General features: G+C 32.6%; 1 protein-coding gene and 3 long non-coding RNA genes across 14 annotated transcripts; 3 read left to right on the top strand and 1 right to left on the bottom strand.

The window, feature by feature from the left end:
• Positions 1-10,710: 10,710 nt before the first annotated feature.
• LOC129295072 (uncharacterized) lies at positions 10,711-15,610 on the top strand. The gene is made up of 3 exons (XR_008589511.1): positions 10,711-11,401; positions 13,851-13,934; positions 15,389-15,610. It is a non-coding gene; the product is annotated as an uncharacterized LOC129295072 (long non-coding RNA).
• Positions 15,611-19,553: 3,943 nt separating this feature from the next.
• LOC129295071 (uncharacterized) lies at positions 19,554-22,801 on the bottom strand. The gene is made up of 3 exons (XR_008589510.1): positions 22,067-22,801; positions 20,912-20,993; positions 19,554-19,849 (listed from the first exon to the last, which is right to left on the bottom strand). It is a non-coding gene; the product is annotated as an uncharacterized LOC129295071 (long non-coding RNA).
• A 5,175-nt stretch (positions 22,802-27,976) lies between these two features.
• On the top strand, positions 27,977-30,212 carry LOC129295068 (repetitive proline-rich cell wall protein 2-like). 7 transcript variants are annotated; one of them, XM_054933551.1, is made up of 3 exons: positions 27,977-28,848; positions 28,900-28,953; positions 29,002-30,212. In XM_054933551.1, exons 1-3 carry the CDS (start codon positions 28,011-28,013, stop codon positions 30,042-30,044), a joined length of 1,935 nt encoding a protein of 644 aa, XP_054789526.1. In that variant the 5' UTR covers positions 27,977-28,010; the 3' UTR covers positions 30,045-30,212. The 7 variants fall into 7 exon arrangements, with proteins under 7 accessions (XP_054789526.1, XP_054789527.1, XP_054789524.1 ...); XM_054933552.1 differs by lacking the exon at positions 28,900-28,953; XM_054933549.1 differs by having other exon boundaries at positions 28,900-30,212.
• A 16,960-nt stretch (positions 30,213-47,172) lies between these two features.
• On the top strand, positions 47,173-59,796 carry LOC129295070 (uncharacterized). 5 transcript variants are annotated; one of them, XR_008589509.1, is made up of 8 exons: positions 47,208-47,217; positions 47,334-47,447; positions 47,542-47,612; positions 47,681-47,822; positions 47,924-47,989; positions 48,220-48,273; positions 53,785-54,934; positions 59,549-59,796. It is a non-coding gene; the product is annotated as an uncharacterized LOC129295070 (long non-coding RNA). The 5 variants fall into 5 exon arrangements; XR_008589508.1 differs by having other exon boundaries at positions 47,175-47,447; XR_008589506.1 differs by having other exon boundaries at positions 47,193-47,217; positions 47,334-47,612.
• Positions 59,797-62,560: the final 2,764 nt, after the last annotated feature.

The following is a 62,560-nucleotide window of genomic DNA, read 5'->3' as shown; positions in this document are numbered from 1 at the left end:
TAATTATTTTTTTAAAGTACAATCCTCAAAAGGATTAAAACATTTTATTTTTGTGTTTTATATATTTTTTTGGTTATTTATTTATTATTTTTATTAAATTTAAAATATCCGGACAAAATATAATATTCACAGGAATTAATGTACTTTTCTCCAGTCGTCAGGCATTTTTCTTAGACTGTAAAATCACATTAAATACTTAGTTAACCTCTCACTCCTTTTTTTCACCAAATATTTCCCAACTTCAATAGATATACAATCAGGTCTATTGGCTCTACCATTTGTCATTTTCTTAAGAGCTTTCTTTACTTTCTTATCACATATTATTCAATAGAATGACAAATCTTTTCTCCTTCACGAATTACTAAATCCTCCAAGTTACTAAATGAACCCTCTCCATAATTAAAAAGTTTGGAAAAGTAAGTCTCTCATCTATTTTTAATTTTATCATTTGTAACTAAATTCTTTTCTTTTTATCCTTTATACACCTTACTTATTTTAGATCTCTTGATTTTCTTTCCCTACTCTTAGCAATCATATAAATATTTTGTTCTCTTTCCTTTGTCTCAAGCTCTTATAAAAATTCTTCAAAAACTTTAAAACGAGCTTCACTCACAGCTCTCTTAATTTTCTTTTTAGCCATATATTACCTTTTCTAATTTTTTTTATTGTTACATAAATACATGGTTTTTAAAACAGTACTTCTTATGGACAAAATAATATCATCGGACAAAATCTTTGACCACGATTGCGCTTCACTGTTTCTCATTGTCCACGGTGACCATATCACTTAGCTATCACTGTCCAGAAGCCTCGACCAAACTCACTAATTAGATCCCCAAAAAAAAAAAAATCGAAAGATCAAATCCCAAAAACATAGAATTTAATTTCAAAGAACCCAATCAATAATTAGATCCCAAAAATAGAAATCCCTTTGTTCGATTTTGCCTCTTGAAATTCATTGTGCACATCATCATCACCTCATCCATGCCTCATTACGTGCTACAGCATGCAGTTTTAAAGGATTTGAGAAGAGGAATTGGAGCTGAAAAAGTGATGATAATAATGACTGGGAGAAATGATAGTTAAGTCCCCAAAAAATAAATAATGACAATTAGGTTTTTAATAAAATTTTTACAAAATAAATTATAAATGTCAATTCAAACAGTTATTAATTAACATAAATTTCTGTTATAATTTAAAAATTATATTTGATGTTTAAATACTTATTTTTTAGATTTGTAATAAGTTGAATCAATGTTTTTAACTTTTTAAAATAAAAATTGTCAAGGACTTAATTGATTTTAATTCAACATTTTAAGAACTAATTGTCATTCTCTAATAATTACCCACCTATTGTCGACAACTACTCAAAAGCCAAAATTTTGAATCATTGAAGGAAGAGACGAAGGGTTTAGGATGATGAAGTGCGCGTAAATAGAGGCTGGGATGAAGAATGGGAAGAAGAGGAGAAACTGTTGCTGGTCGACATCTTAGATCTGGATTTTCTTTCTAATTACATTTTCACTTTATCAATTCAATAATACCAAATTAATGGGCCCCTTACTCTTCCAGCTATGAACTTTCTTGCACATTTTCCCTTGGATCCCTCCTCGGTGCGAAGCAATGATGAGCGCCAAGGTGATAATCACTTCCATGCACCGTTTTATTATTTTATTTATTATTTATTGAAATAAAAATTTTTAATAAATTTTTTCATCATCATTTTGAATATTACAGGTTTAATTTAGTTTGTCCACTTTAATATTAAATTTTTAATAAATTAACTATCTAAATATATTCTGGACAATGCAAATTTAATATTAATTTTTTTTATAATTTTTATAAACTTTTATTTTGATAAATATAATATTAAAAATAATGATAATCTCCTACATGGGTAATTTTTAAAAAATTATAAGTTAAAATTTTTAAATCTAAATAATTCAGAATATATAATTTGGATAATAATAAAATAATAATAATAATAATAATAAATTTTAATATTAAATTAGACCATTTAAATTAAATTTATATTGTTAGATTGAATATTGATGAGAAAAATATTAGCTCACAAAAATTAGTTCAGTTAGTAAGAATTTGATCCACAATCTATAAAAGGTAGCTGTAAGTACTTCTACAAGCACTCTTTAAACTTAAAAAGCATGTCTTAATCCTGATGAGCTATTGAACCTGAACTCATTTAAACTTTTTCCTACCAAAAATTTTTTATAATTTTTTATAATTTTTTAATAATTTTTTTTATTTAATAAATATAAATTAAAAGTTTTAAATTTAAATTGTCCACATTAAATCTGGAGAACCTTGATCTCTCTCTCTCTCTCTCTCTCTCAATGATGGAAGGTGCGCATTCTCTGAAGATGATTACTTTCTTCCCCAAGAATAGGCAGCCCCAAGTAGGTGCCAGGGTCTGAGTACTGCATTGACATTCAGATAAGAGTATATAACACATCCTTAACAGTCTCTTCCAATGCACTAATTATTTGAAACGCCAGTGATCAATCACTCTTGCATTCTTAGTCCATTTTTACTATAATGATATCTATTAGCCGTATCTCATGAATAACACTAGCTGGGTGAAATGATTCTACTTTGAGACAAGCTCATAACGTTAATCATTGTGAGGACAGGCCATACATTTATTAATAAGATAATAGAATCCTTCCTGAATTAAGCTAAATTTTGCTTGAAATTCACTTTTGCACTCAAAGCATGTTTGATTTATATTAGAAACCATTAAAATTATGAGTTAATTGGTTGGCAGAGTAAAATCAAACACGTCCGCACCTAATGTGAGTGGTAAAATTAAGGGAGCAAATATATTCAATATTAAACCAAATTAACACGCGCATTGAATCGAGTTTTTTTTTGATATTTTGCAATTTTTTTCTGCAAGATATTCTCGTAGCCAAAAATTATGAGACAAATCCCACCAGAAATCTAAGCGCCATTTAAGAGGTTGTTCCCTCCAAAAAATACTCTCTATACACACTTTCAAGAATCAAACTCTAGAATTGAAAGCTATTAGAGAAAAGAAACATAAGCTAGAGAATTATTGAAAAAGACTATATCTATTACTGAGATGAAGGGTACATTATATACATAAAGAAAATAGATAATATAATAATGACTGATAATTATATAATAATATCAAATAATATCTCCTACTAATAATTGAGATATATACATAATAATGATAGAAGATATTGGAGAATATTCTAGATAACATCCCCACTTAAACTCAAGATGACTTAACAGAGAGTAACTTGAGTTTGTCTACCAGAAATTGAAAGAGGCCTGGATGAAAAAACTTTATAAATAAGTCCACTAGTTGATACTTGGTTCGAATTGGAATAAATCGGATGGTGCCCTGAACAACACATTGCTAAGTAAAGTGACAGTCAATCTCAATGTGTTTAGTTCACTTATGAAACACATCATTGTGAACAATCTTGATTTCAGCTTGACTATCACAATAAATATCTATAGAGGAACTCTGAGATGCTCCCAACTCATCAAGTAACCAACAAAGCCAAAGTACCTCAGGGTAGTGTTTGCTAGTGCACAATATTCCGATTCAATACTAGAGCGAAAGGCTAATGTCTACTTCTTACTTCTCCAAGAGATCAAGGAATGACTGAGAATGATACAGAAACCTATTGTAGATCGTTAATCATCATGATCACCACCTTAATCAGCATCAGACTAAGCTCGTGACACAAGAAAGGAGCTAGCAGAGAAGTAAAGTCCATGATATAGAGTGCCTCTGATATACTGAATGATTTGAAGAACTGCTACATAATGAGTTATACAAGGCTTAGACATGAACTGCGTAAGCAATGTCAGGAGAGGTGATGGCAAGATAGATGAGGCTCCTAACTAGCTGGCAATAACTAGTGGGATTATCCAACAAGGTGCTATCAGTAGAAATATAGTGAACATTCAATTCAATACGAGTATTTTCAACCTCCTCATAAGAAAGGTGGGCTTAGGATATTAAATTGGTGTCATCTTGACTTGAGAGAGATATATACCATCACTCCTATGGTGGACCTCAAGCCCAAGAAAATAGTTCAATCTGCTAGGATCCTTTATTTTAAATTATTGGCCTAAGTATGTCTTGAGCTCTTTAATTCCCGTATCATCACCGCCCATGATAATCATGACATCAAATACAACAGCAACAAAACAATACCATGAGTAGTAAAGCAAACAAAAAGAACTGAGTTGTGAAGACTATAAGAAAAATCCAGTAGACTCATAGTGTTACTAAACTTAGCAAACCATGCATGTGAAGCCTACTGGAGTCCATATAGAGCTCGACAAAGATGACAAACCTTGTCTTTTAGATATTAATACCTAGATGGAGGCTTCAAATACAGTTCTTCTTCTAGATCTCTATTAAGAAAGGCATTTTTAACGTCTATTTGGTGAAGAGGCTAGTGCTTAACAGCAACAATGGCTAAAAGGTTGCGAACAAAAGTCATACGGGAAATAGGTGCAAAAGTTTCCCCATAGTCAACACTATACTCCTAAGTGAATCCTTGGGCCACCAAGCAAGCCTTAAATTTCTTCAAATGAGCCATTAGAATGAGTCTTGTTCTTGTAGACCCATCAACACCCAACCAAAGTTTTACTAGGAGGAAGATCAACAAGATCCCAAGTATGCATTTTGGCCAAGGCTTACAATTCATCATCCATAGCTTGTTATTAAAGGGGATCACAATAGGCTTTCTTAAACGATTTAGGTTCCTAAAACTGGAGAATGGTGGAAAAATAATAGTAATCATTAAGGGAAAGAGGGGATTTCTTACACAATTAGGCTAAGAGTATGTGGACAATATAGGCTCAATAGGCATGACTTGTGCTAGAGGAGCAATAAGTGTGATAGTAGGCACATCTGGAGTAGGCACAACATCAATCATGGAAAAGAGCTCAATAGAAGAATCTGTACTTGAGTCACTAGAAAAAGATTAGGAGAAATATTTGTAAAAATAAAAGGTGAAGACAATGAGAATGATAAGAGATCAGTTAGAGATGAAAATTTGGTATTTTCCCAAAAGATGACATGCTGAGAAATACAAATACAGTGAGAGAGAGGATCCCAACAATAATAACCCTTATGCTTAGAATCATAACCAAGAAAATAACAAATAAGAGAACGAGCTTGAAGTTTGTTTGTTTCATGAGATAGAAGAAGAACAAAACAAGTGCAAGCAAAGACTTTCAAAAGACTATAATCGGGAGGATAACTATGGAGATGCTCAAAATGAGAAATGTTATTGGTGATAGGAGACGAGAGTCGATTGATGCAAAGGACAAAGGTTAAGGCTGCTTCACCCCAAAATTGTTCAGGACAAGAGGAGATGAGCAATGCTCTAATAGAATCAAAAATATGATGGTGTTTTCGCTCAGCATGACCATTCAGTTGAGAAGTATAGGGACAAAAATATTGAGAAATAGTACTTGAGAATCAAGAAAGGTGAGTGATCTAGAGTCACAATATTTCAAAGTATTATCGTGATGAAAAAATTTGATAACTTTAGAATACTGAGTGTGAATCATAGTAGCAAATTTGATATAAAGTTCAAGTAACTCAGATTGATGTTTCATCATATAAATTCACATAAAATGAGAAAAGTCATCAATAAAAATCACAAATTATTGGGATCCTCCCATAGTGAGAGTAGGTGTAGGACCCCAAACATCAAAATTAATCAAATCAAATGGAGAAATAGTAATAGAATCATTGTTATGAAAAGACAAAGCAAGTTGTTTGGTAGTCTGACAAGAAACACATTGCAAAGAATAACTATAAACATGACCTAAAAAACCACTAGAAATTAAAGGACACAATTTACTCAAAGAATGGTGAATAAGATAATGATGCCATAAGTTGAGGGAAGAATTAGGAGAAGAGAATGTGGAGGCAACACACAATGTAAAAACAATGATCTCAAGTAGGTGCATTAAGGTGAGCTCGAACATGCAACCAACTTTACACCTAGTCCTAATAACCTATCCTATCTAAGAATTTATCACAACACAACCACATTTATTAAATAACACGTCATAACCCATATCAACAACTCATATCAGCAAGTTGTCCAGCAAAAAGAAGGTTAAAGTTAATAGCAAGAACAAAATATGTATCTTAAATGAATAGGAAGGCAAGGAGATAGTACCAATATGACTAACAAATATTTGAGAATTATCAACAGTATGTATAGGATAGGAAGTAGAGTTAGATATCAAAGAGGAGAAGAAATTTTCCTAACCTATTATATGATTGCACGAAGCAGAGTTAAAATATCAAGTGGATTTATCCTTGAGAGTAGATAAGGTAGCAGATGGGCTAAAGGAACTAGAAATGAATGTGCATAACAAAGTTTCAAGTTCAATCGGAGAGGATCCCAAAGTAGGATGAGCAAGATCACATTTTTCCAACCGAAGATGATAATTGCAACCATTTAAGGTAACTAATACAAATTGAGCAACATCTGAATTTTTCATATTTTTAAGGAACAAATAGGCTTACAAAAGAGAATAATGGATTAAAAACATCCAAACCAGAGACTATAGTGCAAATAGCATAACGCTCACACTAGGAAACTAATTAACGATCTGATAAAATGACACGTTGGATGTTCTTTCCTAAATAACCAAATTTCGGCACAATCCAATGTTTAGTGAATTTGCAAATGTCAATTTACTGAAACTGCCCTATAGATATGTGAAAATAGATTTAAGGTGGACTTGAACTCGTGACTAAGGATGACAACACCACTGCGAAGGAAAGCTAACACTATTCAAAAACTGACTTATCATGGGAAAAAATATTATATGGCTCTAGTACTATGAAAGCTATTAGAGACGAGAGAGAGAGATAATATAGAGAATGATTGAAAAATGTTGTATCTATTATTGAGATGAAGGATTCATTATATACACAAAAAAATAGATAATATAATAATGACTAATAATTACATAATAACATCAAATAATATCTCCTAATAATAATTGAAGTATATACATAATAATAATAGAAGATATTTCAAAATTATTCTAGATAACTGGAATGATACTTAAAGGGCTCAGACCGCTACCATTTATATCACACTCACATAATTAATATTTTGTAATTTTATTTTGTTGAATTTGAAACTATAGATTAGAAACCATTATTTGAACCGTTTCAAGAATTTGCCACTCCGTGTCTCAAATTTATAATTTTGTTTTCTTGAATTTGTGACCTATTTTCCCGATTGTAATAGAATATATAAATTTTAATGATTAAAATTTGAAAAAGTAACCTATCATTATTTTTTGCTAAAAAAGTCATTATTTTGATGCTTCAAGAAACTTGCCTTATTGTCTCTCAAATCTGTAATTTCATCTTAATTTGCAATTCATTTTTTCAATTTTAATAAAGAACACAAATATTAATGATTAAATTTTAATAAAAAATTTGGAACTTTGGCTAACTAAATTTACAACTCGTTCTCCCTTTATACTGTTTTATAAACAAATTGCATTATATGAAATTATTAACTAAGAATACAATGAACTTACTTTGCACTTCAAAATTTGCTGGGGTACTTTACATGAATAAAATAATTTCACTAAAACATAAGTGTCATTTCCCTTGAAAAAAAAAAAAAACAAGAGCAAAATGAAATTCTTTGTCACGGGTTGAATAGTGGCTGAAAGGCCACTTGCTAGCAATATGCCATGAAACGTGCTTGACAACTAAATGCGTGTCCGTGCCTTCTTTTGTCAACATAGTTCGAGTGGAATATCGCTTCAGTGCCCCCACCCGTACATTTTGGTCTAACTATTCATACATATAAACTTTATCCGTGATTCCAAAAAAAAGCTTATTCCGGGCCCTGCCTTTGTTTTAGATTACATTATCAAACATATTTTTCACTAACTTTTCATTCATTTAAAATTGAATAATTAAATTCCTTTATTGATTGTGATATCAGTGGCACACAGCACATGATGGTGAGTGCTAGGCTGACTTTTTTTTTTTATCTAAAGAATTTTTTTTAGTAGGAAATGAACATCATTATCCAAAAAGTATTATTACCAAATTAGCACTATTGGTTGAAAGAAAAAAAAACACCAGCTTTAAGGGCTATAAAAAAATAAAAAAAAAAATTTAAAGCTTGTTTAATAATCTGTTTTAAGAACAGTTTTTATTTTTCAAAATAAAAAAAATTATTTGTTTGATAACATATTTTAAAAATTATTTTGAAAAAATAAAAAATATTAATTATTCTAGAAAATAGAAAAACAAAAATATATTTTAATTATTTTAATATCATTGTTCTAGAAAACAAAAAAAATGAGAAAAACACATGTTTTCATTTTTTTTTCCAAACATGTTTTACAAATTAAAACACCAGTTATTAAAATAATAAAATAAAAATAATTTCAAACAAGCTCTTAATCACCTTTGAGTGTCTAGATATAAATTAGTAAGAAGTTTCTGAAACAAAAAATCTTCTCCCTCAAACAAAAATCTTTTTTTCTTTTTTAATATTTTCTTCTATTTATTATCTTTTATAAAAACATGAAATCTTCTCCCTCTATTTTAAAAAAGAAAACTTTATAAAATTTATAGATTCTTAATTTCTAAAACGCCATTCCCAAATTGATCTAAAGTTCCGAAGGTGTGGTACTATACTATATATTGCTAAAACTTCATTCACAATCCTTGACGTAAGAAAGAAGTGTTAGCAAATAAATTAGTCTTTTGTTTCTGGCTTCCCATAGCTTCTAGCAGAGAAAACTAAAAGAATTCTCCTACCGACAAGAACAAATCATTAGGGGACAAGAACAAAAAAACATGTTAAAATATTTTCAAAATGAAAATTAAATATATCTGTTTTTTTTTAATTCATGTCTTCCTAAAATAAGAAAATTTTATGAAAGTTTATGCAGGGAGCTAGGGAGTCATAATACTAAAGGTCACCAAAGTCGTGTCTCTCTAGTTCTTAAGGACACTTTTAAAAGGTTATAAATTTAAAATGTGTGGAAACCACTACTTGGTAAAGGAAAGTGTTATTTTAAGAAAACTCTATATATTAAAAGGATGTTATTTTTTATGAAAAAATTATTTCATATAACCATACATTATTAATTGTTAAATTATGTTGGTTCATGGAACAAAATAAGGTATTTATGACTTTTAAGTAAGTAGTTATATTATTTTCAAAACATTATTTCATTATCTATAAATACCTCTTACCATCACTTATTATTCTAATGTTTATACTCATTACCCTTGTCTTTGAGGTAACAAAGAGAAAGTTAATCATTTCATAAACTCCATTGTTGTCTTGAGTTTTGGGAGTGTAAATCAGATCATACCCAAGAGTCTTCACTGTATCCTAAAAAGATTCGTTATCAACCTGATTTGCAGCTGAAAATTGAAATATGTGGAGGCAAAATTAAGTCTAAGAAAGTATTGTTCATATCTTGAAAAAATGGTATATAACTTTTTCTTCGAATCTTCTTCTACTTTTCAAAGAATCATTCTCACCAGCAAAACATGCAAAAAGTGGTAGAACTCAATGGTGGAATACGAACCATTAGGCTCTAGCTAAGTTCACCAAGTAGCATAAGAAATCTAATTTTCACTTTAAGCAAATATATTGGTATAAGTTTTTACTCCATGAAATCTATATTTTCTTTTATTATCTTGTAGGAGATCGGTCTTTGTCTTTGTCCATCCATAAGCAAAAGAAAAGTAAAAAAAAAAATTTAGATAAATTTTTAAAAGATAAAAATCTTCATATAATTAATTTTTTAGATGTAATCATGTAAATTAGAGAAATTAAGAAACAATCATGTAAATCAGAAAGGGGGGGAATTTCAAAAGATTAGATCCAAGCATTTCAATTTTCAAGCATGCCCGCCTTTATCATTGTGAAGCCACTTGTTGGGACTATTATTGACAATGTCTTTGTGAAAAGCTTTTTTGTCATCCAACGAATGAATCTTCGCAAACTTACAAATGATAAGAAATTTAATGCAAAGGAAATTGCCAAGGGAGAGTAGGATCATGATTGCTGTCAATCTGTCGGTGAGTGTGATTCAAACATTTTAATTGGTTCCTCTACTCAATAATTGTAAAACCTTGGCGAGAAAATGACACGAATAAGAGAGGAGGGTATAAATGGAACTCAACTCATTTATACATTCATTGTCATGTTCTTGTTCTTTAAAAAAAAATATCATAGAAATCTGTGCATCATGTCATTCATGCTATCCAATAGAATATATCATGTGTAAATATAAATTAATTTTATTATTAATTATGACAAAGAGAGAAAAGACCAAAAAAAAAAAGGAGGCAGCACTTTATTACAAGAAGAAAGTTATTAAAAATAATGATATTAAAAATAATAATACTTAAGATTTTATTTGATTAAACTAGTGCAATTTTATTGGACGTGAATGAAATGATGCAATGGATCCATCAAGCAAAAATTCTATTTAAAAAAACAGCACTTTGCATAGTATTTTATTTATTACAATGATCTAATCTTAGAGTTGGCCCCATATATTTGATGGGCATAAGTGGATAAGAATATTTCTTTAGGTAACGTTTATATCAGAGGATTTGTAGTTAAATACTCCCTCCGGTCTGGATTATTAGTCGCCTTCTAGAAGGCAAACTTGATCCACAATATTAGTCACTCATAGATCAGGATTTTGTATTTCAAAATAGAATTCCCAAATACCCATCTCTTTTTCTTTCTCATTTTCTCTTTCTTGATGCATCTAACCTACTCTCTCTCACTGTCTCTTTCACTTGTTCTCTCATCATCTTCAGTCTCTCTATCAATCACCTCTCTACCATAAAGCTCATTGTTCCTCTGTTGTAGTTCCTCTTTTGTTGTAGCTCGCACAAGTCTCATTGATCAATTTGTGGTTTGAGATATCATTGGATTCTCACTGTTCAAGTCTGATGGAAGAGCATTTTGAGGGTCTATCATAGGATCAACTAATGGGGAAGGTAGTCGACGATTCTCTTGATAGCGAAGAAGATTTACAGCCGTTCGACTTCTCTAGAGAGGTAACCTCTCTGAATTAAAAGATTTTGAGGGCACCTTATTTGAACAATTCTTCCCTTGCATCTTCTAACTTGGTTGAGGTCGTAAGTGAGAAGAAGGTCTACTCGTTTGACTTGAATAAAGAGGCAATCGAAGATGGTAAAGAAGTGAGCGACGGTAATGGCAATAGCAATAGCAACTCAATTCTAGGGTTTTGGAAAGCAATAAAAAGAAGAAGATTGTCCACCTATTAGACCAAAACAAGTTTCCACTTCCAAAGGAAGACTATGCACATCTGACTAAGGAAGAGAAAGATAGTAAGTGATTTCTGCATTATATGTTTTGATTAGTCTCAAATTTAGATGCCTTTTGTGTAATTTTGGCTAGCCTAGAATTTAAGCTCATTATGATCAATGATAAATGTTAAGCTTATGGTCTGTTAGTCTGATGGATGATGATATTTAAGATGATGATATTCTATTCTGTTAATCCACTTCTATTCTATATGCATCTCTGTTTTGTTCTGTTACAATGCGGTTACAATGTGTGTGTTCTATTTTGTTCGATCAATTAGTATGATTTTCTAGATTGGATCATGTTAAATGTGCAAGGTTCAAGTAATGATGTCTTAGACAACTGAGGTTCTAATTACTACTACCTTAATTATGTGTTTTTTCTATTATTAGAAAAAAGGAAGATTCATAACCAAGGTTTTGGTGTAATGAAATGGTCTTTAAGAGGAAGAGGCCTAGCTAGATTTCACTCTTTTACCTACAAAGATAAAATCCCTCTTGTATTATTACAAATCCTTGAGGTCATTGGTTTTGACTTCAATATAGCCATTATAGACCTATGTAAAAAGGATTAATTGTAAATGAATACCTATAATTTTGAATAAATCTCAATGTACTAATCAGTTTGTTCAAAATTTATCAGTTTAAAACTTGATGATTGATAGATTTTGAATCCTTGATACAAGTTTTAATTTAAGTTGAGCTCATTTTTCTTAATTTACAACTTCATCACAATTTTGTCCATAGTAAGTTTACTTTAACCTTAACAATTTGTTTGTACATTGTATTCTTCTCTAAGCTCTTGAATCTCAGTTCTTTTTTGTTTTAACTCATCATTAATTAATACACTTTGTTCAGATGTTTTCCTATTTTTTAAATCAACTTCATTCCATGCATGAATTAATTTCTCTTGCATTACTTTGTTCAGATTTGTGTCATTTTGATTAGTTTCTTCTTTTATCTTCTTTGTTTAGCATCTATTACAAAATATTGACTGTTAATATTATGTGTTGCAATTTACATGACAAATTGTAACACAAAATATTAATGACCAAAATATAAAGGATCCATAAAAATATCCACCCCTTAATCTCGATCATTTATCTATTTGTGCTAAGTGCTCCAACACTTCACTTAAGTTGATTAGGCAATTTTCCTTTTCTTTCCATCACATCCTTCTTCAAATGGCTTTGCTTATACTTGTTTGAACCTTTATCCTTCATAATGTCAATCATAGTAGCTTGTAATGCTAGGAACATCCTATTCAATTGCTTAGAGGTTTAAACTTTAAATGACTTCTCCACAGCCCTGACAAGGTCATCTATAGTTTTAGGTGCTTCTTGGCGTTATAATGCTAAAATTGCTCTAAAATAATCAAGATCCAAAATGTTTAAATTAAGGAAATTTGGGGTTGAGAAATCAAGTGAATATCAAACCCACCATCACTTACTACCATATGAAAATCCACATCATTGTCATTAACAGGACAACGAGCATTATTTTGTTAAACAAAAATAGTTTCACTTGTATGACTTGCTAGCCATTTGACTTTTATTTTTGGTAATACTTTGTCAATTAAGAAAGATTTCATCACTTCTTTTGTAATAGAAGTGATTGGTTTTATTTCTATTGTGACTCTACTCCTATTCACACTCTTTTTCTTGCTACCTCTTTTGTAACAAATGGAAACAACCCAATTTTCATTGAAAAAATTTCATTTCCTTGTGCATAAAATCTAGGTCTAGCCACAACAACTAAGAACATAACTTTACCAATATCATTCTTGTTTTTACATGTTCAATGTGGTGGCTCCTCCCCTATTTCCAAGTAGTAGGTCTAGGATTTCTTTGTCATGTAAAACCATTTTTCATCAATATGGATTATGTTGTGCAAAGATTAAAAAGTTAGATCATATGGTATACTTTATTATTCTAGCATGGACAAACACCACCTCAATCTAGCTAGCATGTTTTGTTCCTTTAAATTTTATTTGATTGCACTAGTATGGCGCCACAAAACTCCTTTTTTTTAAGTCTTATCAGTGATGTCTTATTAACCCCTAGCGCACTTTGCAAAAGACTTATAAGTAGTTCGTCAATGTACAAGAATGGCCATGACTTGTTGCATGTTCACATTAGGTCCCTTTCTTCCACACTTATTTATCTTTTTATGATTTGCATCCCCCTATTTCCTTAACTTAAGGCCAAATGCATTGAATGACTCTCATTAAAACTGAATATGTTGAAACTGTCTCTCTTGTTATAATACTATTCAATTTACCTTGATAGCTTAAGTTTAATAAAATTTTATAAATAGATACACGTTCTTCATTTGAAAAGAACCTTCTTCTTTTACACAGTGGCTACCTTGGTGATTCAACTAGATTGCTTCCCATATCTGTCTCTATTTCAAAAGTTTAAAAATGCTAGATTTCTTGGTAGACCATATAATCTAATGAAATTTTTTTTGGCAGAAAAAATGCTTATAAGAGATGAACAAGATGCAAGCAATAAACTCTAGCTATCTTACAAGCAATAATTTCACTTGCAGAGCATGGGTAAGTTGATGCTCCTATCCTAGTTTTATTTAACCTAATAGCTTCTCATTAACATAAAGGTTTTTTGAAGCATAAATATGTGTTAAGGATTCAAATTGGGCAATGATATTGATGTCAACTCAATGTCACAATCCTATATTGCCTTCCTTTAACTCTTTCAATCTATATTCAATTTTTTTTTACTAAAGTGTTAATAAGGTTAAAGATTTAAGGTTTCTTTCAATATAATATGTCCACCTTTTCTTTCAGACTAACCATTGTAGGGTACTATACTATAATAAGGTTAGAGATCTCAGGTTTCTTTTAATATAATCATATTCCACTGCTTTCTATCCAATTAAGTATTACCTCTAGCCTCCATCTTCTTAGCCCTCTTTTCCTAATAGATGCCACTAAATAGATATTAAATTTGTCATAAGTTCTTTTATTAGTTGTTAGGACATATGGTGAGTGTTGAAATGCATAGACAACCAATAGATTTCTTTTTCAATTAATTTATTATCATTTTATTTATTGTATCCCGTATCCATATGTGTGGAATAAAGAGATGCATTTTTTTTCTTAGAATTTTGTGAACAGATGTGAATTTGATATTCTTTTTTGTGGTATATGGCATTACCTTTCAAAAACTACTTCTCAAAAGTGTAGTAGATTCCTTTTTAAGGCTTTCATATAGCATCAAGTTTGCTCTCGTTGCCTTCAAAAGCCTAAAAGTCAATTTTACCACCTTTCTTTAGGTATGTCAAGTGCAAAGCATTGTTAATAGATTAGATTCTCTTTAGGAGGTGAACTACAAGCCTTCTAGCAACAATAGCAATGTATACCCAAACAAAAATATGGTTTCATATAATTTATTTTAGACAAACAAATATATCCAAAATGACTAAGGAGGCTAAAATTTATTTGATAAAAAATAATCATATATTAAAAAATTCATTTTCCACATTTGCATCAGTAGAAGAAGCAGGGATAAGAATAAGTCCAAAAAGTTTAGTATATTTAAGCCAAAACTTCATTACTGTAATCTAATATGTTTGCGTATATCTTTCAAATGTTTTTAGTTACACCTTATTCTAATGTAATAACCAATTATTTATATCCAATAGGTTGCCTATCCATATGTGACTAAGAGACTCCTCACAGACATTAATCCAGCTCTATGTGAATATCTCATACAAGTTAGTTTAAAGTTGGAGTTCAAGATGCTAATTTCAAAAATAGAATGGTTTCTTACTTGATGTTACTTGAGTTAAAAATGTTTCTTTGTTGGTGATTTTAAAGGTATCAAGCTTTAAAGTATTAAGTTTCATATTTTTATTGTTCATCTTTTTTATAGGTTTTCACAATATACATTTTACATGAGGATATTCATGGGCTTCATAGAGAGAGATATCCTCACCATTTCTTTCTTTATTGATCGTAATATGTTGCTCTTCATTTTTATTGTTGTCCAGGAGGACATTCTCACACATAGGAGGAGTACTTTAGTCTAAGGAAATGGTGTTGTTGTCCCCATTATCTTCCTCATTGACTAGAGCATTTAAATCAATAAAGAAGGAGCATTTTTTTCATGGTGGAAAATTGCACAGCCTTTGTTTTGTTTTTTTTTTTATATATTCACCTGCCTATAGTTTTCCATCCTCGTAAAAAAAAATGCTCAACTTTTTCACTGTAAAAGTACCATATCTGTTAAAGTGTGAGAGAGAAATACTAAAAAATAATAACATTTGACTGATTGTACTTTTTGCCTTTTTATTTTAAGGGTTAATTTTGAAATTTCATTTACAATTATTCCTTGTACTTTTATTGTACTGATATTAGTGAGATTGGTAGAAATAACTTACAAATAAGATCAGAGGCAATAATTTTAAATTTTAAATTTTATAAATTTGCATATATCAAATCTAAGTGGCGGATTCAACCTAAATTCAACTCTTTTTTTTTTGCCAAAGAGAACTACAAATATCATTAAAAACCAAACTAGAATCTAGAAATAGGAATAGCAAATCAAAAAGAGAAATAAATGGCAATGGAAAACTTAAATGCCTACAAAAGAAATTTCTAGAATCCAAAAAATCTAGTAACAGGGTTGGGCCCTATGAAGCCCAATCTGAAGAGCACACCCTATTGCTAGCTGAATGTGAGACCTAATCAGCAGGTTGATTCAAAGTTCTTGGGATCTACTTCAAGTCATAAGAACTTAATGACTGCTTAAGATTCAAAACATCCTCTACAATGGTAAAGCTTTCCTACTCAAGACAAGGAACACAACCCCACACAGCTTCAACCAAAGGGAAACAATCAGAAAGTAAAAGGACATTCATTATACCAATAGCCATATACCATTGCAAGCACTAGTTCAAAGCTTCTGCTTCATTAGAGAAAGGAGAAATCACCTTAGATCCTGATCTCAAAACATGCATGCAACTATCAGTCAAACATTGCACCACAAAACCATAACCAACTTTGTTAGCCTCTTTATTAAAAGCACCATCACAGAAGGCAAAGTACTCAAATGAGATATTAGATGCACTTTTAACAAAAACACTGGATATCTCATTTGCAACGTCCTAGGCTCTGCTATCAATACTTTGAGATTTAAAATCCATGTTATGCCAATTCTTAGCTACCCAATAAATATCCACATATGTATTTACAAGATTAATAATGCTCTTATGTTGCACAAATTTCTTCTCAAACACAAAAGTACGTCTCACCTCCTACAACTGCCATAAGATAAAAGCAACTAACATTTTAGATTCTTCCTGGACATCCTTGTGACTAAAGAAGTTAATAAGCCACTTATCAATCAATGTAATATCCTCAACATTAATTCAAAGGCTTAAAGAAATTCCAAACCACACAAGAATAGCTCATCCACACAACAGTAACATATGTTTTAAAGTTTCCACTTGATCACAACAGACTAAACAAAGCAGATTAGGAGTATATTTATGTCTCCAAAGACTTTCCCAAGTTGGTAAAGCCCCTTTAATAACTTTCCAAAGAAAGAATTTTATTTTTGAGGGTACTTTAAGTTTCCATAATTCCATCCAAATAGCACTATCAATAGATCGAGAAGAACTAAGAGCCTTTAGAATGGGTGGGTTTTGATCAGTGCCCACCTATAGCCTTTCTTAACAGAATATACACCATTCATGTTACCTGTCCATATAGCTTCATCTTGAAGCTTAAATCGTGGTAAAATAACATTTCTAATAGTTTCTAGTTCTATAGGAGATAGCAAAACAGCTATCAGATTTAAACTCCATGATCTCTACTCACGTAAATTAACAATAACACATTCCTCAACATCTTCATTTGGTACACTAGTCTGGATCCTAAAAGATGGCAGCAAAGGGATCTAAGGATCTCCCCAGATGCAAACTGAGCATCCATTCCAAATATTAAAATAAGTCAAACCTTTCAACAACTCTCTACTCTCCGGCAAACTAACCCAAGCCCAAGAAGCCCAGGATCCCTTTTTAACTGCTAAAAAGTTGCATTTAGGAAAATAAATTCCTTTAATGATCTGTACCCATAGCTCATTAAGAATTCTCAAACCCTATTTAGCAATTTGAGCCATATTAAACTAACAAAAATCCTAAAAACTAATGCCCCTATCTTTCTTTTAAAGAGTTAGATCTTTCCATTTAATCTAACGTATTATGCCTTCCTCCCCTTTTGACCTTACCAGAAAGAGGCCATATACTATTTAGCTCTTTATACACTTGCTTAGGGAAGGAAAAATAAGACATAGGAATGCACTAGCAGTTGAAAGTAAATTCTTTTTCCACCCCTATAGCTTCATTTAAACCTTATTAACAACAAAACTAAGAGCTTTCACTTTAGACCGTCCCTAAAGAATTGGCAATCTTAAATATTTCCTAAGATCATAGCCTTTTGCACCTGTAAAATTTCCTTTAATCTTGCTTTTAGCTCTCTTGGTGTCACATTTGAAAAGAAAAAAATGTAAGACTTTTGAAAATTGACTCTTTACCCTGAAGTGTCACAGTAGCAATCTAGTATGTGCCTTATAGTAGCACAATTCTGCTTAATAGCTTGTAAAAAGAAGACTGAATCATCAGCAAAAAAGCAATGTGTGATTACAAGGGCTTTTCTTGCTAATTTAATTCCCTTGATAGCATTATAACTAGCAAAATCATTAACCATTTGGGAAAGTACATTAGCTATGATAATGAAGAGATAAGGGGATAAAGGATCCCCTTTCTGAAGACCTTTCTGAAGACCTTGTTCAGGGAAAAAAGAAGCAGCAACTCCTCTAAAGAGAAATAGATTAAACTTTACATAACCAACGCACTTATAAATTTTCTCAACCCATATAGAACAACACCCCATTTTGAGCATAACTACGTTCAAAAAGTCCCATTCCACTCTATCATAAGTATTGTTCATAGCTAACTTTAAGGCCAACTCATACTTACATCCAAATTTCATATTCAAGTAGTGGTCATGAGTAATCAGAATATTATCAAATATTGACCTACTAAGAATAAAGGCTTGCTGGTTAATAAAGATTAAGTCATTCATTAAAGGCTTCATCCTATTAATAATAACTTTAGAGAAAATCTTGCAAGAAAAGTTATACAGGCCTCTAGGATGAAAGTGACTTACAACTTCAGGCTTTAACCTTTGGAATAAATACTAAATCAGTCAAATTAAGCTTCTCAAGAGAAAATCTTTAAGAGAAAAAATTAAGTACCAAGAAGCAAACCTAATTGCCTACCACATCCCATGATTTATAGTAGAACATGCTTAAAAAGCCATCAGGTCTTAGTACCTTAAAGCCACACAATTCAAATGCTACCTTGTTAGTTCCCTCATCTAAAATAGGACTGCCCAATCTTTTATTCATATAATAAGAAACTGAATGCTTAACAAAATGTAGAACAAAGCTAAAATCTCTATCGACTTCAGACTTAAATAAATCATGAAAATACTCAGCAAATGATTTATCTATAGCATTTTGCTCTTCAATCTAACTATCATCTTTACCCTTTAAATGAATAACTTTATTTCTTTGTGTCTTTGTGAAGTAGTTTGGTGGAAGAATTTTGTGTTCTAATCCCCCCACTTCAACTATTAAATCCTAGATCTTTGTGCCTAATACTTTTCTTCATTTTCCCATAACGCCTCCAACTACTTCATAATTAACCTTGCTTTTTGAGCCTCACTAAGGCCTCAGCCAACTTCATAGCAGTACTTAAATTGCTTTAGAAGTTCATCAATTAGGATCTTATCCTAAACAAGTCTTGCCTTATGCCATTTCAAAAGTACCACCTTCAAGTCATTAAGATTATAACAAAATCCTCCACCCAATCACAGTTAGAAATAGAGTAATCGACCCAATTATTTTTAACTAAAGACACATATTTAGGATCATGAAGCCAAAACATCTCAAATCTAAATTGTCACACCCTGGACTATGGGAGTGACCGGCATGGGATATGCACTTAAATACACATCCCTTAAGCCTAATTCAAGAATGATTCATTTCAAAGGTGCTTTTCAGTTAAATAAAGCCTTTATATATATATATATATATATATATACATATATATATATTTTGTGGAATTTCTGACAAAATTTCCCTTGAAAGTAGGATTTTCCCAAAATTTACAATACCAAAATTTTAAAGAAGTATTATAACATCTAGGAGCTTAGCTCCTTCCAACCAACAAATGAAATATTACAAAATAAAGATTGTAACCGTAATCTATGTGGAGCACCTATAAAATTATTTATAAAAGTACAATATATATATTAAAATTGTACATCGAAATAGAAATTAACCAAAACGATGTCTCAACTTCAATCCCATAACAAAATCTCTTGGATGATCTGGCGGAGGCACAGGCTATCTGAGACCAAAATATTTTCCAGTGAATAACGTCCTAACAATAAATAATTGAACATGAATAAAAAATAAATTTAAAATAATTATGCAATTTAAAGAGGCAACGATCTTCATAACAATTTAGTAGACTTTTGAAATAAAAGAATTCTATAAACCTTTAAATAAAAATCTCGAACCATTAAAATATCGTATCAAATAATATTATCACTTGATTGCAAGAAAACCATAAAATAAATAAATAATTATAAATAATTTATTATCTAAAACCAATGGGATGTAAAATTTCCAAACAATCAAATTCATATAATAGGGACTTATCAGAACAATAAACAAACGTGGACACACAGTCCACGAGAGTAAATAACCAAACGCGGCTTATGCCACGAAAACAAACGTGGACACACAATCCACGAAGGTAAGTAACCAAACGCGACCGAAGCCACGAAACAAACGTGGACACACAATCCACGAGGGTAATGATAACCAAACGCGGCTCAAAGCCATGAAATCAAACGTGAGTATGATGCTCACGAGTAACCATCCCTCCGTTCCACGTGCGTTGGCCATCGCACGGGGCTAGCACCTCCTATAAACACCCTGCTAGCTAGGTGTACCATGGTGCGCCAAGGGCTAACGGAACTACCGTTAACAATCAGTGTTCTGTATAAAGTCCCCTTTTAAAACCATTTTCAAACATGCGAGAAAATCATCACTTTCAAGATACAGTTCTCATTCTCAAAATCAAACTCGCATGAATACTTTTAAACATTAAAACTTGCCAGAAGCAAATTTTATATCCAATGCTCATGCTTGCATTTATTGAATAATCAAAAATTTCAAAGTCAAACTCGCATGAATCATTCTCTATATCAATCTAATATTTGATAAAATAAAAATCTCATACTCAAAGTCCAAACTTAATTTAGTTGATCAAATAACATTTCAAATTTGATAAAGCTAATTTCTCAAAATAAAGTAATGTTAATAAACAAATATCCAATAATCGCATTAATGCTATTAAAATGATTTCCAGAAAAACGTAATATTCTAGTAAAAGAAATTTTGATTAAACAAATCAGTTGGGACGCTATCCACTTACCTGCACTATTTCCAAGTGTAAAATTCACCCTTTAAAGCTTCAATCCTCCCTTACTATCTCGATCGACATTTTCTTTCATCCCCTATTCAATAATACAAAACTTTAGTGACCTTTATCCGCGTTTAATAAACTCCTTTCCTATCACAACAATATAGTCACTCAGTTCTTAAGTCAATCCGATATAAAACTAAAGTCCTTCGGTCCTTACAATACTCTATATATATATATCCAGAGCTTTATCTATACTACACTTGTCTTTCCAGCTCCCCTCAAGCACAAGTAATTAAATTTTAATCATGGTATGTATACTACATGAGTGCACGCCCAATTCAAAAAAAAAATACCTCCATAACCCACTTTATCAAACTCCTTAAGAGCACCCCGAAATGAGTTATAAATCAACACCATAACTTATAAATCATCAAACGTGAAATTTCTGAAATTTAATTAACCCTCGCCAATAACTACACAATCAAAACTCTCCACAAGACTAAGTTGACTTAAATAAAACACATACCAACCGCGTCATCATAAGAATTGATAAAATTAATAAACTACATAATTAGATAAAATTCTTTTTAATAGATATAATTCTTAAACTCAAATCAAACAATTTTCTCCTTGATTCCCACTCCTAAAATTTTTATAAGATAGATATTAAAATCAATCAAACTCCCAAATTCCATAAATGATAATTGTCTTTCAATGACAATTCATTTAATCAGCAGTATAATCATCATATACATCAAGAGTCAAGTCATTATCTAACAAGACTCACTCTCAAATATTCTATTAGCCACTTTGTGAGCATTTGATCCTTAACTATAATCAAGCTTCTTCCTATCCAAGTCCATTTCCTAAAAATTTTCAGCATAGATGTTTAAATCAATTCGCCTTCCAAATTCATTACTTTAACCGAAAGCAAATCAATTTAGCTCACAAATTAAATCCCCATCAAAAATCGGTTAAGCTTGAAAGAATTTCAAATCACTACCATGCTCCCCAAACTTGAAGTAAAACGATTATACGGATATATCATTCTAAAATCAGAACCAAAAACGCGAATTTCAACTTTAATAAACCTCAATATTTTTTTCCATTCACACAGCCATGCACCAGACCAGCAAAGGAAAAAGAATATTCAAAGATCTTCACCTTAGGTCCATCGGGACAGAGCTAGGACGAGAAACTTAGAGTTCCCTCTGACTAAAAAATGTCAAGGATAGGAAAAAAAAGAGGTTCTCGCCGTTGCGCACAGGGAAGTGGGAGAACTAGAAAATCGAACCTCCAACCATGACAGAAATACTCCCACTGCAAGATATTGAAGCACTTGGCACGAAACTAACAGGGGAGAACGAAGAATGACAGCGGAATAGACAGAGCTTCCATGGCGGCGAGCACCAATGACGCGAGGCAGAGAAAGAAAAATGATGAACTCTCGACTTTCCCTCACAGCAACACAGCAGAGGAGGAAGAAAGTTCGTTCACGGTCGCCAGCGATGACAGGAGGAAGAAACTTGATCTATTACTAGCCATCACAGAGGAAGAAATGAGGAACTACAATGAGCACACTCAAACTAGCCGGCGAGCTGAACGGAATTAGGAAGAAGACGAAGGTAATAAGGAAAAACAAGCACTCTCTCCTCTGATCTGGAAGGTTCGAAAGAATGAAAAAGAAGAGGCTGAAGAATGAACCGACTTATGCGTTAATATATCTACCTCTTTTCTCTCTCTCTCTGTTCTCTTTCTTTTTTTTTAGGGCAAAATGGTAATTGCAAAGAGCTGAATGAAAAGAATAAAAACTTTTATGCTTAGTCCTTGGCAGATTCGAACCCAAGACCAATTGAATAATTGATTGCATAACCTCCACTAGACCAACTCCTCTTCTTGTTAGATTTGTTCCCAAAACCAATAAAAAAAGACTCTTAAAATATATTATTTTCTATTTTAAATTTTACTTAAAATTTTGGGTTGTTACATAAATCTTCAAGGAGCTTTATTATCATTAAAATTGGGAAAGAGAACCACAGGAGAATGGTCAAAGCCCACAACTTCAAGCATTAAACATTAAGCATTTGGATAAGAAAACATCCATGCTTGATTATGACTTGATCCAGTTTCTCCATAATAAAATATTTGCCTTCTTGCTTATTCATCCAAGTAAATTGACCACCTTTCATTTCAATTTCCACCATATTTAGACTATTCATAAAGCTGCCAAAATTACTCAGATCATTCAATTCTAGAAAAACACCCCCAGATTTGTCACTATTATATAAAAGATCATTAAAATCACCTAGAATAAACCAAGCCTGCTCATCATTAGGCCAAAGTGAACATAACTTACACCACCATTCTTTTTTTAGCCCTTTCATAGGGGGCCTATGCACAAAAGTCAAGAAACTGGCATCCTTATTAGAGCAAAATATATGAATCATATTTCTAGAAGAATATTTTATCTCCAAAATATTCTTTTCACACCACCAAAGAGAGAGTTCACTAGATAAACCTTTAGGTTCTATACAAAAACCATGATCAAAACAAAATTTATGCGTTACTTTATTAATTTTTTTTTAGTCTTCATTCTTACTTCTGAAAGAAATACAACTTGGGGCTTAAATTTTTTAACCTGGTGCTTCAGGTGATGAACTGTCAAGTAGCCTCGAATCCCTGACAGTTCTAAACAATGACAATCATGGCTCTTAGGTAGCTGTTGACAACTAGCCACCCTGCCTTAATTCACTAGACAAAAATGCCACATCAGATACACAATGGTATTAAGGAAACTACTACCATTCCAATTCACCCTTATAGGGACATCTATCAAATTATCAAAATTTAGGTTCTTAGTAGCCAAAGGTTTTTAACATTTACATTTTATTCATATTGGAGAATTTTTACCAGTTTGAAAGTTTAGATCCCCATTTAGCTCTAATGCTTCCTTGAGTTTATCCTCATCCTCTTGCACTAAGTATCACCTCTTTATATTAGAAGACGGCCATGTTTCATCAGCACTATGCTTTAGATTTACTCATCTCAACCCACCAACAAGTTCTGCATCAATTACTTCATTCTCCCCAGTTAGTAAATTTTGAGTCAATTTCTCAACCACTTCCCTTTCCTCTTCAAGAGGAAACTCCACAATATATAAAACATTTGAAGTTTCCTTAGTAAAAGAATAAGCATACTGCTAACCCAAATCTACTTCAACAAGATTTATAGACTAGCCCAATTCTTCCTAATCTATAGTTGGTACCATGTTTACAGCCTATCCTCTTAAAGGTTTACAACTTCCATTTGAATCCATGAACTGCTCATTAGAAGGACCCCTACCATGTCTATTAAGCCACATATCATTACTTTTTATAGGTTTGTTACGCCTACTCACATGACCCATAGCACCAAAACTATCAAAATCCTCCATCATCACATCCTTAGGTCTCACGTGACTCACACTTCCCTTATCTCTCTTGTCACCAGAGGTTGGAAAAGCATCAACCTCCTTTGTCCTCACAATTTCCACTACTACTTTAGTTAAAGAAACACCTAGTCCACCACTATAAGTGTCACTTACTGCAGCTATCATACAGCCTCTAGCCTTATGACCAATCCTTCCATAAGTATGGCAATAATATTGTAATTTCTCATATTTTGCATAAACCCATAGGGCAAAGCATTTAGGTCTAGCCATCCAAAATCCCCTCAATAAAGGTTTTGTCAAATCAACTTCAACACGAGTATGTATAAAGGTTCTAGTAATATAGCCATCAATTAAAGGGTTTTCCATTGTTAAGACTTTACCTTGTAAAAATGAAAAACATTTTGTAAACACATAGCATCAAGTAGTACTCCATGAAACTGGACCCAAAAATCACAGACATCTGTTTCAACGTCATCATAACTCAGCAATGAGGGCCAAGTACAAACAATCACATACGAGCTCATAATGGTTTAAGGACCATCATGTACAACCCTCTCCACATCCTCTAGGAAATCAAACTTAAAAAGGAAATGATTCACATCAGCATCTTCAATTTTAACCTTACCCACAACATTCTATACCCTCTAAGCAAGTTTACGCATTGACTTCATTATTACAACATGAAAAAGAAGAGCAACCTCACCACCACCACTATTTTTCATTTACCCCCATTTAAACTCATTAACTTCCATTCTTCAAATTACCAAAACACTTGGAACCAAAGAAGAAAGCACACACACCTCCAAACCCCACACACACACTCAAAAACTCCACCCAGTGGGGGTAGAGAAAGGAAAATCGCTCACCTCTACCACCACCAAAGATGGTAGTAGAGGAGAAAAAGCAATACTCACATGCTCACCAAACAAAGGATGAGAAGGGCTCACGAAAACCCTACTCTCATTGAGGAGAGAGCACTCTCAATATGGGAGAGAATAGAAATAGCGCACTTTACAATCAACCTAAATTCAAGTCTAAATTCACAAAAGAATTGTTTTTTTACCTAAAAATCCCCAACGTTCAAGCAAAGCATCCATTATAAATTAGCAAAGAATATATTTATATATCAATATTTAAGTGTTTTTAGAATCATCAAACCTACTCTAACTATTACACTATCACAAATAATGGTAAAGGGACGGGAGACCAACGGTCATAGACAAGAAATATTTTAATTTTTTTTTTTAATATTAGTAATATGGTATAATATATTTCAACCCAACTCTTCTTAAAAATTTATAAAACATTTAGGTAGCGTCTGGATTAATGAATTTAGATTTGAATTTTAAATTTAAAATCCTATATTTTAAAATTTTACATTTAAAATTCATGTATTTTTAAAATATTTTATTTGGTTAGTGTACAAAATTTTAAAAGAGTACAAAGAGAGATGAGTTAAAATTTAAAGTATAGAAACCAAAGAATGAGGAACAAGAGAAGATGAAAATGAGAGAGGCACTAAAGGGAAAAACATAAACAAACAAGAGGGTTTAATTGAGTGAGATTTCAAATAAGTATGGTATGGAGGAAAATTAAAATTGCAAATTAATTATTTTAAAAATAAATTTGGATTTGAATCATATTTAAATCCATTGACTTTTATATATTTAAAGGGATTTTGTTCCAAAAGCATATACAATATAGCATTAATAAAAATGTCAACACTAACGATAGTTATATATCAATCAAAGAATAAAAGCTAAACTTTTGATATAATTCACAATAGGAGACATGCAAGTTCTAAAAATTTAATTTTTTAAGAATATCAAGCTTAAAATTTTACATTTCATAATTTAATTAAATATTTTCTTAGTGAGAAAAATCTAAAAAGAATAAATTGTTGAGAATTTTCACATTTCCTTATGATCTACTTCATAATGATGTGTTCTTTTAGAAAAAGTTACCTTTCTTAGCTAAAGACATTTGCTTGTAAGATTTTCTTTGAAATTTAGGTACAACATGCAGGTGGAAGATGACTCTCTCATTGATTAAATAATGGTTTAATTTATTGGTTTATATTGAAAAAGAGATTGGTTAAAATTTACCATTCATGCAATGATTGATTATTTTTGTACCATGAGAAATTCATAATGTAACATAAAATTAAAAGTTCATATAATTTTAATTATATCTTTTAAATATTAAACACGGATATGTGAAAAAAATAATATTATATTATATTTATATTTATTTATTTATTTATTTTATTTATCCAACCACTTTGCTTTCTAGTTTCGGACCCTCATATAAGGTTTAAGTTATATTTTGAACTTTTTATTATTAATAGGAAAAACATATCCTTGGATCAGTACATTATGCTCAAGTTTTGTTATATATCCCTTCACTTTTTTTGTATTCTAGGTTTTTATATTTTTATTTTTTAATATTTTAGATCCCTATAACACTACTCATGGAGGGATTTAGAATAGTCAAAAATAAAAGTATAAAGACTTAAAACACTCAAAAAAGTACAGAAAACTATAGTAAAATTTAAATAAAGTGCAGAAACCTAAAGTTATATTTTATTTGTAAAGAAAATATTTGATACATTAAAAAAAAAAAGAGGAATAAAAAAGGAAGATTCACATGTAAAGCCCATTAAAGAAATATATTCACGCTGCAAGTTCAATAGATTCTAAACTTACTTTATAGGCCCAAACACTTCAAGTGCAAATAGACTAAACTACCTTTAATGGGTGAGAATATTTGTGCTACACATTAATAACAAAAAGTCTATAAATAATAAGAAAATTAATATTATTTATGACAAGACATTTATTTATTTATAAGAATCCTTGCAAATTTACCCTTGTACTTACGTTGAGAAATTTCATAATCCATTGAACTTGCAGTATAAATATGCTCCTTTGATGGGTCCTGTATGTGATTCTCGAAAATATAAAATCTCCTCTGCATTTCCATAAGTAGCACGGTACAGGACTAGCCCCCGTATGAGGCTGCGGAGGCCTCGAAACCCCTTGTACGGGGTGTGGGCCCCATATACTCTGGGTGTTGGGGTAGCATGGTCGGGTTTATGCATAGATGTTAAGATTTGGATCCTCTTGTAGATTTGGACCCTGGTCCTGCCCTTCATTAATATATCTTTTTATATTTAAATCCATTCATTTAATTATTTATTTAATTTAATAATATATTATCATAGATTATATCATTAAAATAAATATATTATTTATCATCTTTACTTAAAACTTTTTAAAAATAAGAATACAGTGTTTCTCATTATATTTATTAAATGATAATATATTAATTTTAATGCCATAATTAATAATAGTGCATTATTGCAAAAGCAAAGGAATGATTAAATGAGATTGACTATGTATAGAGATATTGCTAATAAACATTGATTTAATTAATAAAAAATTAATTTATAATTTTCAAAGTCATATATTCAATATTGATATGGAGATCCTATTGATAAACAATTTGTAAATATACTTCTTTAATTAAATGCTCGTTTAGAAATATAATCCTTACTCATATACCTCTTTAAAACACATGATGAGTTCCTAAAACCATGATATTGCATGTCCTTTTGCATTGCATTATATAAGGGCCTCAGTATTGCGTTAATTATTGTGCTCCTCGTCTTGAAGCAAAATGGCCAAGGGTGCCCTTCTCTTCATTCTCTTCACCTTCACCACCTTCTTCCTCAACAGTACGCTTGCTTGTCCTTACTGTGCCTACCCACCCAAACGACCTCCTAAGCCTAAACCTCCAGTACACCGCCGTTCCAAACCACCGTGTCCACCACCGTCTTCTTCACAGCCAAAACCTCCCAAGGCAAAACCACCGCCGTATGTCCGTCCAAAACCACCAATCGTAAGACCACCAATTGTTAAACCACCACCTTACTACCCAAAACCACCCATTGTTAAACCACCAGTTGTAAAGCCTCCACGTTATGTCCCAAAACCGCCGGTCGTGAAACCACCGTATGTGCCAAAGCCTCCGATTGTGAAGCCACCACCTTATGTTCCTAAACCACCAGTTGTAAAGCCTCCACCTTATGTCCCAAAACCGCCGATCGTGAAACCACCGTATGTGCCAAAGCCTCCGGTTGTGAAGCCACCCCCTTATGTTCCTAAACCACCAGTTGTAAAGCCTCCACCGTATCATCCAAAACCGCCGGTCGTGAAACCACCGTATGTGCCAAAGCCTCCGATTGTGAAGCCACCACCTTATGTTCCTAAGCCACCATATCATCCAAAACCACCGGTTGTGAAACCACCGCATGTGCCAAAGCCTCCGGTTGTGAAGCCACCACCTTATGTTCCTAAACCACCAGTCGTGTCACCACCATATCATCCAAGACCACCGGTTGTGAAACCGCCAGTTGTGAAGCCACCACCGTATGTGCCTACACCACCAGTTGTGTCACCGCCGGTCGTTAAGCCACCACCATATGTGCCTACACCACCAGTTGTGAAGCCACCACCTGTCGTGAAGCCACCACCGTATGTGCCTACACCACCCGTTGTGTCACCACCGGTCGTGAAGCCACCACCGTATGTGCCTACACCACCAGTTGTGAAGCCACCACCTGTCGTGAAGCCACCACCGTATGTGACACCACCCGTTGTGTCACCACCGGTCGTGAAGCCACCACCGTATGTGCCTACACCACCAGTTGTGAAGCCACCACCTGTCGTGAAGCCACCACCGTATGTGCCTACACCACCCGTTGTGTCACCACCGGTCGTGAAGCCACCACCGTATGTGCCTACACCACCAGTTGTGAAGCCACCACCTGTCGTGAAGCCACCACCGTATGTGCCTACACCACCCGTTGTGTCACCACCGGTCGTGAAGCCACCACCGTATGTGCCTACACCACCAGTTGTGAAGCCACCACCTGTCGTGAAGCCACCACCGTATGTGCCTACACCACCCGTTGTGTCACCACCGGTCGTGAAGCCACCACCGTATGTGCCTACACCACCAGTTGTGAAGCCACCACCGGTCGTGAAGCCACCACCGTATGTGCCTACACCACCCGTTGTGTCACCACCGGTCGTGAAGCCACCACCGTATGTGCCTACACCACCAGTTGTGAAGCCACCACCTGTCGTGAAGCCACCACCGTATGTGCCTACACCACCCGTTGTGTCACCACCAGTTGTAAAGCCACCACCGATTGTGAGGCCACCCCCATATGTGCCTTTACCACCGGTAGTGCCGACACCTCCGACCGTGAAGCCACCACCGGTTGTATCGCCACCTTATGTTCCTCAACCTCCTCCGGTTGTAACCCCACCAACACCACCAGTGACACCAGTACCACCGGTGGTGACACCACCGTCTCCGACACCTTATGTGCCAAACCCTCCTTATCCGGGGACGCCATGCCCGCCGCCGCCACCAGCACAAGAGACGTGCCCCATAGATACGTTGAAGCTGGGTGCATGTGTGGATGTTCTAGGTGGGCTTGTCCACGTCGGAGTCGGAAGCAATGCTAAACAGACTTGCTGTCCGGTGCTGCAAGGATTAGTTGATTTGGACGCCGCCGTGTGTCTCTGTACGACGATTAAGGCTAAGCTTCTGAACGTCAATATCGTCATCCCTATCGCTCTTCAGCTTCTCATTGACTGTGGCAAGACTCCCCCAAAAGGGTTTCAGTGTTCCGCTAATTAATTGAACTTTATATATCCGGTAACGAAATTAGTTGCATGTTCTTTTTTTGTATTTTGTTTAATTATTGGTGATCACCTTCATCTTTGCTTCCAGTGTTAATCACTGAAATGGGCATATTAAGTGGTTTTTATGTCAATTTCACAATAAAATATTGGACATGTTTTTTAATTATGCCTTGTCGGAAGTTAAAAAAGTTTCTAATAAAAAGTTCGATGTGGTGTTACTTGATATTTTAAGAATATTTTTACATGCACAAAATTATTATACATTATGAAGGGAAATATATATATATATATTAATTGGGGAAATATATTTTTTTGACCAACAATTGAAGAAATTTTATAATAGTTCTTTTTATTTCAAAAAAAAATTAATGAGCGAAAATGACATTTTAATCTATCACTGTCATTTTTCTTTTTGAATGAGATTGTTTTCGAAAATTATCTTCTCTTTAATGAAAATAATTTTTATATGTTGTTTTTTCACAAACTCTAATAATTTACGAAATGTCATCTTGTAATTATAAATAGATGAAAAACACATATAATATTAAAGGGAAGACAAAGTGCACAATTTGATCAATAGTTTGTAAGAGCAATGTATAATGTTGCACAACGAACAGTTAAAAGCGTAAAATCCTCGTCCTATCCTAAATCAAACAAAAAATACAAGAGTACATTCTCTAACCATAAAGAAACCAAGGTGTGCCATAATTGACTTATTTTCTCTGCATATATTGGTTTGCAGAGGACGCTTTCATTTGCCAAGATCATGTTATATATATACAATCTGAGAAGTTCGTGTTTTGGATAGACTAGCAATATTATATATAGTTTCACGTTCGTGCAAATTTTATGTAAAAATAAATATAAGTTCTTGTGAGGCCGTGGCAAAATTGTACTGTAGGGCACTCTGCTTTCCACAATGCGTAATCATACCGCTTTCTCTCTGTCTCTTTGTCGTTTTGCACTTTCATCTTCTCGTGTTTGTTCTCAGTTCTCACCCGTGAATGCATGGGGAAAGCTGTAATTATTTTTTTTTTCTTTTAATAAAAAGTGAGTAATTAATATATTGGGAGAATCCCAAATGACAAAAGAAAACTGTTAAATGTGATCATTATTCTGCAATCATGAGAGATTTGATGAAAGTTCAAAAAAAAAAAAATTACAGAGTACCCTCGAGTGATTGTGTCCAGTGAGGTTCAACAGTAGAATACTCTTTCCACACTAGATGGGAAGGGACCTGTAATCAACAATGATGATCAGAGTGCCCCGCAGACAGTGGCCCTGGTCTCAACGACGGTTCCATTAACGGCAGAAAGTTAAAGTAAGGTGACGGAGTATGGGTAGGGCAATCTGGCTCAACGTGATTTTTAGTAAAGTAAATAGTCCTAATTTTTTAAAAAAATTTATATAGTGAAATCTAGTCCTAACTTCTTTAACAGTTTTGAACTGAGCCGTTTGGCATGAATTACCGCATATAGAATCGGTAATTCTGACAACCAAATTTATTTTAATCGAGCTTATTTAAAATAAACTTAAAATATCATATCTTTTAAAAAAAAAAGCTCACATAATTAAGCACGACCTTAACTTTTTTTAAGCAAATTTTTTTAAGCAAATTTAAATTGGTTCGTTGAACTTAATTTAAATTATTGATTTTAATTTTTACTAGAGTTTGAAGAAAGCATATATAAGGGGGTGAGGATATTCTCTCCTCTTTTCCTTTCCATCCTTTTCACACTTTAATCTCCCTTTTTAATTTCAGTCTAGATTATAATGGTCTAAATTTGATTTCCTATGTAATATTCCTTTTATTTTACTTTTAATTGTTCATATTGGTTCGAATAATATGCTGTATTTTTTATATTTTAACATTTCAAGAATAATTTTATAAGAGATTTAATCTAACTAAATTTTGAGAAGAAGATGAAAAAGAAGAGGAGAGAATTCTCACAGTGGACGAGATAGGATGAATCAACCAAAAAAATCAGCATGTAGCAAAAATGTGGGGTAATAAGCAAGCTTCTAGCGAGGTGAAGTCGAAAAAAGGAAATGAGGTTGCCCAAAAAAAGAAAAATGCAAATGAGGAGGGGTCAAATATCCAAGGCAAAGACGAGGGAATGAATAAGAACGTAACGATCGGATATGATGAGAATCCAAGGGCGTGGGTCCCAGTTGCCGACAAAAAGAAAGGGTGAACCGGTGAAGTGCGGATTGAAAGCCGAAGTAAAGAATCGAATTCAAGAGGGATTAGGCACCGTTTATTTTAGCTTATTTTTTAAACAAATTATTTATTGTTTTAAAAAAATTATTTTGTGATTTTTTATGATATTTGATTAAACTTTCAAAAATAACTCAAATTCAACCAAAATATAATTTTAATTATTAATGTGATAGATGAGAAAGAATATTTTAAAAATGAGGGATACACAAAGATATTATAAAATTTTAAAATAATATAACAGTAAATTATTTTTATAAAAAAAATTAAGAAAGATATAATAAAATTTAAAAATAACTAATTAATAATTAATTTTTATTATTATAATCAAATATAAAATAATATCTATTTTTTTTTAATTTTATACAAATGGGCTCTGGGAGATTGGGTTGGGCTCAAGTAGTTCAAAGCACAGAACAGATAAGAATCCCTTTGATGGGCCTATAATGGATCGAGGTGGAGGTGGGCGTCTTGTTGGTTCAAAGTCAACTTCAATTTTGAGATGGGCTGGCCTTCAAAAGTGGATCAAAGTCTGGACGTGGAAACGCAAGTTGGTTGAGGACCAGTAGCCTGTTGTGGACTCCGCAGCTCATTTGGGTTTAAATGGTAGTGACACATGTTCGTCGAATATAGATATTTCAAATCAAACTCCTCAGAACGTTCAAAACATGGAGATTCAGGTTAGTTCTCCTTCCAAGGGGCAAGTAGTCCTTTCTCCAACGGTTTCTTAATGAATTGCATGATTAGGAATTCGCGTGGCACGTGAATGAATTATTTTCCTAATAGAAAAATATAGCTTTTGATTGTTGTATTTTGTTTGCATTTTATTTTTGGTCATTATACTCTCTTTTTTTAATATTTTAAATCCTTATATTTTTACTTTTCATTGTTTTCGATTTCTCCAATATTTCTACATTTTATTCATAAAGGAATCAAAAATAATAAAAAATAAAAGTGTAAAAACTTAAAATATTAAAAAAAAAAGTACAGAAACTAAAAGTAAAATACGAGTAAAATGCGAGACTAAAAGTTATGTTTTTCCTTTAGTAGCTTTGTACAACATTCAACAAAAAAAAAAACCACTATAATTTAGTTTTTTTAGCTATTGTTAAAACTATGGCCATGAACTATGATGCACCGATATGATATGTACAATCCAATATGATACATATGATACATATCCAGTATGTTAATATTTTTATTTTAAAAAAATATAGGATATGATATATATTTGATATGTGCACATGCACATCCATAAAAAATATTATTTTAATTTAAAAAATATCCAAACTAGTTATACAGCTCTTTAATTTATAGTAATAGGAAGTAAGACATAATCGCTTATTGTATTTTTATTTTATCTATAATTTATTGCCTATCTTCTAGTCCCTTCTAATAATTCTCTCCTTAGGGTTTAAATGCCAAAAGATTTCATTCCTATGTTTTATAGTTAAAAAAAAAATACCATCTTTATCTTTTTATTATATCTAAAACTTATTTTTAAGGAAGGTATAATCTTTAACTTTTAAAGAAAATCACAAAAATATATTACGAATAAGATATATAAATATCACACTATTTAACAAAATTTAATTTTTTAAATATAGCCTATTAGCTTTAAAGTATCTACTTGTAATTTAAAAGTGTTAAATACGTATAGAACATTAATTTTTTTAAAAAAGTTAAAAAATAATATCCCAATAATTTATTGATATGCATTGAAAAACTATTAGCTCAATACTAATATGAATATGAGGTAAATTGAAATATTTTCAGTTCAAAGGCTATGAATAAAAAAAGCCAGGTGCTTATTAAGGTTTTTCTTCTTTTGATATGATAGATCATGAAGGATATAGTAGTAGGATTTGGTGTCTGTGGACAAGTTGTATCTACATAAAAAAAAAAAGTAAATAACAAGAGAAGCTTGGGGAGGGGAATAGAGGTGGAAAAAGGGAAGGTAAATATAACACTAATGTGTTATTTTTACCTTTGAACTATCTCATGAGAATTATGAGATATTTTAAACTATTTATTAAAGCAATGTCACTTCTTAAATATTAATATTAAAATTGTTGCAATATCATCCCTTGATTAACGAGCATTGACATTAATGGATGTTTGGGCCAACCTTAAGTGATTTTTGGGCCAACAATATTTTTGGGACCTACTTGAAGATATGTTGCTTCTCTTATCCTTAAATGAAATTCTCCTTATTCCAAATCAATCATATTAATTAATTTTTTTCATAATTAGTTATACCCAATTGAAATTCAAACACACTTATAGCAATCTTGTTTGAGGCAACTTCCAACATTAGCTTTGAAAAGCTATATCTTTTGCTATATTAACTCTCAATTGGCAATAGGTTCTTTTTACTCTACCCATAATAGTTATTTTTTAAGTGATTTTGGGTCCCATGGTTTGGATCCAGATCGAACTGGCGAGGTCAACCTAAAAACTGACAACTTGATCCCTTTTTCAGTCTAGGTTTCTAATTAAACCAGTGTGAGATTGACCTGATGTAACCCGATCAACCCAAGTTCAACTCAAGATAACCCGGATAACTCGATGGGTTGACCAAGTTAACCGGGTTGATATTTTATCAGGTAGAACCCCCAAAATGACATCATTTTAGGGGATTTTTTTTTTCATTTTCAAGTCCTAAAATGAAGCCTTTAGTCCAGTCCAGCCAGGGGCAATGCACGCTAACGTTGAGTCTTAAAGAAAAAGGAAAGTGAAAGTGTGAAACTGAAATTAGATCACTTAATCAAGTAGCTGTGTGCAGTTTAGACAACATTCTTCTCTCCTATCTCGTCTAGTCGTCCTAACCTAATCAGCCTCATGCTTTGTCTCTGTCTCTTCTCTAGTTCTCCTCTTCTCTAATCGATTTGAAATCAGAGGTAGAGCACGCATAGGAGACATACTTCATCACCCAATCTGTAGTTCTTCTCAACAGTGTTCAACTTCAGCCCATTTCAACAACTCGATTCGAAAGCTCATGCTCAGCTTTCACATTTCCTTGGCATCAGGTCAGTTTTATTGTAGCTCATACTCAACTCTATTTTTATTTCTTGGTTTAGCTCCTGCTTGTTATTTCTTTACCTGCTTGTTGTTTCTTGAACTATATTGCTTTTGCTGCTAAGGATGATGATTGTTTTCTTGAAATATATTACTTTCCTGAAGAAGATGATTGTTTGCTTAATTTAGCTCGTGATTGTTGTCTCTTTCATTATTGTTTTTTTAGATATAATTTAGCTTGCCTTTTCTCGTGCCTAATTGTTTCTTGATTTAGCTTTATTGCTAATTTATTATTTGAATTTTGCATTTGTGTTAAAAAATGAAATTGAAGCTTTGTCATTATTTTAGCATGCAGATTAAAATATAATTATTGTATTGATTATGGATATTGGAAGTAATCCTAGTGATAGAAATGAGAATCCCACCTCCAAATCCAATGATCCCCTTCTTAGTGGTAATGACTCAACATTTATCACATTGCATAGTATATATATGCATAAGCATAATTTACAAGCTTTGGTGACTGATGAGCACATTGTGGATCACAAATTGTCAAAGACTCAAGCTAGAATAATTGTTACTACCATCATATTAGATAATGGCTTTTAGGGTGAATGCATAAAAATTATAAAGGTTGTGTCTCCTCTTATAAGGTTGTTGAGAATTATGGATTCAGATGAGAAGCCTTCTTTGCCTTATGTTTATGAAGGCATGTAAGGGGAAAAAAAGCAATTAAGGCAACATTCAACAATAAGAAAGATTATTACAAGCCTAACACAAACATTATTCAAGCTCGATGGGATAAGCACTTTAAGACAAATCTTCATGCAACAGCATATTTGTTGAATCCTACATTCTTGTATGATAAGAACTTTGTTCATAATAGAAGGTTAATGGATGTAACGCTTGACATGTTTGAGTCAAATGAAAGTCAATAAATTGATTATATTGTGATGATAAAGCAATTGAGTTTGTATTGTGATCGTAAAGAGCCTTTTGACCAAACTTGATGTCAGAGAGCAACCAAGAAATTAAATCCTTGTGAGTATTCATATTTATTATTTAACATGTCCATGGTAATTCTAGTTATCATATAATTAACACCTAACTAAATGTCTTTTATTTGAAGATGAATGGTGGTCATTTTATAAAGGTTCTGTTCTAGAATTGCAAACTCTTGCAATGCACATTCTTAGCTAAACTTCTTCTTCTTCTGGTTATGAAAGAAATTGAAGTTTATTTGAATGCATCCATACTAAAAGATGAAATAGATTACAACATCAAAGATTGAATGATTTGAATTTTACAAATTATAATCTGTGATTAAAGCATAGATAAGAATTAGAGTTTTGAATGGAAATGCTTTTATAGTTTTATAATTGAATATGAATTTTATTATTGCTTATTACATTTGATTGCTTTATTTTTTTTCAAGAGTCAATTGAGAAAAAATAAAAGTTATGATCCCATCAATCATGAATCAATTGACAAAGTTGACTTTTGGATGGTTGAAGAAGAGAAAGAGCTAGCTCCTAAGTTTGATTCTCAAAATGTTGCAAATCTTGAAAGTGCCATTCACAATGAAACCATAACTGCTCTATCAAACCTTGAGAGGGATTATAAAGGTTTATTAAATCTACCATCATGTCTAATACAAGTATATGAATTTCTTTCTTGAAATGCCATTCATTAGTATTAATTTTGTTTGTTGTGGATGATGAATATATAAATGTTCTAGAGTCCCCACCATTGCCTAATGTTACTAGTGGTTTTGGTTTTTCTCATTCAACTTCTAATGTCTCAATGCCCAGAGATTTGAATGAAGTCAATGATGACTTTAGTGTTGGTGAATATTAGTTTTAGACTTTTTAATGATTAAAGGGTTGTAATTGTAAGAATAGATATTTGAAGTGTTGTTTTTTTATTATTGTTAGATTTTTGAGTGGTTGGATTTGATTGATTATTTTTGTAATTAATTTTTTTATTTAAATTGTATCATTTTAATCATGATTGATTTGTCACCAGTTCACCCCCAGTTGAACCATTAACCTATGACCTAGTGTCATGACCAGTCCGATTTTACGTACCTTGTTGGGTCCCTTGAAATGCATTGGAAGTGTTGAAAAATTAGTTAAACCAACTAATCATGTTAATTTCTTGAAAGTTTTCATAGTTTTTGAAAGAATTATACAGTGCCTTTAAAAGGTAAATTAAATTGTGATTATGTGGATAATTTAAAAAATTGGATCTATCTAATTATATATAATACAAAATTAATAATAATTGGTACTGTTCAAGTCATACAATAAGTCACATTGACACGTTATAATTCTGTGTTTTTTTAATATTCTATCATAATTCTAGTTTACTTAGTCATAAAAATATTTGCCACTTAGAGCTACAAGAGTGAGGTGGATGATTAATATTAGTATTAATGTAACTATAGAATACTAATTTTTAATCATTTTTTGCTATATTTAATTTCACTAAAATTTAATTATTAATTTCCCTTTAATTTATATATTTATATACCCCTCCAAAATATAAGTAGCTTTCAATAATAATTTTCATACCAATAAAGTAAAAAGAAGGTAATAAATTCACAAAACAATCCAAGTTAATAAACATAATAAGTAAAATGAGAAAAAAATTTCTATAACCACTAATGGCCAAGTTTTTTAAGGAGTTTAAAAAAAGTACTCTTTTCTATGAGAAGATTTGGGGGTCCTACCTATTTTCTTTGCTAATAGATACTAGATATTATTTATGAAAGTGAGTAAGGAGAACTTTAGAAAATATAAGAGGATTCTTAGAAACTCTTCTTCAGAAACCCCTACCACAGTTCTTGACCCAATAAATCTTTTTTCAGCTTTTTCTCTTGATTGTCTTCCTTAAAAAGAACCCTTGCCTAGAAAATAGAAAACCTTATAGAATATACTGTTGTTCCAGAAGATGCCCGTATTCTGGCTATCCAACTCCCTTTTCTTAATCTTTATAAACTTTACCATCAAGGAAACTATAATCTCCTCTTAATATAATCAACATTAGCTACAAAATTGAGGTAATCAAGGGTCTATGCCCATTAAGGATTACCATGTTTTCATAATTTATAATTGGAAGAAACAATTTTATACTATTGCATTAGGAACCCAAGATTTCCAATATTCAAATACTCTCATTCGTTTTCAATAAATCCTAAATTAGAGTTTTAAAACATTACGGGAGCATGAGAAATAAGGAAAATCAAAGCATTTGCATGGAATCTCAAAACAGTAAAACATTGTAGAAAATTGCACATGCATTATGGCATGCATGTCTCTATGCCATGCACTGTGGCTTATTACACAATATTTGATAGCAAACTTCTGCTGTCATTAGACAACACAGGGATGAAGTTTTAATGCATCCTAAACCTCCGTCTGACGTTCGATTGAGGTGATTTCAGTGTATACACAGAGCTTTCTCCTAGCTCTAGCTAATGACACAAGTTTCACACTAAAATTCATTTTTTTATGAAGAGTTGGACACCTAAACCCATTTCCACTCTTTTATCACAATTATACATAAGTAGGGTGTCCCAACTCACATACAAGTGCCAAAAACCCACACTGACCACTTGACTACACTCAATAGACCATATAGGACTCGTGTAATATGCCACAACCACACAAATATACATATAACACAAACCCATTACTCAACCCCAAATTTCATAAAACATAAGAGAAAGGAAAATATTTGCACCAATCAATCATTTTCATTTCAAAACATCTCAAAATACATATAACACTACTTGCACAAGTATTTTAACCCTAAATGAGGTTTACAACCATAATTTACTAACCTAGGGTACAAAATACATAAGCTGTACACAATAATAATGCAAGTAGCTCAAATAATCATGTACATCTTAGTTGGAAAATTAACAACATTAACACACATAAATTAACAAAAGGATACATATGATAGGATTTACACAATAATCCTATACCTCAACACATTTACCTCGTTCTTGATCCGATAAATTAAGCCATGAAAATATTAAAAATTGAGGGATGAATACAACCACTCAGTAACCAAGTTTTACCTAATCTATACAGTTTCATATCAATTAAAAATAGATGCAGATGACAATTAATGCACATATGAAAAATATAGCCACGACCATAATAATAACAATAATATAACTAAGCATAAAACATATATCATCACAACATATCAATTATGCATAAGGTGAGGTTGTAAAACTAATAACCATGCGCCCCTAACATATCTTAGACCACAATAACAATAACTATGTGGGAAGAACTAAATGCATGATCAAATACTAGCCTTATACCCTCTTGTTACGTCCGACATGAAATTGGTAGCTATTAAGTGGCTACGTCCATCACAAACTTATCCAACCTTCCACTTGTGAGGAGCTATCGGGTTAGGCTTAACTCACTATAGCAGTTTACCCTAATACTAATAACTATGAAATGTTGTACCCCTAATCTAGCCTCCTCATGAACCGATAAAGACTAGTTAAGTTTGAGTCTCTTATAGAACAAGTGAGACGGTCCTAAATTAATCGTGGGACAAGGGCTACTTCTCGATTCTAACGGTCAGTGTTATGGCAAGCTCCTAATTCTAACAATCACTGTTAATACCATATAGATTTAACCATCTATTCCTCTTCTTAAAACTCCCGCCAAAGATTATGCTATGTATAACTTACACATATTATGCATTATAATCCATAATTCATCTCATATAAATTTACATATGCACACTCATCAAACATCACATTTTTATCAATTTCATAATAGTAGGCTATCAATTAAAATCATCAGTCACAAATATATGACAAACATGAAGTTTTCCATTTCCAAAACCATTTCACAGGCTCATCATTTTGCCCAAAAGTTGCATCAATAGTTTTTAACATCAAATAAGTTTCAAATGATAAAATTTGAACCATTATCTAATTAATATCTAACTATACAAATTAGATTTCCACCTAATTACCTTAAATCTTTGAGAAGTCAAAGGTTTATCTTTCACAATACCAACTTTCATAGCTTCTTTTGAAACTCAAATGGTGCCAAAAATAATGACTTATAATCACTTCATAAGGATAACATTATTATCCAATCTTTAGGTAATTACCAACACTAAATTCCTCATTCTCCATTTTATCAATCTCATAAATTCCCTACCCATTATACCCAATGGGTTTACTAGGGTCAATTAACCCACATTATCATTAATAAGTCATTAAACTATCATTAGTGAACATCAAACACTCCCAACCACCTCATTTATTTTAAAATTCACATATTAATGGCTCCCAACTACTAACCACTCATAAAACCATTAATGTTGGGTTTAGATACCTTAACTAATAGATTCGGACTCACAACTCATATGAACCAAAAATCACCATTAACTCTTAAACCCTAACTTAACTTCTCATAATAATAGAAGTAGAGGGTGAAAGGAAGAACATTACACTTACCTTAGGTGTTAGAAGGCTCCAAATTACCATCAATGATCTCCAATGTCATGCTCTAGTAGAGCAATAAGCGTGCCTTTTGATTTCAACTCTTCTTCTCTTCTGTTTTTGTACACAAATATGAACTGACTTATTCAAATTCTTGGCTGTGCGCCACAACCTTTTGCTATGGCACATGGCATAGAAAGCTTTAGCTAATGCTGATTTGCCTCTGTGCTTCGTGAAGAGCGTTCCTTGTGCTGTAGTATGTGTCATAAAGAACTTTTCTTTACTTTTTCTTCTACCTTTGATGCCTGAATGGCATGATTTCACTTGAAACTCACATTTAAGGTTGAAATTACAATTAGATACATCTATTAGACCCTTCTAGCCACACACCTCATTAACTCACTAATCACCCTTATTAAACTTAGTTAAATGGGTTTAAAAATCTAGAATGTTACAGAAACCTTTTTACTCGAGGTATCAAAACTTTGATTTACTCAAGTCAACCTCAACCTAAAGAAATAATCTAGACCTCTAATATGGAATAGTATGGTATTTTTACTACCACCATTGAATAGTACATTACCCTTGAGATTACTCAATCCTTGATTGATGGCTGGATCAACGAGGGATATTCTCACCTTCATATCAGAGCTATTCACCTTATCCTTACCTTTCATGGAAGAAAAGGTATGGTAGTTACAGCTAGGTTTGCTTTGGTAGACACTACCTTCAAGCTATATGGTAAAGCTTTGATTGGAGCCATGTTGACCACCCTTAGCTAAGAAAGTATAGTTCTCACTATAACTTGTGCCTTTAACATCACACTTATTGACAAGACTCTTTCAAAGAGATTAAAAATTTAGATCTATATTCATAGAGCTGAACAAGAACCTAATGCTATTATGGCCACTCTTCACCACCAGATCATCTTCAAACTTCAAGATCATTAATTTGATCTTAATTTTCCTATTTTAGCTGGTGATGCTTTGTTTATGATTGCAAACCATTTAGAGAATCCATCAATCCTACAAATCTTGAGATAACTACCTACTAAACAACAAGCTGATATGATGTCTCTGGAATGCATCAATAATTACAAGAAATAGTTTTATGGTGTTCAAAAAGATGTTCATACTATAGAGATCCCATTCTATTTTGGATGTGGAATGGTACTGTTAAATATGTTTTTAAGAAGCTTGAAACCTAAAATTCAAACCAGATCTTTGGTATGATTATGTCCATTTCCCCAGCATTCACTACATATGAGGAACACCCTCTGATTGAGCAGTTTGATGCAGATGCTTAACTTGTTTATGTTTCCCATATCATGATCACTTTGTTTAGGATTGTGCTCTAGAAGTATGAAAGCTTAGTTATGAGTATTATCTCTGGAATGATTCTGATGATGATGATTACAGTTCTAGAAGAAAGAGAAAACTTGTAAGCTTGAGCATCTTAGGTCTCCATGTGGACATAAATGACCCCCAAAAGATGATGATAATGACTATGGCCTTAGACAAGTTGTTAAAAGAAAATGGGTAAGACTCCTAAATCGTTCTATAGAAAGGAGTATTCTTTTTGAACTCCTTAAAGAACTTGGCCATAAAGACCTTTTCCTACTCGAGAAGCTAGATCCAGTAATTCTAACTATTTCACAAATGCCTGAACCAATAATTCCAATAATCTTGCCAACACCAATACAAACTTTACCTTGTATTACTATGATGAGACCTTATGAGGAAGAATTTCCTCCTCTTAATCCAAGCAGAGTATCCTATTTGTATAGCAAGGCTTTTGAGCCATTCAGAAAATTCCTATTAGATAGATGGAGATGGGTCACTTGGTAAAATAGGCTGATGTGATATTGGATCAAGAGATGTACACTTAAGATGAAGATCTTGAATCGAATGATTATTCATTTCACATAAAAATTCTTTTAATTCAATTAAAGTGAAATTTTCATGTGCCATCCAGTAAGTGGTGATCTTCTGTAGGCAAGCTTGGTTGGCCACATAAAGTTTTCATGTACTGTTAAGGTGATATGGATGATGAAGCATAAAGAAAGAGTAGACCTTTTGTTTTTGTAGAGGGATTTTCCATAGAAATTACTTTGAACTACTAGAGTAAAAACATTCAAGGAGTCTCTATAGGGTTGATCCTTCATAAGCTGAATCATATTGATAATAATACATCTCCAGGGGAGGAACAGCTATAACACATATATAAAGAGAGGGTAAAGACCAAATGTACCACATGTGTTCATCTGTAATATGGCCTCTGATAAAAGGGACAATAAGGTTAGGAGCTTGAATATCAAAATATTCAAGTGGGGGTTAGATATGAGTTTTCTAAAGGTAGATGTGAAGCCAATAAATAAACTTCTTTTAACTAACTTTTAAATTTTTGGAATAGTGGTTGGACTGTGACTTAGTAGAAAAACTAGGTTACTGGGCATAATGTTTAGAATGAAGAAGGGTGGTTTTTTTTTTTTTGAAAAAGTGATGAGATTGATTTTCTTTTGAGATTTGGTGAGGTAGTATGCTATGGTATTATGGTTTCCTTTGATATGTTGGATTGTGAATTTATATAAGCAAACCATTCTTTCCATTACAAGAGTTGGGCTTTAAGGAGGATCTTCCTATTTGATCTAGGATTTTTAGGAATGACGTGTTGTTTATTTCTACCACAAAGTGATAGAGCTGAGATGAAAGCTGAATTTTTCAATGCCACGTTTCACAGATAGGACTTCTTTATATGCTACGTGATAATGTTTTTCAGAGTCTTTGAATTCTCCGTTGGCATAACCATAATAATGTCTTTTCTCATTTACTTCCTCAAGAAGTAAAGCTCCTTAAAATTCATTACTAGCATTAGTCTAAAAGATATGCTATCTTTTGTTAGGGATTCGAAGTGGAGGAGGATGTTAATAAATCTATTTTATGTGTTGGATAGCTTTTGTCTAACTGGCACCCTAAGGTGATGGATTTTTTCTCAAAAGTTTGAACAGCTAGCTAGTGTGATAAGACATATGAGGAATAAAGTCTCTAATATAATTGGCTATACATAAAAACTGTTGTACTTGAGTTTTGGATAAGTTGATCAGGATAATTCCTCAACAATATGTTAACTGGGTTGATATTGTCCACCTTGAATTAGCACAACTAAAAATTCTATCTAGGTTGTGCTAATGTATCATTTTTGAGCTGAAAGCATAATCCCGTACTGTTGAATAATCTTGTAAAACTGAGCCAAAAGGTCCTTATTCTTCTATTGGGTTTCTAAGAATAACAAGATATCATTAATATAAACAAGAGCACTATGGATAATGGGCTCAAAGATTCTAATCATAGCTTTTTGGAATAGTGATGGGGCAGTCTTGAGACCAAAGAGCATGACTGTCCATTAGTACTGGGCATTTGGAATGCAAAAGGTCATTTTGTATTTGCCCACAGTATCTATTCTAAATTGCCAACATCTTGCCTTGAGATCAAATTTTGAGAATATCTTGGCTCGCTTCAGAGCTACTATCTGAGTGTTAATCTTCAGCAAAGGAAATTTGTCATCTTGAAGAAAGGCATTGAGAGGTTTATAATCAATCACCAACCTCTTTTTCCCTCTTTGCTTTTCAGATCTCCTTTCTACATAAAAGGCTTGACAAGCCCAATATGATTTTATGGGCCCAATAAGACCTTATTTAAGCAGGGTTGCATATTCTTCTCTAGCTAAGGCAAGAACTTATGGATTCATCCCAATATGGGATGCTTTTATAGGCTTGATATCTTCATTTTTCTTGAAAGAAAGTTTAATGAAAAATTTCTTATTTTTTCATAGCGGAGATGGATGCTGAAATTGATCATGATTTTCACAATAAAATTTAAGAAGTTGATCCTTGATACGTTCATATCTTGAAGGAGCTCGTTGAATTTCCATAATGCTTGGGGTGTTGGTGTATTCTTTGAAATCCTGTTTGAAATGGATAACCCTAGGGATTATATGCAAATCTTTAGTTTTTTTGTACACATCAAATCCAACAAGGATGCCTTTAGTAGGGAGATGACTTTCAAGAACTTTCGTCCAATACGTACATCTAGGGAAAAATCTTATACCAATCTTTCTTTTAGTAATAAGATTTATCTTGAAGAGTTTATCATTAGCTGTAACAAAGTACTCATTGTGAGGGAGCCATTCTTCTTGAGGGAGAATATAGGGTTTCATGACAATTCTACAAGAGCTAGTATCTATGAAAGCAATGACAAAGACAGGGACATCATATTTGGAGGGTAGTATTTGGATTTTTACATTAGGATGTAGTAATTGAGGTGGATAAGGTGGTTGCTTAAGATTTATAAGACTTGTGGGTGTCGGTTTTAGAGGAGATGGGTTAATGCTTTGAATTGGGCCAAGCCCAATAACAAAGAGAGGTGGGTATTGATAGGGATACTGTTTATCATTTGAGTTATCATCAAAGATTGGTAAAACATAGCGAGTATCTTCATCCTTTTCTAATTGTTCTTCAAGAATGGATTCAAGATCTTGATCATCATCAAGAAGAATGACAGTCTCAAGGGATTGTAATAGTTTCATATCTTTTTTGGATTTATTGGAATATCTTTTTGCAAAATGTCCTTTTATCCACAGATAAAGCATCAGCCTAATCCCTTAGTTTTTGAAGTTCTTTGCTTGAAGAAACTAAAGGAACGTCATCTTTTTGATTTGAACAGTTTACACTTATATTTATGGCAATGATTTTTCTTTGTGCAGGAGCAAAGATTAGTTTCTTTGCACTTAATCTTTAGATAAGGCTTTTTATAGGCTGATTGGACTTTTGGCTTTCTTTTCAACATGAATTTTAGAAATTGTTATTGCTTATAAAGCTTATCTAGGGTAGACAAAGCTAGTTGACATATTTCTCTTAGAGAGATTTGCAACATATCTTTCCTTAGTGTATTAATTGCTCTGTGTAGTTCCAGCTATAGTTCTTCTGGTAATAAAGCAATGAATGTATGCCTGAGATTAACATCATTAGCACTATTTAACATATAGCATTTTTCAAACATTCATTAGAAATGCTTTTGAAGATCTTATCGATCAAGTAAATAACACTTTATCTCAAAAAAACTCTTGTCTGCTTCTTTTATCAATAATATTGAAATCTTCAAAAAATTTCTTATGGATTGCTGCAAGGAATTGAGAAGCATTAAGCTGAGTAGCGCTAATCTTGTCAAATTCGTTAAGACTTTGGAACCATTCTCTCAAATTTCCAATCATCCTTGTGAGAAATTCTGAAAGAACTTCCCATATAGTAACATCAAATCTAGTCATTTGTAAGTCAATCCAAGCACTAAATTCTTGGAGTCTGTCTCTCCATTTGTATGGAGGCAAGTCATCAAATGTGAACTAGGGTCCAGATGCAGGTTTAAAATTAGAATCTTGATGGAGGGGTTCATATTAAACTCCTTCCATAGCTTCAGATTCCGCATCAGGAGGATCTTCCATAACTGTTTCTATCCTAATTTCTCCCTGAGTTTGTTGTTGATGTGTTTGAGGTTGGACCATTGCAATTTTCGATAAATAAACTAGGTGTTGATTTGTTTTAGAATTTGTGTATTCTATGCAAGCCTTGATTGAAGCCACAGAGTTTATCTTTTCTTGTTCAAAGAAAACCTAGTCAAAAACAGCATTTCACATAGAAGCAATAGTTTTAGAGGGATTTGAGAGATCTTCAATCCCTTTGAGTTTTTTAAATGTAGCTGGTGGCTTGGTCTTTAGAGATGGAGGTGGTGACTTTATGATTAAAGATTTTTTTGTGATTTTGGTAAATGATGGTAAAGTTTAATGATCTTGAGGTTCTTGATAAGATGGTGGATTATAGGTCACAGATTTTTTGGTTTTTAGGATGGTTGTTTTTGGGCTTTTCTAAGATTATTTAGAAGAAAATGTTTATCTTTTCTTAGAATAATATAACTTTTAGTCCTTCAAGTTTGTCTCAATTTCAATTTGACTTTTTAAATTTAATTTTTATCAATTTAATTTTTTAAATTTATTTCGATTATTGACTTGGTCCTTATTATTTAAAAAAGAAATTATACTATTGAAATTTGTTAACTCAAATAATAAAATATTAATGATAACTATGTAAATTAGTAAAAATGAATATAATTATTTAGATAGGAAAAAAACCGACTTTGAAATTTTAAACAATAGAACAAAATATATTATAAGGGATTATATTAATAAAAATCAAACTCATTCATATTAACTTATTTTCATTTAGTTACGCGCGCGCGCACATATATATATATATATATATATATCAAATTATTAATATGCTTTACCCTTTTTAGAGGACTAAATTAATATATGAGACAAATTTAAGAAAGTAGAAGTTTCACTAACCCTACTTTCTTCGGTTCTTCGGTTCTTCGGATTGGAGGGATCAAACCTGTAGTAAGTTATACAGCTTATACTTTTTTGGCCTTGGCAACAAGAAATACAAAAAAAAAATGTTAAATCAGATTGCATCATATTGCATCATATTTCCCTGAAATTCAACATGCATCCAGCAATTCGGTCTCATCCCTCGTGGGACCCCAACGTCCACTTGTTCTACTAATTGGAAGGAGGAATAGAAGCGGTGGCGAGCAACGATGGCGTCCGAAATTTCTACTTGATGCATGGTGCTGAAAATGAAGCTAGAACACTAGATAAGCTTTAAAAACTTACTCCGCTCTCTCTTCTCTTCTCTTTTGACCCATTGGAATCTTCATGTAGTGATGTTTTAGTGCTTCTCAATTCTGGACAGAAGTGGGAATTTAGAAAGTGCGAACATTCATTGTTGGAAGGTAAGCTTCAGAATTGGGATTTTCAGATTGTGGGTTTTATTGGAGAGTTGAATCAAGCCATTTTTCAGCATAGCGGTAAAAATCTTCCCACCATTCTGGCGTCATTTTGAGTTCTGAGTTGCATATATAAGGATCAGTTTGGTTGTTAGCCGCAATATGGCAGCAATTGAAGCTAGGATACAAGGGATGAAGAAAACGTGTTAAAGCATTGTGAGTCATAAGATAAATACCCCTTCTTACTCAGTTTTCTAATTTATCTTTCGATTTGCTCACCTCTAAATCTGTTCTGTTCTGGCCAAAACGGTGGAAAGCAAATTGCAGTGACTGTTGGAAGCATGGTAATGTGGTAATTGGAGGCAGTAATATTGAGTTATGTGGTAAGTTATTTCCAACTTTTCCCATCAATGATTATGCTGAAGATATGGTAAATATGAGCTGTTACTGATTGGAAATTTTGCAGCACTGTGATGTTATTGAACTCTTGTTCTTGATTGTACAAATAAGGTGGCTTGGTTCTGAACTTGAATTGTATAGCAAAGAAATTTGGATTCTGCTTTTGGTTATATGTTGCTCATTGTGTTTCATTATGGGCTGCTGGAATTTGCAGCAAGTAACAGCTTTAATTGGTGAAAGAGTAAAGGAAAAAAGGAAGAAACTTGAGGTAAGAATTTCTTATTTGTCTTTGGCTAGTTCTGGTCCTTCTGGACAGTTTTGGGGACATAATTGTTGTTGAAACATATCTTTTATCATTTGAAGCTCTTATGTCTATGAACATTTTGTATCTTGTTTAAGGTCTTTGTAGGTGAAAAATACATATAACGAGGTTAGAATTAGTTTGGGTGCATGTGTGATTCTTGGTCTATCAAAATGTTGTAATTTTGTATTAAAAGAATTGACGGATCAAATCAGAACAAACAGCATGTTAAATTTCATGAGATTTCGAGATGGCATGGGAGCCAAGATCTATTCTTGAGGTGCACTTAATTTCTGTTCAAACCATTTTCAAGAAGTTTGAGGTTAATAATGATTTAGTTTCTTTCTACATAGATGCTTTTCTGACTAACGGTTTAGATATGTAGTCAAGATTTGGCAATTCCTGATTGTCCGATTTCATGAGTTTAGGCGGCCTATCTCAAAAATATGAGCCTGTGTAACTCGTAGGGAAATTGAAACTGAGAATAGGCGCTGCTTGGACTTGTTTATGTTGTGGCATTGAGAATGGGGTGGTGGCTCCACTGTTTCTGTTCTTGAACAGGATGTTGTATGATGAGGCCATGGCACTAAAACGCTAGGTCAGTTTTAGGAAGAAAAATAGGACTTTCTTAATTATTTTAATTATATTATAAAAATGGTTCAATGTTTTTAGAGGTAAGCAAACTAAAAGGTGATAAAAGAACTTACTAACAATCTGAATAGAATGAAAATGTTAAAGCAAAAGCTTATCATCCTCTAGGAATTTTGAATGCAAAATTGGGAGTTGCTTTAAGAAAACAATTGGTGGTATTTTTTCTTCATCTTGTCTTTGCCTTTGCTGGAGACAGTCTTTCCCAAATAACATAGATCCAAGTTATAAATTATTCCTCAAATACTTCTGATTAGAGTCCACAATTTGTTGGCCAAAATTGACAAGGTAGATTCTCTTTATCTTTCCTTGACTTGTTTGCTACTTCATGTGAGGGTCAAAGATATATGAAGTTGTAATACATTTAGAATATTTACCAACTTCTGATGCACTTATGATAATTTGTAAGAGTCCAATGTATCTTAGGCTTAATAGTTTTCTGGAGTCAAAGAGATTTACCTACTTTCATAATAGGAGTGAAGCACACGCACTTTCAAATGGCTTCATCCTTTTGCCTTAACATGCTTTTACTTAAACATTCTGAATAGTAAACATTTTTCCCTTGGATTTTCTTAAATTAGATTGGATCTTAATAATCTTCTGTTGCCCCCAAGAATCAACAGTGGGGTTATCTATACTTCTCACTGCTCGTGAGGTGCCATCCTAATACTAGGATGAAATCTATTGTTATATGAAAATTATGACACACACACGCACACACACACACTTTTCCTAATTTTATTCTAAATCTGTTGTTTAAGACAATATGACTAATTAAGTAAAATGTGCAGTTTAGAACTTTTCTTATTATAGGTTTTGGGCAAGGTTATTTAGGGTGTAGGTGGACATAACTATTAAAAAGTGATCATAATCAATTAGTCTATCTACACCTATCCAGTTAGCTTCAAATCTCAAAGGTTTCTTAAGCAAATCACATGATAAAGTCCATGAATATACTGTTCTTGTTTTACACAGGCATATCTAATCTAAGTATATAAAAATTCTGTGGGTTTTGATATCTAATCTTATTATTATCTTTTAAGTTTTTTGAAGAAAGGTGAATATCTTATCTTAATCTTCTAAAGTGTCAGATGTTAAGAAATATTTGTACATTGTCCGATTTCATTTTAGGGTCCCACATATGTTTACTAGGATCATAATTGAGAATATATGTTTCTTTCAAATTACCCACTTTAGGTTAGAGCTAGTAATTTGGGTCGGCCGAGCTTATTTAGGCCGGGCTTATTCGTATCGGGTCTAAAGTGTCCTGTCCTCTTTAAAAAGCCCACATCACCAAGCCCGACCTTAACTTTTTTCGACTGAGTTTGGGTTGGCCAGTCGGGCTTAGTCAAATTGCCAACTCTATATACATATAGAGTTGGAAATTATTCTAGTAGTCAGGTTTATTCGGACCGGCTTAAAGTATCCTTCTCTCTTAAAAAAACTTATATAGCCAAGCTCGGTTCTGCCTTTTTTCGTGTGGGTTTGGGGTGGCCTGTTGGATTTGGCCCAAATTACTAGTTTTACTTTAGGTATGCAGTCTATTTTTAATATAATCTTTTGTTTCAATTTATTCGCTTTTGTGTTCTCATTAAAAGGCATAAAGATCTAGGCTCTTAAATCCTCAATAAGCGGATACTCCCTAAGTATTACTTGTATGAACTTCCATTTTGGGATTTTGCAAACTATATATGCCTTGCCAAAGATTTTTCTTGAAGGTAAAAGTCATGATCTTAGTAAAAATTATTCCTAAGACATTGCATTGAGCACTAAATGATACCTCATAATCTTCAAAGCAAATATCATTGTAGTAAGTTCTAAATCTTGGGTAGAGTAGTTCCTGTCATGTCATAATGCCCTCTAAAAGGGGGAATTTTTTCTATTAATTAGGTGATTAATTATTAGGCATTATAGGAAATTTTTCTACAATTTGATTGGGAGATCATAATTTTTGTACAATAATAGTAATTATCTTGACTATTAATTAAATATAATTGACAATAAATATTTAGAGGCCTTATTTCAAGAAAATGAGAGTCCCATCATATAATGGATACCTTGAAGATTAAAAAGAAAAAAGAAAAAGAAAGGGGAAGCTGAAGACCAATAGAGTTTAGAGATATAAATAGGGGCAAAAAAGAGATTCGAATTAAAAAGTATAATTTAAATTTTTATCGAATTCATTTAATTTAAATTTAATTAGACTGGACTACAAATTAAGCCTAAAATAATTTAGATATCAGAGTCTATTATTTGCCACAATTAAATTATGCTACTAAAAGAGAAGAAATTCATATGGTTCTTGTTTGACCACTTTTAGAAATACCAATAGAGTTTAGAGATGTAAATAGGGGGAAAAAGAGATTTGAATTAAAAGTATAATTTAAATTGTTATAGAATAAATTTTGATTAAAATTTAATGAGACAGAACTACAAATTGAGCCTAAAATAATTTAGATATCAGAGTCCACTATTTGAAACAATTAAATTACGATACTAAAACAGAAGAAATTCTTATGGTTCTTGTTTGACCAATGTTAGATGTTCAAAAAGCTAGTTTTAATAAATTTATTTTGTCAGGATTACCTTTATAGACTTTTATCCCAACTTCAGTTTGCAAACAATTGTCTGTAGAAACTTCAATTTTGAAAATGCCAGTCCAAACCTATACTTGAACGTTTAATATGCCTCCATTGAACATTGACATTGTATTAATAACAGAGTATACAATAATTTGACTATAATTTTTATGTTTTGTAAGTCTAAAGCAGAGGATAGTGCACTCAAAATTATTTCACTCAAATCTTAATAGACATTACCCTTATGATTATGTTTGGAAACTTTTACTTAAAAAAAAAAAAAAAAGAATGTGTTTGGAAACATAAACTGTATCTAGAAAAAAAAATAAATAAATAACAAGAGAAGCGTGGGGAGGGGAATACACAGGGAAAAAGGCAAGGTAAATAATATTAATGGGTGAAATGGTATTTTTACTTTTGAACTATTTCACGAGAAGCATGGGGTGTCCTAAACTATTTATTTGAGCAATGTGACCCCTTAAGTGTTAAAATTGCTGCAATGTCATCCCTTGATTAACAGGTATTGATGTTAACTGTTAATTTTATATTAACATTGGATTAAAGAGCAATTTTTCCCTTAAAGTATTCATAAAGGGGTAACTAGCATCTTAAAGTTCAATAATGTGGAATAGTTGACATCCCTATTTTTTTTAATTGAAACATGCCACATTATTTTTAAGGTGTCACATGGTTTGCCAGCCAGGTATTTATTAGTAAAAAAGAAAAAAAAACGGTATGTTATTATGTACTAATGTTCAATTAATAGCACAATTACAAGTTATATCTATCTATACTATCATAAGTTATATAGGTACCATTAGTCAGTGATGTATTTAGTCAGGATAGACACATAATTTGTGGCAATACCATCAACTTATAGTTAATGTGGGCTGACAAAGCTTTTTTTTTTTTTTTTGACTCAGTGAGTCCTTGATGTGCAAGCCAAATGGCACCCATCTGTTTCTCCTATTTTTTAACCAAAACATGTGCATCATGTCTTAATGTTGACCATTAGTGTAGATTAAGATTTTTTTTTCTTGATTGACAAGTGTCTGATTAGCAAATTATTATAGACACATATAACCTGAGACAACGTTGTTGATTGATTGTTAATTAGGGTTGATAGAGTCTTTTTAATGATGAATACCTGGTTGGCAAAACATTTGCACCTTAAATATCATGCGATATGCTTGCTGCATGTTTAAATGAAAAAAGTAGGGATACTAATTCACATTATTAAACTTAGGATACTATTTATTCCTTCATAAATACTTTAGGGATGAAGATGATCTTTAGCCTAAAGTTAATGTAAAGTTAACAGTTAACGTCAATATTTGTTGGTCAAAGGGCAACATTGCAATGATTTTGACACTTGAGGGGTGATATTGCTCCAATAAAATAGTTTAGGGTGGTCAATGCTTCTTGCGAAATAGTTGAGAGGAAAAAAATGCCCTTTAATGCTAATACTAATCCTTCATACACTGTAACATGTCAGATAAGTATTTTGGTATTGTAAAACTAACTTGATTTACAAATAGGTGAATGCTAAGTTGAAATGGATTGTGATGTCATACTTTTCCATGGGAAAAGCATTGGAAAGTAAATTTCATATGTTTCTTCATTAATTAAAATTAATCTTGTTCTTCTGTTGATGACATGTGTATAATCAAAGGTAAGAAAATTGGTCAAACAAATTGAATTCACATGTTATAATTATTTTTATGTAAAGAAGTACATTCTGTTTTGCTTAAAGATTAGACAAAAAAATGCATGGTACTCCATATGTGTAAATAAACAAAACTAAAGATTTGAGGGTAACATGTAGTAATTTTCCATTAATACATGAACAATGTAAGTAGAAAACAACTAAGATTGAATTTAAGGATGCTTTTCCTCATGAAAAATTTAGTTGAATTCATGTATCCTTTCGGATACAATAAGTTTTGTGCAACCTCTTAAGTTGACATGTATATTGTAATTTAGTTTCTGTATAATGTTCAAAAAGAAAATCATTAAACAGTGGTACTATCATAGATGAGGAGGTTGTGATGGTGACATTAGGGCTTGGGCAATTGGGATACCATTGTAAGTCTAGACTAGGAACGGAAATTCAATAGAATCTTATCTTGATATGTATATAGATGGAATTGGTGCCAATTTGCATGTTACTTTTATGTGTCATCATCTCATGCATGAGTGGAATAAGAAGAATTGAGACTAATCTTAATATTATATGTTTATTATGCATTAGGAAAATGGCACCAAGAAGGCGAAGTTAATCTAGCAAATCAACTAGAAACCCATCTGATAGGAGTTTGATTAATGCTATTGAAGGAATGGCTGCTGCAATGCGAGAGCAAGCAGAAGCAATGGCTACTGCTAGTAGAGAACAAACTATCGCTACTGCATGCTTGGTCTAGATGTTTCAGGACCCAAAGATGAGGATTCAAATCCTGTTGAGAATCAAGAAGGGGATCTAGAAGAACAATTGCCTACTAATGAAACATATAATGCACCAAATTCTATGCAAAACCAAAATTTCCATGGTTTGGTTGAATTTAGGAAGGCTAAGCCACCATCTTTTCAAGGAGTGTACAATCCTGATGTTGCAGATGAGTGATTGGAGCACATGGAGAAAATTTTTGAGTTTATGGGATGTTTTGATACCTAAAAGGTATCTTTTGCAACTTATATGTTGGTTGGAGAAGCATACAATTTGTGGAAGGAGACTAAACGGACAATGGAAGCTCATGAAGTGGAAATCACTTGGGAAGGATTTAAGATGGCTTTTCTTGACAAGTATTTTTTGGAGAACGTGAAACATGAGAAAGAAATTGAATTTTTGCATCTGGTTCAAGGGATGATGACCGTGGATCAATATGTTGCCAAGTTTGAGATGCTGTCAAAGTACTCATCTTTCTTACATACTAATCCTGCCAAGTCATAGAAGGCTAGGGAGTTTGAAGTAGGATTGAGATTTGATATTCAAAGAGCAATGATTGCAATGGAGATACAAGATTTTACTATACTAGTGAATAAGTGTAGAGTTGTGGAGAAGCAGTTGATGGAGGTTGAATGGGATAAGCAAAGGAAGAATTTTTGGAACAAACGCAAAATGGGCAACCTTCAGAAAAAGAACTTCAAACCCTTAATCAATTACGAGAAAAGTAGGACTTTAACCCCTTATAGCAAATGTGGTAAATCACACAAGAATCAACATTGCTACCTTAGTCAAAATGTTTGCTACAAATGTGGGAAGGCTGGCCATTATATGAAGCAATGTCCACAGAATAAGGGTAAGGCACTTGAGGGGAAGAATTCTATTCAAAGGCCAATGACAAAAGGGAGGGTCTTTACTATGAGAGGAAAGGAAGCAAAGAAATCCACGAACCTGGTACAAGGTACATGTTTTATTGATGATGTTCCTTTACTTGCACTATATGACTCTGGAGCTATACACTCATTCATAGCTATTGGTTGTGTGAAGAGATTAGGACTACCTGTGATTGAGTTACCATATCAATTACAAATTCCTACTCCCATAGGGGAGAAGGTTTGCACTATACATGCTTGTTTAAATTGCTCTATTTAGGCTGAAAATCAATCCTACCTTTCTCACCTTGTTTGTTTACCATTAAATGATGTTGGTGTTATATTTGGCATGGACTGGTTAAGAGAAAACCAAGTGACTATTGATTGCACCAGAAAGTTTGTCATCTTTCGTTCCTTCCATGCGCCACAATTAACTCATATTACTGCCTACCCTAAGAGTATATGGAGGTGGATGAAGAAGATGCAAGAAGAACTCCCTTAAAGCAAAAAGAGATGTTAAAAGTCAATGAAATACCAATTGTTAGAGAGTACCCAGATGTGTTTCCTTCGAAAATAACTATCTTGCTTAGAGAAAGAGAGGTTGAGTTTGCTATAAATCTTATCCCCAGAGTTAGTCTTGTTTCCATGTCACCTTTAGAGTTGAAAGAATTGAAGGTTTAGATAGAGGTTGTCTTAGGCTATGTTTGGTTGGAGGGAAGGGGAGGGGGGGTGCCCCCTTAATTTGGGGGGGAGATTTTGGAGGGGAGGGGAGGGACCAAACAAGGGTAGGGGAGCCCCTCACCTCCTCTCCTCTAGTAAAATAGAGGGAGGGAAAATTTTTTTGCCTCCCCACCCCTCTCCTTCCCTCCAACCAAACACTACCTTAGAGAAGAAGTTTATTCAACCTAGTGTGTCACCTTAGGGAGCTCTTGTTTTATTTGTTAAAAAGAAGGATGGAAGTCTTAGACTATGTATAGATTATAGACAGTTGAATAAGATATCCATCAAGAATAAATACTCACCTTCTATGATAAATGATCTTTTGGATTAATTGAGAGGAGCCTCTATCTTTTCAAAGATTAATCTTAGGTCTGGATATCACCAGATTAGGTTTAAGGTTGGAGATATGCTAAAGACAGCTTTTAGAACTCGATATGGACATTATGAATTCTTAGTAATGCCTTTTGGGTTAGCTAATGGTCCAGCTGTATTTATGGATTATATGAATCGAATTTTTAGACCCTACCTAGACCAATTTGTGGTTGTGTTCTTAGATGACATTCTTGTTTATTCAAGGTTAATAGAAGAACATGAGGGACACCTTCGCCTGGTATTGCAAGCTTTAAGGGAGAAACAATTGTTTGCCAAACTAGAAAAATGTGATTTTTGGTTGAAAGAAGTGAAGCTTTTATGATGCATAATCTCAAGCAAGGGAGTGTCAGTAGACCCTAAAAAGGTAAAAGCAATCCTGGAGTGGAAAAAAACCCAATTTAGTTGCAGAAATTAGGAGCTTCCTAGGATTAGCTAAGTTTTATTGTAGGTTCATCCATGGGTTTTCACAGATTGTCTTACCTTTGACTAGGCTAACTCGAAAAGGAAATCCATTTATGTGGACCAATGAGTATGAAATTAGTTTCCAAACTTTAAAGGAAAAGTTGACTACCTCTCCAGCTCTAATTCTCCCTGATCCTAAAAGAAGATTTGAGGCATATACTGATGCTTCTAAAAAGGGCTTAGGATGTGTGTTGATGCAAGATAAAAGAGTTGTAGAATATGCTTCTAGACAACTTAAGTCTCATGAAGAGAATTACCCCACCCATGATTTGGAATTAGCTACAATAATGTTTGCATTAAAAATTTGGTGACACTATTTGTACAGAGCTGACTTTGAAGTATTTAGTAACCATAAAAGTCTCAAATATTTGTTTGATCAAAAGAAAGTTAGCATGAGACAAAGAAGGTGGATGAAACTCTTTAAGGACTATGAATTCAAGCTTCAGTTTCACCTGGGGAAAGCAAATGTTGTTGCTGATGCTCTTAGCAGGAAGTCCTTACACATTGCCTCCATGATGGTAGAAGAAGCTAAAATGCTAGAATATTTTAGAGACATTAGACTCTTTATGATTGTTTTACCCTAAAGCCTGTACTTAAGTGAATTAAAGGTAGAGTGTGACCTGAAGATACAGATCAAAGAGGCCTAACAACAAGACCAATCCTTGCAAGATCGACAAGGGTGCCAAGATTTTTCCCAAAGCATTGATGGGACCATCATGTTTCAAAGGAGTGTGTGTCCTCGAGATAAGAGAACTCAAATAAAAAATCCTAAAAGAGATTTATAGGAATAGTTACACCATTCACCCTGGATCCACTAAAATGTATCAAGATTTGAAAAGGATGTATTGGTGACCAAGTATGAAGAAAGAAATTTCTGACTTTGTATCTAAGTGTATGGTATGTCAAAAACTCAGTATCGAGAATCAAAAACTTTCTGTTCTTCAACACCTAGAAATTTTTGAGTGGAGATGGAATGGTATTATAATGGACTTTGCCATGGTGTTACCTCAAACAGAAACCGGTAAGGATGCCATTTGGGTTATAACTTATCGGTTAACCAAGTCTGCCCATTTTTTGCCTGTCAAGATTGATTACTCCTTAGATAAGCTTGCCCAGTTGTATGTGCAAGAGACTGTAAGTTATCATGGTGTGCCTTTAAGTAGTCTTTGCTGGGGATCCCATATTTATTTATAGATTTTGGGAATCTTTACAAGAAGTTTTTTGAGCTAAGATACATTTGAGTACTTCTCAGACTGATGGTGAATCAAAAAGAACAATTCAAACTTTTGAAGATATGCTTAGAGGTTGTATTTTTGATTAAGCAGAGAATAGGGAAAGATATATACCATTGATGGAGTTTGCATATAACAATAGCTATAATTTCTTTATTGGGATAGCATCCTATGAAACTCTCTATGGCAGAAAATGCCAATCACTTTTGTGTTGGTCTGAGGTTGGTGAGAGAAGATTGTTTGGTAGAAAAAAATGTTGACCACTCAAAGTAGGCAAAAGAGTTATGTTGATAGGAGAAGGAAACCATTGGAGTTGGAGGAAGTAGTGCATGTATTCTTAAAGATCACTCCAACTACTAGAGTAGGCAGATCCAGAAAATCCCAAAAGTTGAATGCAAGATACATTGGACGATTTCCAATCACTAAAAGAATTGGACTTGTAGCCCATCAAATTGCTTTATCCCTTAAATTGTCCAATCTTCATCCTGTGTTTCATGTATCTCAACTTCGAAAGTGTATCCTTAATCCTTCACACATTATAGTGGAAGAGTCAGTGCAAGTGACACCAAATTTGAAGTATGTGCCCAAACTTGCCAGGATAGTGGATATTGATTTAAAAAAAAAAAAAAAACTCTTGCGGAATAGGACTATCTCTCTTGTAAAAGTGTTTTGGGAAGGATTGCCCCCATCACAAGCGACATGGGAAACAAAAAAGCAAATGCAAAAGGAATATCCTGAATTATTTGACCATGGTAATTATGTTTTTTGAAGTTAAAATTCTTGCAAGGTAGGAAAATTTTTTAAATCTTCTCTAAAAAGGAATCTCATCTACTATTTAGTTAAATAATTATTTAGAATAATTATTTCTGTGCAATAAATAGTAGTAATTATGTAAATTATGAAAATTGATTGATAGTAACAAAAAGTAATAAGGATATAATTTTAAATGGAAAGATTATATGAAAATTTTATAAAGATAACAAATAATAACTAAATAATAAAATTTGAAAGCAGGATAATATGTTTTGTTAATTCATAAAGTTTCAACAAAAGAATTGTACATTGTGCATATCATTCATATTCTTTAATGCATGAAATTTGTATCGAAAGGCAAGTTCTTGTTTGTATTGTGGATAGAAACGACGTGATGTTTTCATGTTGTGGATTATTTGAAGGGAAGTTCTTATGTTATGCTCTTGATACAAAGATCATACTTTCTATGATGATGATGTGACTGAATATTGATGGTGGTTTTTTTTTTTTAATCCCCAATAAATGTCTTACATGTCTTCCATTTCACCTTAATCATTGGAGTTTCTTTCATAGAAAGTCAGTGCATAAGAGTATGGGACGTTGTACAATGTGCCTGGTCATTTAGAAAACAGAGTCTAGGTTTAGGGAACATAGATACAGAATTATGGGAAAGGACTAGAATATAGTTAATTTTTTACCAATTGCATGGTTACATAATTGTTAATCATGATAAAACTCATTACACATGCTAATAACAAGAGTGATTAAGGTGCCGAAATATCCAATAACATTTTTTCTGGCAGCTTTTGATATTCTTAAGTCAATAATGGTGAATGAGTATCCATTAATTTCATTAAAGAGACCCACCTTCTCCAATCTATTAAAATAATATGATGTTGATTAAGTTTTAAGGATAGAACTTAATGGATTAGGGAATGTTGGTATCTTTTATGAAGTTAATGGGTACTTATGTATCATTGTTAACTTAAGGAAACTAGAAGCATTTAGTGAAAAAGTTTATGGGTATTTTTGTATCTTAATCTTAAGAAAAAAATTGTGATTTTTGCATGTGGCAGCCAAATCATTATTTGTTCTAAAATGTTGGATCCTATTGACTAGAATTTCATAGTTTCCACTTTGTTTTCATTTTCGTGATCTATTCAGGTGCTGATACTCTGGATCGTTTTCAAGGCTGATTGTCTACTCTGCCATCATCATGTAGGGTTTTTATGCGAATAAGTTTGGGATTGTGATTTTGGATGTAACATAATTCTAATCCTTCATGCACCATAACCCCAAGGTGTAAGACAATTATGTAATGTGTTATTTTGATGTCATATGTATAAACTGTAGAACTCTGACAGACATATCGTGTCTCTTTCCAAAATGAATGGCTTGTGAATTTTTTGTTTTGAGCAAGCTCATGAGACAAGTAGTAGTGTCACAAATTTTTTCCCCCAAATGCATGCGGTTATGGTGCAAAGACCATACAAAAAATATGTTTTCTTTTTTTTTTTCCTTTCTGTTTTTTTTTACACGAACATATGACAACCAGATTCTGCTATTAATTGATGGGTATTGAAGTAAAATGAAGAAACTTATCTTAAAAACTAGCTGTTGATAGGGAGAATTAATACATTTGAATATTTCGTGGAACATTCCTTACTCTTAATGTAGGCTTTGATATTCTATATTACCAAATCTGTATCAGGTTGCAAGTTTGTGCTGACTTTGCTTCTTTAAATGTGTGGTTACAAGTGATTGACCTAATTCTAGTATTAGAAAGATGAAATTCTATTGTGAGGAGTTGATAACCCTCTTTTCTTAGTTAAATATACATATTTTAATAATATTATTTTTCTCACCATTATTTATTGAAGGAAAAAATGCAAAACTTCTGCTAAAAATTTAATAGTATGATTTATAAATAGAATAAAAATATTTCTTTATTTTATAAATAGAATCAGAGGAGCATGTGTCTTCTATAATCTTATATTTTGAATTTCAAAATTTGAAATATAAATATTAAATATAAATTCTAATTAATTAATTAATTATGGGCCAATATCAATAATTCAGCCAACCAATGGCGACCAAATCCTATAATTCCCAATAAAAAGAAAAAGAAAAGTTCCTACCATATGATAAGACCTCGCAATAAATAAATGCATAATAAATGGTTAAAATGCAGAAATATTTAGACATATTTTTTCTAAAAACTTCGAGCATCTACAAGTTAATAATGATACCTACTAACTTATTAACTTTATAAGTTTAACTCTTATAATTTACAGAATAAAAATTATTATTCTTTAAACATAAGTTGTAATTGGGGCTTATTATTTTGAAAACTTATTTTTCAATAATAGAAATTACACTTGTTAAGTTATAATTTTTTATTGAATTTTTGCGATTCATAAAACAAAAAGTTATTTTTTAAGTATAAGTTGTGATTAGAGTTTGTTATTTTAAAAACTTGTTTTTCAATAATAAAAATTATACTTAACAACTTGTGATTTCTCGTTTAATACTTGCAATCCATAGAATAAAAGTTGTTATTCTTTAAGTATAAATTGTGATTGTGACTTGTTATTTTCAATAAAGGTAAAATGATTTTTTCATTTTAAAATTTATTAACACAAAAATCTTTAAAAAGTTTAGTGAGATTATAACATTTCAAAACATTACATTATCATTTATATAATTTGAAGAATTTTGATTGTCATTTTTCCTAATTTTTATCTCTAGATCAACTTATCGGTCAATGTCATACTATTTCACATACAATTTCCAATGTCACATTTCCAAATCACAATATAGTTAAACAATAATTTTTTTAATCATACTCATAGCATTTTCACAACATTATCCCACTTGCATACAATTTTACTAAAACATATAAACATGTTAGATTTATATAAAATATGAAATGTAAGTAATAGTTTTCCCTTGGTTGCGTGAAACAGCCTCACGTCTCCTCAAGATTTATTTATCACTTTCTCCAAGTAATGTGCTATTGAGGTAAAGCTTTTCTCTTTATCTTCCTCCAAAACAATGTAAACATTTTCCTTTCTTGGTATCCATCTTAATTTAGATACACTTATAGTCAAATTTATAGGAATCATGATTCATATGCTGTGAATAATTTTATCAAGGATTAAAGAATAAAAATATTCTACAAATTTTTTGTGAGGGGTACTTAATATCTTAAACTCTTTGTTTTTTTGGAGAAATGTTGCCCGTGTACTTTTGAAATCAGTGCAATATTATCCTATTATAATCTACGTAAATGTTGGCGGTTAAATCTCTTGGTTTGACCAACACAGTTGCACGTGTTTGTCGCCTTCCTCATGTGGCCCCTTCCTCTCTATCTCTTTCCCCCTTTGGAAAAATCTAATGGCTGGTCATCGAAACTGTATCTCCCCACGCTTTCGAGGATGCTAGAAGCAGTGATTGGGCATGGTATGAATGATCATCTTCTGACATTGTTAGGAAGCAGCCATTGAAGTAAACCAAGCCAACACTGTGTTAGTGGTCGACAAGGCTAAAGAGTCCTCAAGTGTAGAATAGGTGGAGTCAGGCTATAATTGAATGTCCATGGAGCTTGTTGATGGCTTTTAGGAACACTAGCCGGCAGAGCTTCCATTCCTGGACAAGTCACTTTGTCTAGGTAAATCAACGTGCATAGCCACTAGCCAGTAGAGTCATCGCATATAGAAGCTTCATGCTGTCATTGTCGAACAAGTGGTGCTTAGATATGGGCTAGAATAATGGGTAAGCACCGTTTCGGACATAAATGCCATTAATGGAGTTGGGAATAGTGCCAATAATAGGGAGGGAATGGCATACGAATTGTTCTGGCACTGGAGCAAAGTTCTCAATGATCTAGACTCGTGGATTAGTGAGTTTTAGAAGTGAGTATTGTAGTTCCATGAGATTAATGTGTCCTTAGCTGTATCTAAAGCCATTGCTACTACCTTTTGGATTGTGTTATACGGAGATGGAGTTTTGGCTTTTGGTCGTGGCGTGAGAATCTTTCCCTCATACCCTTGTTAGCCATTATATTTTTCGAGAGAGGGGGGGCACATGAAGAAAATGAACTAAATATGCCTCTATGATGTAATTAAATATGCTATGATGTGTTGTAGTTCACATCAAATTATAACAATTCAACAT

This window comes from Prosopis cineraria, unplaced genomic scaffold, assembly GCF_029017545.1.
Source record: "Prosopis cineraria cultivar Desert tree isolate PC_DT_omini unplaced genomic scaffold, ASM2901754v1 PC44, whole genome shotgun sequence".
In the NCBI taxonomy this organism is placed as follows: domain Eukaryota; kingdom Viridiplantae; phylum Streptophyta; class Magnoliopsida; order Fabales; family Fabaceae; genus Prosopis; species Prosopis cineraria.
This window is presented reverse-complemented; position numbering and strand designations above follow the sequence as displayed.

Coding starts and splice junctions, on each gene's coding strand:
- LOC129295068 (XM_054933547.1), top strand. CDS start 28,011: ATGGCCAAGGGTGCCCTTCTCTTCATTCTCTTCACCTTCACCACCTTC.